The sequence below is a fragment of the Pelobates fuscus genome, chromosome 1, assembly GCF_036172605.1.
Source record: "Pelobates fuscus isolate aPelFus1 chromosome 1, aPelFus1.pri, whole genome shotgun sequence".
NCBI classification, from domain to species: Eukaryota; Metazoa; Chordata; class Amphibia; order Anura; family Pelobatidae; genus Pelobates; species Pelobates fuscus.
This window is the reverse complement of record NC_086317.1, coordinates 78,746,948-78,819,036: the sequence shown is the minus strand read 5'-3', so window position 1 is coordinate 78,819,036 and position 72,089 is coordinate 78,746,948. Positions and strand designations below refer to the sequence as shown.

The window sequence follows — 72,089 nt, the reverse complement described above, 5'->3', positions numbered from 1 at the left end:
ATACAGAATTATCCTGCGCTCAAATTCCCACTACTCCTGGGCAGCAGCAAAGACCATAGCTGTCCACCCCATGTTTTCCCTACTAAAGGTTAATAAGTATGTAGGGGTTTAGATAAATCTCATTAGATTTTTTTTTTTACCTGAAGCTGAGAGAAACAATATGAATTGTTAGTGTAGGACCCACCTAAGAGGTTTGCCTTGACGTGGCAGGTGAGCTAACACTTAAGTGGCCATTGAAGTCATACTAAAACCTCAAGTTATTTAAATGTACATTGGGATTTGGGATAGTGTGCATGTAACTAAATATACTGGCTTATTTCTGTATATTTGTAGTGTGAGGGGTCATCTTTTCTTCCACTGCACGTGTTACCAAACAAGCATACCCTTCAAAACATGGAGAAGATCTGATAACATAGCTATAAAATAAATGCAAAAATGTTAGTGATTAAAATATGAAACAACTATATACAACTATTTGTTTTAGCCCCTGTGACAGTGGCAAGTTTAGTCTCGAGGTGCATGTAGTACTCTCTTTCTGCTCTATACCATATATTAAATCAATCGGAGACATGTTGTCAGTATAAAAATTAAACAGAAAGCATAAGGATTCAGAACCCAAAAAACTAAAATAACTATATACACCAAACTTTTGGTGCGTCTAGCTATGCCAACTTATTCCTAGGGTAGTGGGAAGAAATTATGATATGGACATCTATCAATGCCAGATTAACATTCCAGATTTTAAGTTGGCATAGGTATATAGATGATACTCTCATCTTTTGGACCAGCCCCTTGGCACAATTTGAAGAGTTTGTCTCAGTACTGAATGACATCTCAATAGCGCTGAAATTGACTCATGACATAGATGAACATGAACTGGTCTTTCTTAATCTTAAAATTTAAATTCTTGAAAATGGTGAAGTGATCACATTCCTATTTAAAAAGCCTAGCGCTACCAATAGTTTGCTACACTGGCAAAGTCATCATTCCTGAAACTTAAAAAACAACATGCCGTATGGCCAATATTTACGGACGAAAAGGAATTGTTCTAAGGAGATAACTTTGAGAGAGAGGCTAAAGATCTAAGAACAAGATTTAGGGAGTTGGGTTATCCCAACAGAGTCTTAAAAAAAAAAAAAAAGGCTTACCAACTAATTAAATCTGTTGACAGACAGGAAAACCTTCACAAACCCTTAAGGAAAACAAAAACTAATACTACATAAAATAACATTAGATTTATTGGCACATTCGATCGACACTAGGAGCCAGCCAGGGCCGTCTTTAAGGAGGGGCAAACGGGGCAGCTGCCCTGGGCCCAGTTACTCATGGGGGGCCCAAAGCAGCTGCCCGTGGGCCCCGCTGCCTGCAATAAAATTATTATTTTAAAAAATATTTCCCTACCTAATGGGCCCGCGGTGCTAGTATTGCGGCTGCACCGGGGCCCGCACACTAAGGAGGCCTACCGGGTGGCCCATACTCTTAGGGCCACCCATTGAGCATGTTCCAGCAGGGGTCCGTTCGGCGCTATGGCCCTTTAACAGTGCGACCGGGCCCTTGCTTAACAGCTGCATGGGAGGAAGTGACGTCCGCAAATCACTTCCTCCCACCTCACAGACATCGGGCCGCGCGGGAGGCTGCTGAGCCAGGATCCAGTGAGGAGGGGGAGCAAGCAGAGCCAGACTCCCAACTACCCCAGCCAGCACACTGGACCCCAGGGAAGGAAGCCTCTTTCAAAGGTAGGAAACTGAAGAGTGTCTGTGTGTGTGTGTGTCAGTATGTTTGTCTGTGTGTCAGTATGTCTGTGTGTGTGTGTCAGTATGTCTGTCTGTGTGTGTCAGTATGTCTGTGTGTGTGTGTGTTTGTGTGTGTGTCAGTATGTATGTCTGTGTGTGTCAGTATGTCTGTGTGTGTGTGTGTCAGTATGTCTGTGTGTGTGTGTGTGTGTCTCAGTATGTCTGTGTGTGTGTCAGTATGTATGTCTGTGTGTGTGTGTCAGTATGTCTGTGTGTGTGTGTCAGTATGTCTGTGTGTGTGTAAGTATGTATGTGTGTGTGTAAGTATGTCTGTCTGTGTGTCAGTATATCTGTCTGTGTGTCAGTATGTCTGTCTGTATGTCAGTATGTATGTCTGTGTGTCAGTATGTATGTCTGTGTGTCAGTATGTATGTCTGTGTGTCAGTATGTCTGTGTGTGTGTCAGTTTGTATGTCTGTGTGTGTGTCAGTATGTCTGTGTGTGTCCGTATGTATGTATGTCTGTGTGTGTGTCAGTATGTATGTCTTTATGTGTGTCAGTATGTATGTCTTTGTGTGTGTCAGTATGTATGTCTTTGTGTGTGTCAGTATGTCGGTCTGTGTGTGTGTCTGTGTGTGTGTCCGTATGCATGTGTCAGTCAGTATATCTCTGTGTGTCAGTTTGTATGTCTTTGTGTGTGTCAGTATGTATGTATGTCTGTGTGTGTCAGTATGTATGTGTCAGTCAGTATATGTCTGTGTGTCAGTTTGTATGTATGTGTGTGTGTGTGTGTGTCAGTATGTATGTCTGTGTGTCAGTTTGTGTGTCTGTATGTATGTCGATGTGGCAGTCAGTATGTCTGTGTATATGTCAGTATGTATGTCTGTCACAGTGTCAGTATGTCTGTCACAGTGTGTGTGTGTGTGTGTGTGTGTCAGTGTGTATCTGTATGTATTCAGTATGTATCTGTGTGTGTGCCAGTGTGTATACCTGTGCATGTATCTGTATGTAGACAGTGTGTGTATCTGCATGTGTGTCAGTGTTTGTATCTGCATTTGTCAGGTTATGTATCTATGTGTCTGTATGTTGTCATTGTGTGTGTCTGTGTATCTGTATGTTGTCAGTGTATCTGCGTGTGTGTCAGTGTGTGCATTTGTGTGTCTGCATGTGTGCCAGGTTGTGTGTCTGTATGTGTGTGTGTCAGTGTGTGTAAATGTGTCTGTATAGCTGCATCTGCATGATTGTGTATATCTGTGTATCTGCAAGTGTTTCTGTGTGTGTATGTGTATCACAGTATGTGTGTTTGTGACGGTGCATGGGTATTTGTGCATACATCTCAGCATTCAACACTACACGCAAATACACACCTGCATTCAAACTTCAACACTACATATAAACACACCTCTTTTTTTAAACAACAAAATTATATATAAACACACCCGTGTATTCATAAACCAACACTACACATAAATGCATACTTGCATTTGAATGCCATCTCCACATACAAACACACCCCTACATTCACACAAACATACTCCATACAAAAACATGCTTACACTCAAACACACAAATACTGCTCAGTGCTAAATACAACCCTGCATGCATGGGAAAATGGTAGCGCCCCAGCTGTCAAAGCATTGTTGGAGTTGCATGACAGATGGCGATCTACCTTTTGCCCCCTCTTGCCCAAAATAATTCATGCACCAGAGCCCTCTCTACTTTACGTCCGCCTCTGCGTTGGGGTGGGGGGCATGATTGCATGCCAGGGAGGGGATGACAGGGTTCAGGGGGCCCAAGCAAATGTTTGCCCAGGGTCTAATCCATATTAAAGACGGCCCTGGAGCCAGCAAAACACATTTTCAAAAGGAACTGGCCAATCCTCCAACATAACAATATCCTCAACAAAGCTATCTTGTATTTTCCCTCTATGACATTTTGAAGATATAAAAATCTAAAAGATCTTCTGGTGCATAGCCATCTTGAACCTCAACATCCACCTGGTTGCTACAAACAAAGGGAACCTGTAGATGTGGGAATTGTAAAGCCTGTGACTACATCTCCCCATCAAAAACGACAATAAGCAATCAGACACTATACTACCGATAGTTTTGTCAATTGCATTTCAACCAATATAATTTATTTAATTTCACGCAGTTGTGGATTACAATATATAGGGAAGACTTTCCAACAATTGAGACAGAGAGTTCTACAACATAAAAACTCTATTACCAATCACAACACATCCACACCGGTATCTAGATATGCAAGACTTTACCACAATGCCGATCCCAAAGTACTGAAGTTTCAGGCGATACAAAAAAATAAATACAATTACAAAAATTAATTTCTCTTAAAGGCAATATCAATCAACTTTTACTAAAAGCAGAGTCACGCTGGATTTACTAATTTAAAACCATGACTCCAAAATGGTTAAACGAAGAATTTGACTTTACCCCATATATACATTAAAGGGACACTATAGTCACCACAACAACTACAGCTAAATGTACTTAATGTAGTTGTTCTGGTGAGTATAATCATTGTCTTCAGGCATTTTCATGCACACACTGCCTTTTAAGAGAAAAAGGTGCTTCCTGGGGCAGTGCTGCATAGTAGGGAGCACTGCTGTTGAGCGTCTCCACGCTCTGCATGGAGACGCTGAATTTTCATCAGAGATGCATTGATTCAATGCATCTCTATGAAGAAGAGCTGATTGGCCAAAACAGAGTTTTGCCCCGCCCCCATCCTGCTTCCTTGCCGATTTTAGCATATCCAGATTTATGGCTAAAAATCTGCAATTCTGATGTTGTCATCAAGGAGGCAGATTGGGGGCGGGGCCAGCACGGCACTGGAAATAAGGTGAGTTTTAATTGCTTTTAAGGGGGGGGAGGGGCAAGCCACCTGCTGGGTTTAACACTATAGGGTCAGGGATACATGTTTGTGTTCCTGAACCTATAGTGTTCCTTTAAGTTAAGCAGTATATTCAGTCTCTTCAGGTTACCACTTATAATGTATGCCTAGTCTATGGCACTGTTTAAAAATGAACCATCTATTTTGATTAAGTTTGACAATTGATATGGTGAAATTGGGTACATCTTGTAGCTGAGTATCAGTCTCAGGTTACTAAATGGTTACTTGAATTGTAGGAAAGCACTTATATTTTGTTATTTAGAAAGTTTATAAATCCTGGGGGCGGAGCCTGGCAAGCAAGCGAGCAAGACGTGCTCTGCTCGAGCTCCAGCCGATCGGGAGGTTTACTGCCTAATATCTGGGGGTGAACCGCAGAAAGAACCACGTACAGTGTCTAGAAAGCTTGGGGAAACCAGCACTCACATGCGGATACCCGACTTGCCACACAGCATGCCTGGGAACCGAAACGGCGGAGTGAGGCCTACAAGGTCGGACGGGCTGGGAAGGCGGCCGCTTCCCGCTCACCATACCGGGCCACAAGCAAGCACCAGGCATCCCCCCCCCCCCTACGGACCGGGGGGGATATCCCGGTCCCCGCCACGTGGAGCTGGCTCGGCTGCACACCTGCACTCGGGACCGACAGCCGAAACAAGCAGACCGGAGGTGAAGGCCTCCAAAATGGCGGACGCAAGCGACGGCAAAACTCATGGTACGCAGCAGCAGCCTACTACACCCACATGCATCTCTAAAGCAGGCAAGAGGGAGGTGAAGCAAAGTGGGGCAACAAATCCACACAGCCTGTCCACAAGGGCCACCCAGCCAGTGCCCGAAATGCAGAGCATCAGCCTCAGGACACACAAGTCCTCACTAGAAACCTTTGATTGGCTCTGCGCAGGCCTCAGGGAGGCTTTATACAGCCGGGGAGTAACTCACCGCCAAGCTGAATTAAAGGTGGCATCATGGATACGTCCTGCAGCGAGACGCAGTTACTTTATACAGATGCCCCGAGCCTCCAAGATGGCCGTCCGCCACAACAGATATCGCCGGGCTCTGAGGCGAGATGGGGTACCAAACCCCCAGCACACACGAACCCAACAGCACAGTCGGCACAGCGGAGGGGCACCCAGAGATGTAGGGCTGAAATCTTCACCATGGACGAAAAGCCGAACCTCTGCAGCAGCTCAGGGATCAGATCCGAACCATCCGCACCGATATACCGGGACCCAGCGGTGGCACATACGGCCAGACTGCGCAAGGAACACCCAGCGCGTTAAACGACTGACATCACCTGCCAACTGCCGTGCGAGCGGAGATGGCCACACATGCCCAAGGGAGCGAGGTATGCCAGCGCTTGTCCCGCCCCTGAAATGCCCCAGCCAGCCCCACTGGCCCCAGTTCGGACCACGACACCCGAGAACTCTGCACTCCTGGGTTACTGACCCCCCACTCATGGGCATTGGCTAAAAGGACCGATGGCAGAACCCCACAGTTGCCGCCTGCCTCTACCTAACTAAATCTAGCCAGAAAAGCTCCTAACCCTTTGTTTATAATTTTCCGACGAGAACAGGCGTGAGCTGATCGGGACTCTAAACACAGGCCAGCACTCCTAATTCAAAGTATTCGCTGACACCCAGCCTCATATGCCTCAAATGGACTCACAAGATCATCTATTACAGCGTTTGGTTCATCTTTTATGTTTATTTTTTCTGTTTGTAATATTGCCAGAGGCCTGACTATCACTATAGCGCAGCCATGTGTCACCCTGTCGACATATCCCCTAGCACTCACCCAGCTACTGCTGTTTTGTACTAAGCTATGGCTTAACCACAATTCCTTTACCTACTGTATAGCACCACGGCTACATAGTTAACCTACCTTGTTTATGTTACAAGCTCAGTACTAATGCTATTAGTTTTAACGCAACAGCGCATTCTTAACCTTCAAGACGTATACTAAGCATAGAACAACATTGTATGTTCCTATATAAATAACATTTAGCAGAGTCTTAGCCATGAAGAATGATTCGCAGTTAGATATATATACCTAGCTTGTTTACCATTGTATGAATATAAAAACGCAATGCTCCTTAAGTGAATTAACCTATAATATAAAAATTGTGCAAGAACTAACCTAAACCCTAATGTTATATCTGTTGAACAGCATGAGGACTGCCGTTGGGGTACCGCATGCCAGCTTGTTATATCTCAATGCACTGAAAAAAAAAAGAATTAAAAAAAAAAAGAAAGTTTATAAATCCTTACTTGTTTTGACATTGTGGGTATATTTATTATATTATTTTTCTATTTATTTATTTCTTTATAAGATTAAAGTGCATACAATATTTTCAGCTATTCAACAAGTTAAACCTAAATAGATATCTTAGTCACAACAAACACAATGTTGCTAAAGTATGATATTGCAACATTGTATATAACAACTACAGTCTATTAGGCATATCTTGGGCGGCAATTTCCAGGGGGCGGCAAAAAACACCGCCCACAAATGCCCAGGCAAGAAATGCTTTCCTATGGACTGAATGAATGCGCGCGTGGCTCTTGCTGCGCATGCGCATTTCGGCGCTAATGTCGGAAGAGGGAGGAGAGATCTCCAGTGCCGGGCTCATTTGGAAAGGTAAGAGTTTAACCCCTTCAGCCCGGCGGGAGGGGGGCCATGATGGTGGGGAGGACCTAAAGACCATATAGTGCTAGGAAAACAAGTTTGTTTTCCTGGCATTATAGTGGTCCTTTAAGCTCCAAACCACCCTCCCCAATCTCTCTTTTTCTAACTGCTAAAACATACCTGGTACTATGCCCTATAAAAATCTAAATGCTATACTCAATTGTCAATTATTCTAGAGCAAGTTATTAGTATTTGATCATAATTGCCAGACATTAGATGTGTACAACAATAATTGATAACTTGGGCTTTGAAGAAATGAACCAGTACTATCCTTTTAATCCTTTAACTACCTTTGAATCTAATTAGAATATAAATTAGTCTAATTTGTTGTACAGTGTTTGTTAGAATACATACATATTATCATTACAGGTCATTAGAGTTTTCCAGTTTTCTCTCAGATTATCTATGATTTGAGTCTGCTCCTGTTGTTGTTATGTGTATCAGATCTAATGTGCATGTTTAATGTAAAGTTCAATGTGTTGTATTCATTTGAATCCTGCTAAAGTTCTTCTAGAATGAAAATCTAACACTTAGTGTAGTCCCTCTCCCCTCATCCCTTCCTCTACTCAGCCTTTAATGGCCTTATACATGACACCAAGCAGTATTTATCCCACGTGCTGCGTGTCAGAGGAATATGTGGTTTTATTTGGATATTTTTATGTAACCAGTATTATGATTTTCATGAAACAGCGCAATACGGTATATAGTATATGAAATCTTTGAAATTTAATTTACAAACCCTGCATTTGACTTTTATTAAAACATTACTAAAACATGATTATACCAAATAAGAAAAAAAAATACAATACATGGACAGACAAGACAAGCCTAATAGGTGTGGGAAACAAAAACACAATGAGGGGGGCAGAGCTTAGCATGATCAAATGAACAGCAAACAATATAAATTCACCTGTGTGCAGACAGCAAACACACTTAGTGGGTATTAGGTGAAACAAACACACAAATTACCCTTAATTAGCTGTATTGTAGATAAAGGATTCCTCTTATATCCTCAAGGAAATAACAACAAAACACCAAAAATTGGCAATCTACAATACAGAAATAATAGAGACGGACATAGCGCAATACTGTTGAAAAAAAAATGAAAGTAATAGATATAGATAATTGCACTCACAAAACCAATTTGATTGAAGGCATATCAAATATAATGATGTGGAAACTTCAGGACTTGTGGAACATCAGTATCATGCATAGGAGGAAAAATTAAAATAATAGTGCAGAGTATCCAAGTAAAAAAGTTACATGCTTTATTCACAAATACACTTACAAAATGTCAGGGTACCTGAGGCCTCTACCTCTAAGGGAGGTAGAGACTTGGTGGTGTATCCGTCCAGGCGAGCTGTTTCCTCCGTTCCTCGCGGTTCATCCAGTCACTTAAACACCGGCCGCGAGGAATCCACGTCCTTTTCTAGCAGGACGCTCAATACGTGACGTCATGACGCTAGCACGAGCAATCTGTCACTCAAGTGTCCGATATCCAATCGGTACTTGTCAGAGGCGTGATTTCCATCCAGAGCCAGGGTATTTAAGCTTACTCCTTACTTCAGCTCATTGCCCTGTCGTGGTTCTAGCTTGTCTAGTCACTCAGTGCTCTGGTATTCTAGTTTGCTCCATTGGTTTTGACTCGGCTCGTTGTACTACCCTGTTTCTCTGTTATCCCTTGATCCGGCTTGTCTCTCGCTTATCTGTCTTCTCGTTCCCTCGACCTCGGCTTGCCTCTGACTATTCTTTACTCTCGGTACGTTAGTCCGGCCATTCTAAGGCCCGGTATACGTACCTTTCCACTCTTTGTACTCTGCGTGTTGGATCCCTGTCCCGATCCTGACATTACGACAGGGCCAATGGATCCTGCAGGTACAAACAGTCAGCTTGGTTCTTCGGATCCCAGGTTTGACGCCATGGAACATAGGATGGATCAGATGGCTTTGGCACTACAGGCACTTTTGTCTCGTGCTAGTAATCCACCTGAGGAGACACGTACTCCTTCTATCTCTCCTGCAGTCTCAGGTCTAGAGGTAGCCACTGTAGGTGCTTCTTCCCGTATTACCCCACCAGTACGTTATGGCGGGTCACCGGAGAAGTGTCGTGGCTTTCTAAACCAGATTAGCATCCATTTCGAACTACAACCCCGCTCTTATCCTACAGATAGAGCAAAGGTTGGATTTATTATTACTCTGCTCATTGAAAAAGCTTTGAGATGGGCAAATCCTTTATGGGAGAATGATAATCCACTCGTCTATAATTATAATGCCTTTGTAGCTGCGTTTAGAAGAACTTTTGACCCTCCTGGCAGAAAGGTCAATGCAGCTAGATTAATGTTGCGCCTTAAACAGGACAATCGAACACTTGTGGATTATGCACTAGAGTTCAGATCCTTGGCGGCAGAAGTTAAGTGGAACGAACAGGCTTATATAGATGTGTTTCTGAATGGGTTATCAGATGTAATTCTTGACGAGGTCGCTACTAGAGAACTCCCTGAAAATTTGGAGGATTTAATTTCTTTTATATCTCGTATTGATGAACGCTTAAGAGAGAGGCAGAACACTCGAGATAGGACCCGTAGACCCTCCTTTAAACTAGCGCCTACCTTTCAAATCTCTGAGTTCGAAGACTTACGTATTCCTGAACCTATGCAGATAGGCAGTACTCATCTCACTGAAAGGGAGAGACAGTACAGGAGAAGGGAGGGTTTATGTATGTATTGTGGAGTCAGGGGTCATTTACGCCTAAATTGTCCCAATCGTTCGGGAAACGCTCGCACCTAAGTTCCTCTAGAGGACAGGCCTTGGGTGTTTCTACTTTGTCCTCTATTCACAACTACAAGGAGCTCAGGCTTGTGTTACCCGTTTCTTTAAAGTGGGAGAAGGGAGTAGTTAAGACTATGGCACTAATCGATTCTGGAGCTGCTGAGAGCTTTATAGATCAGGGTTTTGCTGCCAAGCATGCTATTCCATCCCAGTTAAAAGAGACACCTCTGGCTGTTGAGGCCATCGATGGTAGACCGTTACTTGAGCCTGTTATTTTTCATGAAACCATACCGATTAACTTGACTGTAGGCATCCTGCATAAAGAGGATATATCCTTGATGCTCATTTCTTCTCCGTCTATTCCCATAGTTCTGGGGTACTCCTGGCTGAGGAGACACAACCCTATTATTAATTGGGAATCAGGGGAGATAGTTTCGTGGGGAGAGAATTGTCAAGAAAAATGCTTGCGGAAGGTTTTACCTCTTGGATTAACTAATACATCGAATACCTCTGACAATCCTACAGAGACACAAATTCCGTCTCAGTATCTAGATTTAAAGGCAGTATTTGACAAAAAGAAAGCCGATACCTTACCCCCACACAGGTCCTTTGATTGCAAAATTAACCTACTCCCTGGTACCATGCCTCCCAGAGGTCATGTATACCCATTATCTATAAAGGAGAACTCAGTCCTAGAGGAATATATTCACGAAAATTTAGACAAGGGATTCATCAGGAGGTCCTCCTCTCCTGCCGGGGCTGGATTTTTTTTTGTTAAAAAGAAAGATGGTTCTTTGAGACCTTGTATTGATTATCGAGGCTTGAATAAGATAACCATTAAAAATGCCTACCCGATTCCCTTGATCACCGAACTCTTCGATCGTTTGAAGGGCTCTACAATTTTCACCAAGTTAGACCTCAGAGGGGCATATAACTTGGTGAGAATCCAGCAGGGACATGAGTGGATGACGGCATTCAATACTCGATATGGCCACTATGAATATACTGTCATGCCTTTTGGGTTATGCAATGCGCCAGCAGTATTCCAAGATCTGATTAATGAGGTTCTTAGGGAATTTCAGCAAGAGTGCGTCATTGTATACCTAGATGATATACTCATTCATTCTAGTGACATTGAGATTCATCACAAACAAGTCAGGAGGGTTTTGCACAAGCTTCTCCAGCATGGCTTGTACTGCAAGTTGGAGAAATGTAGCTTTGATCAAACCCAGGTAACCTTTCTCGGCTATGTGATCTCTGGGGAGGGATTTAAGATGGATCCGGATAAGCTCCAATCCATTCTAGAGTGGCCTTTACCCACAGGTCTTAAAGCCATACAGAGATTTATTGGTTTTTCCAATTATTATAGGCGCTTTATTAAGGGCTATTCTTCCATTATTGCACCCATCACTAACATGACCAAACAGGGGGCTGACACTAAGAATTGGACTACTGAAGCTCTCCTTGCGTTCAAGACTCTCAAGGAGCTTTTCGCTTCCGCTCCAATTTTAGTTCACCCTGACACCTCTCTGCCATTTTTGCTCGAGGTAGACGCATCAGAGACTGGTTTAGGTGCTGTTCTATCTCAAAGGTTGGGTGTTGATAAACCATTACATCCATGTGGATTTTTCTCTAAAAAATTGACCGGTACTGAAAGCAGGTATGACATTGGTGACAGAGAATTACTAGCGGTTATCAAGGCTTTGAAAGAATGGAGACATTTATTGGAAGGTACATTACATCCTGTTACCATCCTGACAGACCACAAAAACTTGTCCTATATCGGAGAGGCCAAGCGTCTGTCCTCCAGGCAGGCTCGTTGGTCGTTGTTTCTTACCCATTTCAATTACGTTCTGACTTACAGACCTGGGTCAAAGAATTCTAAAGCCGATGCGCTATCTCGCCAATATGAACCCTCTGCTTCAGTTGAACCACTTTTGTCTTCCATTGTACCCAAATGCAATATTATTGCTAATACCAGTCTCAAAATTCATTCCCCGCTACTTGACCAGATCTTGAAATCACAACATCTAGCTCCCGGAAACACTCCTGAGGGAAGAAACTTTGTTCCCCCTGAACTTCAACTGGAGCTCTTACAATGTTTTCATGAAAGTAAAATAGCTGGTCATCCTGGTATTCGCAAGACGTACTCTCTGATATCCAAGGATTTCTGGTGGCCTTCACTTCGTAAGGATATTGAGGAGTTCGTTGCAGCTTGTGAGACTTGTGCCAAGACTAAACTATCTCATGCATCCCCATGTGGCCTGTTACACCCCTTGGACATTCCTGAGAAACCTTGGTCCTGTTTGTCCATTGACTTTATCGTTGATTTGCCTGCTTCCAAAAGACAGACTGTTATCCTCACGGTGGTGGATAGATTTACCAAGATGGCCCATTTCGTGCCACTACCTAAACTTCCGACTTCTCCTGAATTGGCGGAGATTTTTGCGAGAGAAGTTTTTCGTCTACATGGGATCCCTTCAGAGATTGTTTCTGATAGAGGTTCTCAATTTGTCTCACGTTTCTGGAGATCCTTTTGTTCTCAAATGGGCATCAAATTGAACTTTTCCTCTGCCTATCACCCTCAGTCTAACGGAGCTGCTGAACGTACTAATCAAAAGATCGAACAGTATCTGCGTTGCTTTGTTTCCGAACACCAGGACGATTGGGTCGGTCTGATTCCTTGGGCGGAGTTCGCACACAATAACCTTGTTTGCGATTCAACTCGCTCTAGCCCTTTCTTCATGAACTATGGCTTTCATCCTTCGATTTTTCCTTCGGTTTCATCTTCTCAGGGGATACCGTCGGTTGATGATCATGTCGCCAACCTGAAGAAATTATGGGACCAGACTCGACAAATTCTATTACATAGTTCCTCGCTGTTCAAGAAACACGCTGACAAACATAGAAGAGCGGCTCCTGTTTTTGTTCCTGGGGATAGGGTATGGTTGAGTACTAAGAATATTCGCCTAAAAGTTCCGTCCATGAAATTTGCTCCTCGTTACATAGGCCCTTACAGGGTTCTCACTCGTATCAATCCGGTTGCGTATCGCCTTGCTCTGCCACCTGCCTTACGCATTCCTAACTCTTTTCATGTCTCCTTGTTGAAACCCCTCATTTGCAACAAATTCTCCTCTAAGGTCTCCTCGCCTCGTCCTGTTCAGGTGGAGGGTCGGGAGGAGTACGAGGTCAACTCCATCATTGACTCCAGAATTTCAAGGGGAAAATTGCAATATCTGGTCAACTGGAAGGGATATGGTCCTGAGGAGAGGAGTTGGGTACCTCAGGAGGACGTCCATGCTTCTCGCCTTCGCAGAGCATTTCACCTTCGCTTCCCATCTCGCCCCGGTTCATTCCGCCCGGTGGGCGTATCTGAGAGGGGGGGTACTGTCAGGGTACCTGAGGCCTCTACCTCTAAGGGAGGTAGAGACTTGGTGGTGTATCCGTCCAGGCGAGCTGTTTCCTCCGTTCCTCGCGGTTCATCCAGTCACTTAAACACCGGCCGCGAGGAATCCACGTCCTTTTCTAGCAGGACGCTCAATACGTGACGTCATGACGCTAGCACGAGCAATCTGTCACTCAAGTGTCCGATATCCAATCGGTACTTGTCAGAGGCGTGATTTCCATCCAGAGCCAGGGTATTTAAGCTTACTCCTTACTTCAGCTCATTGCCCTGTCGTGGTTCTAGCTTGTCTAGTCACTCAGTGCTCTGGTATTCTAGTTTGCTCCATTGGTTTTGACTCGGCTCGTTGTACTACCCTGTTTCTCTGTTATCCCTTGATCCGGCTTGTCTCTCGCTTATCTGTCTTCTCGTTCCCTCGACCTCGGCTTGCCTCTGACTATTCTTTACTCTCGGTACGTTAGTCCGGCCATTCTAAGGCCCGGTATACGTACCTTTCCACTCTTTGTACTCTGCGTGTTGGATCCCTGTCCCGATCCTGACACAAAATAGAAGTGTCAAACAGGCACATCAAGCTCAGATGGAATAACGAATCCCAATGGAAGGATCCAGTGGAGCAGGAAAAACAGATGTACAAATAAAATAAAATAAAATAAAATCAACAATAAAATACTCTAAACACTGTAATGAACAAGCCCTACGCGTTTCGTTCAAAATTGAACTTCCTCAGGGGCATCAAGCATAATACCGTCCATATGCAGGCATAAAATTCTAATCCAAAATCTCCCTTTTTAAATCCGTCCGGTTTGGCGCGAAAACGCCAACTCAATTGCTCACTTCCGGGTTCGGACTCCAGACCACTTCCGGTTGCGTCATGCGTTCCGGAGTTGCTGGCCAAGCCTCACTTTGGTTTCGTTCACAGATACGGAAGTAACAGGGAGAGAAAGTTCCACTTCATTCATATGTTTGCACACACAAGTCCATAATGTGGAAAACGAATATAATACATAGGTTAACAACATATCACATATACATTAGAGAGTAATAGAAACAGCACCAAAAAACCTCTAACCAGTAAGAGAAAAACATAAGATAAATAGAACAAGATAAAATAAGAAAAGAAACTAAGTAAATAATATTACTCAAAAAAAGGTATATATATAAATAAAATTAATGGAAATCAAAATAAAGTAAAAAAAAAAAATAGAAATAAATAAAGATATAAATATAAATATAAATGTAAATATAAATAAATACAAAAAAATAAAAAATAAATTAAAATTAAATATGTAAAATAAAATAAAATAAAATAAATATAAAAATAATAATAGAAATAAAATAGTGAAAAAAATTATAATAATAATAATAATAAAAATAAAAAATATAAATATAAATAAAAATAAAAATAAGGCAAACATAAAATAAAAATAATAATAATAACAAACATAAAAATAATAATAAATATGAAAAAATACCTTCAGTATACAATAATAACAAGGAAAAAGAAGATAAAAATATTAATCAAAATACTATAAATAATTACAAAAAACAAATCAAATCAAAATCCACATTCAAACCCCTTGGTTTCATGGTTTTTAATTTATGGATCCAATAACCCCCTCGTTGCCTTAAGGCCATCATTAAATCTCCACCTCTTTCATTCAGGCTGACTTGTTCTATACCTATGCATTTTAATGTGTTAAAACTAAAAACGGAACAGCTATTACAATGTACTGGCACTGAGTGAGTTAATAAACCCTTCTTAATGTTGTTTCTATGCTCTTGAAATCTAATTTTTAGTTTTCTCCCAGTTCTCCCCACGTACTGTATCCCACACCCACAGGTGAGGAGATACACTACATGGGTAGAGGAGCAGGATACGGTATTTTTAATTTTAAACTTCATTTGTGTTTGTGTACTGACAAAATCAAAAACCGTACTGTGTTGGTGGCCACAGCTTACACTATTCCCACATGTATAAAAAACCTCCCTTGTGTTTAATTTGAGCCTTCTCAGATCGAAAGGTACTAGGTGCAAGTCCTTCATGTTTTAGATTAGTACCCTTTCTAAAAATGACTTTTTAGGGCAGAGCTTAGCGCCTGAGCCGAACGGACACATCTCATCAGAGCTCCGGGCACTGACCACAAACTTCAACAAATTCCGGGAGTACCCTGCAGCCATCTGACCCCCTACAGGCCTTTTTTGTACCCGAAATCAGGCAAGATGGCTCGCCGCCTCCACAGCGCACAGACATCCTGGGACACAGATTCCAGAAACATCTGCCTGGCTCCAGCAAAGACTCCCAAGACATAGGGGAGATGCTGCAGCGCCCAGCGGCCCCCAAGATGGCGGCCCAGTCAGACAATGGAATGCACATGACAAAATGCCAAGCTGACCCATCTGCACCTGGAGATGCCATCGCCCCCACAACACTACTGGGGAAATGGCAGACCAAGACCCACTAGCCCCTGCTGCCAAACAGGACATTGCCAACCTCCTAAGGGAGCTACGATAGATGTCAGCAGCAGATCTAGACATGGTCCACACTGAAGTGCAGGCGGTGAAAATGCGCACGCAGACTACAGAGGACGAAGTCCTGGAACTCAAGCGAGGGGTACAAGGGTTAAAAGACCAAATGCAAAGCCTACAACAGGGATAAGCAACCTTCTGCACTCCAGATGTTTTAGGACTACATCCCCCATAATGCTTTTACACCGTAATGCTGGCAAAGCATCATGGGGGGTGTAGTCCAAAACATCTGGAGGGCCAATGGTTGCCTATGCCTGGCCTACAACACTAACTTACTTCCTTGACACAGAGGGTAGATATCACTGAAGACCGCAATAGACGTGACAATATCAAAATCCGAAGTGTCCCGGATTCAATAAGCCAGGCTGAACTTCCACACTACTTAAGGCGACTGATAGAATCACTCATGCCTCACTCGCAGGCTAAAAAACTACAGAATCAATAAATCCAGACAGGCCCCATCCGATGCCACCCACGACATAATTGTGCGCTGCCGTTCCATGTCGGACAGGAACCGCTTCCTGGCAGCAGTGAAGGGCAAAACTGGATTTTGAAGCTTCCAAAGTGAAATATTTTCAGGATCTTACCAGAAATACCCTACAATGGTGGAAGTCCCTAGGCGCAGTCACAAGTCAACTAAGAGAAGCCGGAGTGGAATATCAATGGATTCTACCGAGAGCCCTTACGGCTACAACAGCGGATGGCAGAATTATAAGACTCACCTCCATACCTGATGCCCCAGCGTTTCTTCAAACACTGGTACTAAGCCAACATCCGTATGAGCCCAATACCTCCTCCACCACCCAGTCCTGAGATACAGCCTGAACAAAGTCCTTCATGCCTGGAGGAGGAGAGAAGCCGGGCGCAGCGACTTGACCAGCCACTAACGCTGTTTTGTTTACTTTATTTCTGTTCAGCATTCCTACCGTTGATTTACTTTCACCTTTTTTCTTATGCCTCAAACTCAGTAGAGTACTATTAGCCTTACATAAGCCTAATCTACTTCCAAAGTCAATGCCCCCAGATGGCTCATAACAGCCACAATAGTTCCCCCCTCAATCCTCCCGTGGTCATTGATCCACCAGTTAAATTGATTGGTACCAACATCACCAACGATGGTGTCACTTATAATCACGCCCCACACACCAATCCGAGAATAAGACACGCTATACGCACAGGTTGGTCTGGTGTTACACTAGTCCGTTATAGCAGATGACACAGCCCACCACCCACATATGAGGTACCTACACCTTACTAGAACAACAATCACCAATCATACTGCACAACCACAACAGACACACACAGTGGAAAACAAGTAAAAGAGACATGCTAAAGTTGAATGCTTACAATTGTTAAGGTTATACTTCTGTGTTCCATCTCAACTTACAATGTGACTCCTATATGTTTTTAAACTTGCCTCAATAAAACAAAGATTGATAAAGAAAAAAAAAACTCACAATGAGAAGGTTAAAGAGTTAAACAGTAGCTAAAGTGCGGAGTCCAGATAGGCTCAGACCATATAAATAATACTTGTGAACCGCTGGTCTCCTATTGAATAAAGGAGCCACCTGGAGCCAAAATGCATAGGAAAATGCAAATATAAAGAGACAGATTATTAGCTGAACAGAAGTATAGATCTGTAGCTGGAGAAGGCTTATAACCTTACTTCCCAGCAGTCCTGCCTCTGGGGACACCAGCGAAAAATGCAATGCGAGTGAATGCTTTAATTCTCTCATCCTGCACTTGGAAAGAGTTCTAGGGTAACTTAACCCATTCTGAAGTGAAAGTAGAAAAGCCACAGGTTCAACAGGGTAAGTACCGTATATACTCGAGGATAAGTCGACCCGAATATAAGTCGAGGCCCCTAATTTTACCCCCAAAAAATGGGAAAACGTATTGACTCGAGTATAAGACTAGGGTGGGAAATGCAGCAGCTACTGGTGAATTTCTAAATATAATTAGATCCCAATAAAATTATATTATTTGAATATTTATTCACAGTGTGTGTATATAATGAATGCAGAGTGTATATAATGAATGCAGTGTGTGTATATGAGTGCAGTGTGTGTATATAATGCAGTTTGTGGGTATATAATGCAGTGTGTGTGTATATGAATGCAGTGTGTGTATGTAATGCAGTGAGTGTGTGTATGAATGCAGTGTGTGTGTGTATAATGCAGTGTGTGTGTGTATAATGCAGTGTGTGTGTATAATGCAGTGTGTGTATATAATGCAGTGTGTGTGTGTGTGTATGAATGCAGTGTGTGTATGAAGGCAGTGTGTGTGTGTGTGTGTGTGTATGAACGCAGTGTGTGTATGAATGCAGTGTGTGTGTGTATATAATGCAGTGTGTGTGTGTGCGTGTATGTGATGCAGAGTGTGTAACCTTGGTGGGGGTGGGCATTTTTTTTTTATTATTTTTTTAATATTAACATTTTTATTTTATTATAATATTATTTTTTTTTATATTATTAATATTTTTTATTTTAATATTATTAAATTCATTATATTATTATTTACATTTTGATTTATATTTTTTCGTCCCCCCTCCCTGCTTGTTAGCTGGCCAGGGAGGGGGGCTCTCACTTCCTGGTGGTCCAGTGGTGTGCACTGTGTAGGAGGGGGGATGGCAGAGAGCTGATACTTACCTTTCCTGCAGCTCCTGTCAGCTCCCTTCTCTCTCCTCCGGTCCGTGCAGCTCCCCTGTCAGCTCCACTGCAAGTCTCGCGGTGTGAGTGCCACGCGGAGCTCTGACCCTGCGGCTCTCGCGAGACTTGCAGTGGAGGAGAAGGGAGCTGACCGTACCGGAGGAGAGAGAAGGGAGCTGACAGGAGCTGCAGGAAAGGTAAGTAACAGCTCTCTGCCAGCCCCCAACAGGACTGCCGGGCTTGTAATGAGCCTGGCAGTCCTGGTCTGTATTATGGCAATGTAAGTTGCCATAATACAGACATTGACGCGAGTATGAGTCGAGTTGGGGTTTTTCAGCACAAAAAATGTGCTGCAAAAACTCGACTTATACTCGAGTATATACAGTACTTCAAAGAAGATTTATTTCAAACAGGAACACTTTTTACTATTGACCATTTTGAATTGCTTCAATAGTGCTTTGTGTCTGTCTAGTTCTGTCTGTCCCAGTTGCCAATACCTTTATATTTCACATAGGTATGTTGCATGGGGCAAAACAAATTCGTGGTTCCTGTCTAAACCTGAGGGTCCTAGTAACCATCTAAGTTTGCCTTGTGGTTTACCCTCTCTCCCTGTCGTCTCTGCCTCCTCCTGTTTCCACTGAGCGGTACGGTTCGGGTCAGTACGGTTCGGGAGGGTTACAATGGTCCAGCCTATTCAGGTGAGCGTTTCCACTGCAAGTCGGACCGCCAGGGGGCTTTCAGGGTTTAGACCCTAACCGTACCATTTCCTATGGACCTACAACTGAAGGGGGCCCAGGAATGGTGCGGCTTGGTTCGGTTGTATGGGCCACTTTTATAATGGAAACACTCAAATTGCGTACCAAACCGTACTGACCCAAACCGTTCCGCTAAGTGGAAACAAGGCATTAGATGCCATGTCAGGGGAACTCTGACTTATGTTGAAAGATTTCTGTTGCATTGCAGTAGGTTCATGTTGGGACATAGTAAACGTAGGAAATGACACACTGATAGGTTTTTTTTTTTTTTTAACCCCTTAAGGGCCAAACTTCTGGAATAAAAGGGAATCATGACATGTCACACATGTCATGTGTCCTTAAGGGGTTAAACATCCACTTCTACCAGCTTTTTAGCCCTTGGATGTTTGTGGTCATTCATAGTTATTTACTAAAGTGAGAATTATCAGGAATTATCAGGCCAAAATATGCAAACTGGAATCATAGCTGACTTGGAGAATTTTTCAAAATTGGCTATTTTGGCCTCAAATGTGAAATCTACTTTGGAATTCTCACTAGTTAACAACCCTATTGGGTGTTGCTGCTCAAATATACACAAGCTGTTTAATATACACAGAAGGGTTTGATAACATAACTAGAGATTTGTTATATGTACCTAGGTTGGGCAAATTATTATCGATCAGGAATAAGAACACATACGCACATGAACTTGCTCTCGGTAAAGATGTGGTTTATTAAGTAGTAGGCTGATAAAGAGAAGATTCAGGTACGACACAGGAACATTGCAGTCAGTTTCCACACCACATAATATTTCTTCAGTCTGCATGCATAAGGTAAAACAGAATGGCAACAAGCAACGGCACGGTTCACTGCTTAATGATGTAAATACTCTCAAATTAAAGTTGACAGTCTGCATTTTATCCTATTAGTCACATTTATTTTATGTTTAGGATTACAGAGCCAAAGCAACAAAATGTGTGCAACATTCCAAATACTTGCAGGTATGTTTGCCACATTGTCATTTATTTGTGTGATGCTTATTCATTTTGCATTGCAGGGTTTGGACCTAAGTCCCAGAGTGAAATTAGTTAACTGGTCTTCGGGATCCCAAAGACATCGCTATTAGATCACAGATTTCACACAGAGAGTGGATAAATCTACAAAATAGCAACTCTACATAGTGGCTTTAAAGGGACACTATAGTCACCTGAACAACTTTAGCTTAATGAAGCAGTTTTGGTGTATAGAACATGCCCCTGAAGCCTCGCTGCTCAATCCTCTGCCATTTAGGAGTTAAATCCCTTTGTTTATGAACCCTAGTCACACCTCCCTGCATGTGACTTGCACAGCCTTCCATAAACACTTCCTGTAAAGAGAGCCCTATTTAGGCTTTCTTTATTGCAAGTTCTGTTTAATTAAGATTATCCCCTTCTAGGTTAATAGCTTGCTAGACCCTGCAAGAGCCTCCTGTATGTGATTAAAGTTCAATTTAGAGATTGAGATACACTTATTTAAGGTAAATTACATCTGTTTGAAAGTGAAACTAGTTTTTTTTCATGCAGGCTCTGTCAATCATAGCCAGGGGAGGTGTGGCTAGGGCTGCATAAACAGAAACAACGTGATTTAACTCCTAAATGACAGTGAATTGAGCAGTGAAATTGCAGGGGAATGATACACTATAACTGCTTTATTTAGCTAAAGTAATTTAGGTGACTATAGTTAATATAATAACATTTATGCCCCATGCCTTTTCAATTGATAGGTTGGACCCAGGATATACTTTAAAACGAGAGAAATCTCAATGTGTCCATTCTGGTGAAATATTTTATAAATAAATAAATAAAATAAATAAATGTCTCGTTTGTTGTTTTAAAACTACAGCTTCCATGGTGCTTTGCCATTCTAGAGGCATGCAACATGGGAGTTGTAGTTCTACAACATCGGGGGAAATCTAACTTTTCTACCTTGGTTTAGAAATTTGTATTATAATTTCAGCTCTGTACATCTCAGCAAATGTTTATACTGGTTAATGGGTTAGAAAGTAAAGTTAGGATAAGGTACCAAACGCACTGATACCCAGGACATACTTGAAAACGAGAGAAATCTCAAAGTATCTTTCCTGGTAAAATATTTTCTAAATAAATAATTAAAATACCACAGCATAAATAGTAATAAAATGGGTCTCATTGGTAGTAAACTGCCTCAGATTCACAATAAGAAATGTAATATCTTCAGAAGATGCACATACACTACAGGTTTCCATATTCTCATACTTACTCATCCACTTATCTTAAAGGGACACTATAGTCACCTGAACAACTTCAGCTTAATGAGGTTGTTTAGGTGAGTGCTACAGCTACCCGGAGCCTTTTTCTTGTAAGCACTGTATTTTCTGAGAAAATGCAGTGTTTACATTGGAAGCTTGGAACACCTCTTGTTGCAGTCAATCAGACGGCCACCAGAGGGACTTCCGAGTTCAGAGGCCCTAAAAAGGCCTCTCGTCCGATGCATTCTGGGTGAATGCATCAGACGGGCTATCAGCACACAAAGCACTGTGAACGCGCTTTGTGTGCTGACACCCAGTCAGCACTGCTGTGGGCGTGGCTTCAGCTGACAGCTGAAGCCCGAACCCACAGGGATGCTGTCCGGCCACAATAGTGGTTGAAGGGGGGGGGGGGGAACCTACTCTCCTCCCCCCCCCCGGCCCCCACCCCTGAGCGGTGGGTGGGGGCCCTAAAAATAAGGGGGGCACATACTGCCCCCCCGGCCCCCACCCCTGTGCGGCGGGTAGGGGCCCTAAAATTATCAATAAGGGGGGACCTATTGTCCCCCCCCCGGCCCCCACCCCTGTGCGGTGGGTGGGGGCCTTAAAATAAAAAATAAGGGGGGGACATACTGCCCCCCCCCCCGGCCCCCACCCCTGTGCGGCGGGTGGGGGCCCTAAAATTCACAATAGGGAGGGGACCTATTGTCCCCCCCCGGCCCCCACCCCTGTGCGGCGGGTGGGGGCCCTAAAATTCACAATAAGGGGGGGGGGGCTACTGTCCCCCCCCCGGCCCCCACCCCTGTGCGGCGGGTGGGGGCCCTAAAATTCACAATAGGGAGGGGACCTACTGTCCCCCCCCGGCCCCCACCCCTGTGCGGCGGGTGGGGGCCCTAAAATTCACAATAAGGGGGGGGCTACTGTCCCCCCCCCGGCCCCCACCCCTGTGCGGCGGGTGGGGGCCCTAAAATAAAAAATAAGGGGGGGACCTACTGTCCCCCCCCCCCGGCCCCCACCCCTGAGCGGTGGGTGGGGGCCCTAAAATTCACAATAGGGAGGGGACCTACTGTCCCCCCCCGGCCCCCACCCCTGTGCGGTGGGTTGGGGCCCTAAAATTCACAATAAGGGGGGGGGGACCTACTGCCCCCCCCCCGGCCCCCACCCCTGAGCGGTGGGTGGGGGCCCTAAAATTATCAATAGGCGGGTGGGTGGGGGCCCTAAATACAAAGGGGGTGGGGACCCTAGTTAACCCTCTCCCCCCCACCCCCCCTCCCCCCAAAAAAACTTATCTCCCTACCTACCCCCCTCACCCTAAAAATAATGAGGGGGGACCCTTTAACTAAAAACCTGTAAAGAAAAAAAAAATAAGATAAAAACAACTTACCATTCGATGTTTTCTTTCTTCTAAAATCTTCTTTCTTCAGCCTCAAAAAAGGCCAAATAAAAATCCATAATAACCGACGGAATAAAAAAAAAAAAAAAAAACCCGAGCGCAAAAAAAATAATCCATCTTCACCCATGGAGGGCTCCGCGCAGACTGAGCTCCGCAGGGCGGGGTAAGGCTTATAAAGCCTTGCCCCGCCCTGCAATTAGGCTAAGAACACTCTGATTGGTGGGTTTAAGCCAATCAGAGTGCTCTTTGTCATTTTACAAGCGTGGGAAAATTCCAAAGAACTTTCCCACGCTTGTAAAATGACAAAGAGCACTGTGATTGGATGGCTTGAAATCCATCCAATCACAGTGCTCTGTGTCATTTTACAAGCGTGGGAAAATTCCAAAGAACTTTCCCACGCTTGTAAAATGACAAAGAGCACTGTGATTGGATGGATTTCAAGCCATCCAATCACAGTGCTCTGTGTCATTTTACAAGCGTGGGAAAATTCCAAAGAACTTTCCCACGCTTGTAAAATGACAAAGAGCACTGTGATTGGATGGCTTGAAATCCATCCAATCACAGTGCTCTGTGTCATTTTACAAGCGTGGGAAAATTCCAAAGAACTTTCCCACGCTTGTAAAATGACACAGAGCACTGTGATTGGATGGCTTGAAATCCATCCAATCACAGTGCTCTGTGTCATTTTACAAGCGTGGGAAAATTCCAAAGAACTTTCCCACGCTTGTAAAATGACAAAGAGCACTCTGATTGGCTTAAACCCACCAATCAGAGTGTTCTTAGCATAATTGCAGGGCGGGGCAAGGCTTTATAAGCCTTCCCCCGCCCTGCGGAGCTCAGTCTGCGCGGAGCCCTCCATGGGTGAAGATGGATAATTTTTTTTTGCGCTCGTTTTTTTTTTTTTTTTATTGCGTCGGTTATTATGGATTTTTATTTGGCCTTTTTTGGGGCTGAAGAAAGAAGATTTTAGAAGAAAGAAAACATCGAATGGTAAGTTGATTTTATCTCATTTTTTCTTTTTTTACAGGTTTTTAGTTAATGGTCCCCCCTCATTATTTTTAGGGTGAGGGGGGTAGGTAGGGAGATAAGTTTTTTTGGGGGGAGGGGGGGTGGGGGGGAGAGGGTTAACTAGGGTCCCCACCCCCTTTGTATTTAGGGCTCCCACCCACCGCTCAGGGGTGGGGGCCGCTCAGGGGTGGGGGCCGGGGGGGGACAATAGGTCCCCCCCTATTGATAATTTTAGGGCCCCCACCCACCGCTCAGGGGTGGGGGCGGGGGGGGCAGTAGGTCCCCCCCCCTTATTGATAATTGTAGGGCCCCCACCCGCCGCTCAGGGGTGGGGGCCGGGGGGGGGACAGTAGGTCCCCCCTCATTGATCATTTTAGGGCCCCCACCCGCCGCTCAGGGGTGGGGGCCGGGGGGGGGGCAGTAAGTCCCCCCCCTCATTGATAATTTTAGGGCCCCCACCCGCCGCACAGGGGTGGGGGCCGGGGGGGACAGTAGGTCCCCCCCTTATTGATAATTGTAGGGCCCCCACCCGCCGCTCAGGGGTGGGGGCCGGGGGGGGGACAGTAGGTCCCCCCCTCATTGATAATTTTAGGGCCCCCATCCGCCGCACAGGGGTGGGGGCCGGGGGGGGACAGTAGGTCCCCCCCTCATTGATAATTTTAGGGCCCCCACCCGCCGCACAGGGGTGGGGGCCGGGGGGGGACAGTAGGTCCCCCCCCTTATTGATAATTTTAGAACGCGAGCTGAGCTGTCAGTCAGACAGCTCAGCTCGCGAACGCGCATTCCGCGCACATGCGCGGTAAAGCGCTCAGGTTCTTCATAGGGCGGCATTCAATGCCGCTCTATGAAGAACGCGATTGGTGCAGCGCGAAGCCGTCCCATTGGGCCCCGCGATTTCGTCATTTTGACGAATAAGGGGGCGCGGCCTAGCGGGGAGCTCGGCGCTGGAACGGAGGTAAGTTTTTAATATAAAAACACCTCGAAATTTATTTTTAATAAATGAAAGTACATATAAAAGCAAGAAGGAAGGCTGGGGGACCTGTCTTTCTTGCTTTTATATGGTGACTATAGAGTCCCTTTAAATTAAAAATAATAATAATCATATGTAATAAAGTGTATTTCTACTAATATATATACAAAGTCTATCTATAAAGTGCAATCTGTGCTGAAATAAAAAACCTTGCAGCATTTATTATGCTCTTTATTATATTCCCCATTGCTGCCTTCAGGTGTAACATGATATTGTTTACATTTATTGCAAGCACAACATAGAGGGAGGCAGCAGACAATGTGCCTAGCTCTGTGTTCCTCCTCACTAGCTCAGAGAGGACATGGACTGGGGAACCTATCTGACTAATCACAGCTCAGGACACAGCTATCACCGAGGAAGAGCTCTCACCAACCAATCAGCATCTGCTTTACATCTCCCCATCAGATGCTGGTTCCCACAGCTGGAGTAGAGCTATGTGTCTGCCTGATGCCTTCCTGCCTGCACACATCAGCTGACCTGCAGCATCTGCCTCTGACATGGCTGGCATAAAGTGATGCTGCTGGCACCCTGCTTCAGTAACAGATCTCCCACCCGAGGACGTGGACCAAATATCCGCCTGGAAGATCGCAGCCAAGTGCCAGTAAGGGAGTGCCTGGTAAGCCCTAGACAGCCTCAGTCATTGTGGTGGCATTGCTTATTCCTCTGATGGGGGTGATGGCTGCAAAGCTGGACTGCCACCACTACCAAAGCTATTGCAGACAGAAGACTACAACTCCCAAGATTCTTTGCTAACTCTTAGGCTGGTAAAGAATTGTGGGAGTTGGAGTTCTAAAACAGCTGAGGGAGTCTGCCTTTTAAACATTCCTTGCAGGCCAGGCATTGCTTAGGGCTTGGTAGGGGTTGCAGGTTATGCTGCAGATGTTTATTTGCTAATAGACTATAACCCCTATCATCCTTTGTCTATGAGTTGTTGTTTCAGGAGAATGGGAGTTGCATTCTAAGAACAACAATTTGTCAATATGATTTTATACTTGCATGGCCATTTTACTGATTTGTTTAAAGGGACATGATAGTGTCATTTGTAGTGATCAGGGTGCAATGTCCCTGTCCCTTTAGCCCCGCAATGTAAAACATTGCAGGGTTAAGACTACCTCCAGTGGCTGTGTACCAGACAGCCACTAGAGGCGGCGCTGCCTGATATTTCACAAAGTATAAGCTGTTTCACAGAATTTAACTCTGTGAAACAACACTTGACATCCTCACACTTTGCATGAGGACGTCCAGTGTCTTCACATCCTTCATAAGAAAGCATTGATTGAAAGGACCACTCTAGGCACCCAGACCACTTCAGCTTAATGAAGTGGTCTGGGTGCCAGGTCCCTCTAGGATTAACCCTTTTTTTTTATAAACATAGCAGTTTCAGAGAAACTGCTATGTTTATAATAGGGTTAATCCAGCCTCCAAATCCTCTAGTGGCTGTCTCACTGACAGCCGCTAGAGGCGCTTGCATGATTCTCACTGTGAAAATCACAGTGAGAGAACGCAAGCGTACATATGAGACCGGCTGAATGCGCGCGCAGCTCTTGCCGCGCATGCGCATTCAGCCGAAATGGAGGATCGGAGGTGGAGAGGAGGAGGAGAGTTCCCCGCCCGGCGCTGGAATAAAGGTACGTTTTAACCCTTTACTCTCCATCCAGCCCGGCGGGAGGGGGTCCCTGAGGGTGGGGGCACCCTCAGGGCACTATAGTGCCAGGAAAACGAGTATGTTTTCCTGGCACTATAGTGGTCCTTTAATGGTTTGGTTTCCTATAGGGAAGGCATAATGCACGCGTGGTGCTGGCCGTGCATTTACATTAGGTTCCCCCCATTGCCGATGTTGGAGGATAAAGCGACAGAGCCAGCGTCAGCACAAGGGCACTGAAAAGAGGTATGTTTTAAAAGGATTTTTTTTTATCCCTTTCAACATAGGTGGGGGGACAAAAGCCTTGCTCCCCAGAGAGGGACACTATAGCTTAAAAATAGTTTTGTATTCCTAACGCTATAGTGTTCCTTTAAATTCAATTATAGAAGTTGTTAACTAAAGGAATAGAATAAATCACAAAGGAATAGAATATGAATAAATACAAGCTGTGTATACATGGTAAGTTCCTATGTTGGCTGATTAGTTTTTTTGCTGTAAAATAATGTATTGTGTTTATATATAAAATTATTTTCATTTAATGGTTTATTTTTACTGGCACTGTTTGACAGAGGTGCAGATAATGACATGTACATACATGCAAGAGCACTCCAGGTTCCTACATGTATTAGGTGCAATGTGTAGGTTAGGTTACAGTAGGTAACCCCAGTCAAAATATGCATGCATTTAATTATGCATTTTTGTTCCCCATAGGGTTATATCTAAAAACAGCCCTTGTCCTCCCCTAACCCTGCCTAGACTTCTCGTGGCTGCCCAATCACAGACTCTCCAATACAGCTCAATGAGAAGTCTTTCCAAGGCAGGTGCTTTAAATTGCCTGCCTCTTCAGTTTAGCACTACTGAGCTAACCAAAGTAGGAACAGGATCGATGGTCTGATTGACAGCCAGGGAGTGTAACCAGGTTAATTTATAAAAGCGTCAATTTTAATTGAAATGTGCACTTTTTGTAAAATGGAAAAAGAGAACACACTCATCACACATAAAGCACTTAAGCAAGCTAATTGCTTTAGGGGTCTGGAATATCCTTTTAAATGCAGACATGCTGAAATATTTCCATCCATTTCCCAAGAGGTTGTTAAAGGAACCCTATAGTGTTAGCAATACAAACCTGTGTTCCTAATGTCACAGGTTTAGATTCAGACACCCTCTGTGCTTATGCTAGCTCTGCTTCCTGTGACGTAATTGTTAAGGCGCCGCTGCATTGGGGACGAGCTGTGCATGCACGGCGAGCACTGCACTGGCATCCAATCAAATGCTTCGTTTTTTGAGATGCATTTGGTTGCATGGTCAAGTTTCATTGTGCTGGAAGCACCTCTAGTGACTGTCCAGGTGTGTTTAACTTTGCAATCATAACATTGCATTCTACAAAACTGCAATGTTATACATTACAGAGTTAAAATTACAGGGCAACTGCACTCGGAACACTACATTGAGAAGAATCGGTCTGGGTGCATTTACTGGTTCTTAAAGCTAAGTCTACAAAAATCCCTGCCTGTCATGTTTCACAAAGAATTATGTGACTAGGTGTTCAACACCATCTGGAAGAGGTGTAGATTGGAACCCGTGCTTATAGTGCATACAAATACATGCAAAACAAACCACAGATAAACACAAATTTGTCTCTGTGATCCCTTAATACGCTTTCCTTTTCCCACGTCTTCTCATGGGTTGCCTTTTGAAAATAAAATCTAAACTGAAGCTCTAATATCTAGTACATAACTTTTAGACAGAATGCAAATTGTCCAAAACATTTGCATGAACAGGACAGCATTGTGCCCCTCTCCGAAAAGCAGACCAAAATAACAGAATACCATCTAGTTTGATATGTGATAGGACAGATGTATATTTCCCCTGAGCTGAGGCATCTTTGCAACCATCTTGCTGTCAAGCCGTGATCCTTGCTTTCATATCTATATTCAAAACCCACATCTCTTTATTTCTAATACTGCCTGTGTATCCAAAACACTAAACTCTCTAGACTCTAGACTTATGATCGAACAGTTCCAGAGACCTTCACATTCACTCCTGTAGTCTCACACTTGGAATAAGTAACATAGTGGAGTAAACCCTTTAGACAAAAGGTAGGCTTGATGCAGTGACATAACAAGCACAGTTGCAGGGGGGCGCAGCTGCGACCGGGCCCGTCACTCCAGGATACCGGCCGGGGCCTGAGGTTGCCGGGTTCACGGCAGGATGTGAACGCTGTGCTGCTCCCCTCCTGCCGCTGTGTGTTCCGTGCGGACGGTGTCTGACAGGAAGGGCTCACTGAGAGAGCACTTCCTGTCAGTCCTGGTACCACGTTCCTTGTGAAAGGTACAGAAGTGGAGAGGAAATGCAGACATATGTTGGGGCTGGGAGAGAGGGGGTGGAGAATGCAGACACATGTTGTGGCTGGGGAAAGAAAATGGAATGGAGTCACATTGTGGGGCTGGGGGAAGAGAGGCAATGGACAGGTGTGGCGGCTGGGGGAGGAAAAGGAATGGAAACACATGTTGTGGCTGGGAAAGGAGGGGGTATGGAGACACATGCTGGGGCTGGGAGGGAGTGGAACACATGGAAGGATTGGGGGGGAGGGAATGAATCACATGCAGTTTTTTTGGGGGAGGGAATAAGATGCATGGAGAATTGGGAGGGAGGGCAGTAATAAGACACATGGAGGGGCTGGGGGATTAGATGAATGGGGGGCCCCAGGGGATTTTTTACACCAGGGCCCTGTGATTTCTAGTTACACCTCTGGCTTGATGCACAATTTTTAAATGCATCTCATGAAAAGTGATTGTAGGCAACAGCTTGGGTATTGGGTATTGACCTCTGTTATGTATGTGAACTCATCATCTGGCATTACAAGTGTCTGTCCTATGCTCTAATCTTGTACTGCTAACCAAAGTTGATAAGGATGAGATGTGCCCAGGACTAAACTGTTGAGAGATTTGTCCCAATCTGTATCTGAGGAAGGTATTACTATAGCTGTATAATTGTAGGTATGAAAAGACAAATGTGGAGAGAAGAATTTGAAGGTAATGGTATGTGAGAAGATCCAAAGAAATATACCTTATACAATTGCACTTATATATATGGATACTTATCAATAGTTGGTGAATACAGGGGATGTTAGGCTGCTTTTTTGACTGCACTGTATTGTTTGATTGTTTTTAACATTGTGGTCCCTGAGGAAGTCCCATATTCTGTAGAAGGGAGGAAACGCCATAGGACCATTGTTTATATTTATTTTATATATTATTAAAGCCGCAGTTTTTTTCAACCTTCAGTCCTGTACTTGAGTGGAAGTATCCAGGGGAATCTCCCAGGCCCCCCATATCATCAGGGGAGGCACCATAAATGCTTGAATCATACAAGATCCTGTGAGTGCATTTCAAATTGCGCAGTGTGAAAATTATATAACAGTATTACACTATATTTCTTTTGTATATTTTTATTTAGATAATCAGCCTCTTCCCTCGTTGTGTGTGTGTGTGTATATATTCTATGTGAGAAGTTGCCTATTAAGTTGGTGCAGTCTCCTAAGCGGTGAATGTGGCTTGTGACTGACCCTTCTGGAATAAGGGATTACGAAGATATGGTGCATCTGAGACTTCACTGGCAATATTCCCTATCCACACCAATTTCTTGGCAAGAACCATGCAAGGAATACGGGGTTAATTCTAACAAAATGGGACATGAATGTGGGTTGTTGAGAAGGTGGGTCAAACCTACGTAGGGGAGAAACTTTACTTTAAGGTGGAATGTCCTACACAACTAGGATTATACCTGCACACTAATACCAATAATACTACTATAATCTTACATGTTAACAATGTTTAGTCCCACATTAAATCTACGTTTGTGTATTTTTACAAAAGACATGCAAGCACTTTTTCCCACACGAGAGAAAAAGGGTGGAAAGCATTGTCAGTTTGCTAATGTGCCGTGGGACAGGAGGAGGGGGGCATTTGTGACAAGTATAGTATATTTGGAATTTCCTTTACGAAATATAAGTCAATAACCTTCTATGCAAATAAATACTTGCCAGCTGCCCTCAGTGTCATATTGATAGCAAAGGGTTGATCTCTGTCTTTGCCTATGACCTTAGTATGGTGCTTTTAAAATACAGTATATGCGTTTAAGCAAAAATGCTGCCTTTAATTCTGCAAATTACTCCAAACTTTACTAATGCGTAGGAGTGTTTTTAAAGGGACACGCTAGGCCCATATCTCCAGTGGGAATCAGAGTGTGGGAACTCCAGTATCCTCATTTAGTGTCGACAAGTGAAAATAATTTAATACTGAACAGTGAGATGATGCCAGGGGACTCTAGGCACCATAACCACTCCAAAAGAGCTGAAGTGGTTATGATGCCTAGTTGTTTGACACATTCTTATCTCGAATGACATAGCAGGCAAACTCTTATGCCTGAATGTACCGGTCATCTGTATGACAGAAGAGTCATTGTGACATCACATAATGTAACAGATATGATGATTTTTTTTCTATATTGATTTCTACATGGATATGCAGGTAGTGTCTCATAGCAATTTCATTATGACTTCACATAATATGACTCTGGGAGACCTATATAAGAAAATCCCCACAGATCAGAATGAGACGTTCTTCATGGCCTCTACTTGGCCTGGAAGGGTCATAATTTCTCCTTAGCATGGAAGGGCCAAATTGACTTCTGACATTTCTCTGTTTTGCTGCATAGGTTTTGGGGTTTGGAGTTTGGAGTGTTTTGTTTTTTTGTTGTTTTTTTTAAATATGTGAAATAAAATCTTGATAATTAGTGCATGTACATTACTTTATTTAAGTTCCACTTTTAGATTGACAGTATATGATATTTTATGACAAAATGTTTTTTGAGCTGGAAGAATGGTGCTTTGATAAACTGAAGGTGAGAATAATGTAAGGTATTTCCTTAATTTTGTATCTTACTAAAATGTAAATATGGTGCCAGGACAGCAGTGGTGTCTACTATTGTAAGGGCTAATACCATTTTAGAACCGTTTTTTACTTGGGTTCTTCTAGGTGCCATTCCCTCCTCCACTCCGGGTTAGTGAGAGCCTGAATGTCATTACCTTTCCTGATCTAAGACCTGCAGTGTAGATCTAATGCATTGGATGATGGCGTTAGCTAATTGTACTCGGCCAATGAGCTAAGCCTTGAACAACCAGGCTTAGGTCAGTGAATACAGCCTCTGACTCTCACTAAGTGTAGTGGAGGCGGGCCCCAGGTAAGAAAGCAAACTGTCCTTTAAACAGATACTCATTTAATTGCATGGTTACTAATTGAGCTGCTCCCTGCAATATATACAACTCTATAATGCTGGAACGAAACAGACACTATATGACTCTCCAAATGAAAAGGCTTTAAACTGTAAGTATGCTAATTATTAACACAATACACCTCATTGACATATATTTGATAAACCTTATGACTATTGTTTCTAACTACTAAGAACATTTTCAAACACACGTTATTATGTCCATTTACATAAGAATTTATAGTGTTGAAATAAGATCTGTTTGTGCAGCTGTAAAAAGCATTATGGCTCAGAGATAGCATTTTGTCATACTATACATGGTTACTCAGTAAACTGACAATTGTAGTTTTAGACCAAAATAGTCAATTGGAAGAAAATTCCCAAGTTGGATAATTTTTTTTTCTGCTTTAGCCGTTTTCACCTATAATGTGGAGTCCCTTTGTTTGTCTGTGCTCTTCCATGTTAATTAATTTGCATGCATTTTTTATATTTGTGTTTACAGGTACAGTGCTTCACATTTAGATTTATCTACAGTATTACACAATACAATGATTTACATGGTAAAATGTGTACATAGTGTTTCAGACTATAGAAATGGAGAACAGCACACCAAATCTGAGAGTTCAGGAATACGGAATGTGATGTTGTGTACCGTTGTGTACCGCTGTGTTTTAAAGGAATTATAGACTAAAAAACATGTTTTTTAAATCAAGAAGCAGATTGTCAAGATTAGACTTGTGTTTCGTGATATACAAAATATATTGGTTAATTAATAACTCGGCAAATCCTAATGTAAATCAATAGGCCTGAGGATTGATTTGTAAATTGGTTTGGTTTGGACATAAGTGTTTTAGACAGACCTACAAACAGTAAGTTTATAGAGATAAAGGGGTGGGGGTTTGGAATATCGATATGAAAGCAAGGATAATAGCTTGTCTGTTGGTTGTTAAGATGCTAAAACAAAGGGAATTCAAGTTCTGTACATTTAGTTTTTCTTTCTTTTATATTTTATAAATAATTAATTGTGTTGTAAATGGCCATGACATGCATTATTGGGTCATTACTTAGATGCAGTATAAATGCTGGCATTCTTCAAAGCCTCAATTAAAAAGCTTAATAAAAATAAGCAATGTAATACATTCTCAGTTTGTACTAAGCAATTGTAATCTCTTAATCCTACACAGTGCTTTCAATGTAAAAAACATACCAAAAAAAAAAACACGCTAAAAGAGAAAAGCAAAAAAAAAGTTAAAGGGACACTCCAGGCACCCAGACCACTTCTGCTCATTGGAGTGGTCTGGGTGCCAACTCCCACTACCCTTAACCCTGCAAGTGTAATTATTGCAGTTTTTCATAAACTGCAATAATTACATTGCAGGGTTAACTCCACCTCTAGTGGCTGTCTACTAGACAGCCACTAGAGGTCACTTCCTGGTCCTGTGTGAAGACCTCCAGCGTCGCTCAAAACCCCATAGGAAAGCATTGAAATGATTTTTCAATGCTTTCCTATGGGGAGATGTAATGCGCATGCACGGCATTTCCGTGCATGCTCATGAGGTCTCCTCGGCCGGTGGGCGAGATCAGTCTCGCCCACCGGCCGACGCAATGGACAGGAGGAGCGTCGCGGAGGAGGAGACAGCGGCGAGGGACATCGCCGCTGCCTCAGGTAAGTGACTGAAGGGGTTTTCACCCCTTCAGTACCTGGGGATTGGTGGGTGGGAGGGAGAGGGACCCTCCAGTGCCAGGAAAACGGATCGTTTTCCTGGCACTGGAGTTTCCCTTTAACTGGAGTATCTGGCCTTATAGTCTCTCTGCTGCATCAGCCTGACTTTTCAGTTCCAGAAGAATGTTAAGTAGATACATCTTTGTATTCCTAACACTAAAGGGTCCCTCTGCCTCCACTGGTGACAAGTAAAGGATACGAAACCTTTATTCACGTACCCAATTCCAGGCTCTGGGCCAGGCTCTTCCTCCGCCGCCGACAGCTGATGTCGGAGACCTAATGCGCATGTACAGCGAGTGTCGTATTCACATTAGGTCTTCCCTACACGAAAGCATTGACTCAGTGCTTTCCTAAGCTGACTTTGAAGACGCTGGGCATTCTCATGCAAAGCGTGAGGACGTTCTGCGTCGTTTCACGGTGTCAAAATCTGTGAAAGGCCATTAAGCACCTCTACTGGAGGCTTTCTTAACCTGCAAAGTAAACATTGCACTTTCTTTGAACATCAATGTTTGCAGCTGCAGGATTAAGGGGACAGTTCACAGAGACCACTTCAATGACATGAAGTGGTCTGGGTGCCTACAGTGTCCCTTTAAGAAGTCATTTTACGTGCAATTCGTACCTTCTTCTGGATTTTTCTGTAGCTGAACTGATTTATATTACTTGCCTGCCCTCTAACATGGGAAAGGTAGATTTATTTTTTTTTCTCTTAAAAACTCTGCATCCGAAAAAAAATAACATGTAGCAAATAAATAGAAAAACATAATTAATTGAAATTGTATATTTAAATACATTAACTATGGGCGTTAAAAGTTTGTCTAAACTCTATCTATCTATCTATCTATCTATCATGTCAAACAATTTTGGCTGAGTGCTAAATCTTTTAAATCAAGCAAGTAACTGACCTAAAGGTGTCAGACCCATTTTGATTCATCCTTCCTCCATCTCAGCTTTCCCTGTTTATTACCGCATTCCCCACTAAGTTGAGTATTATTGCTGTGGACAGGGCCTCCATCAGGCCCTTAAAAGGCTTAATAAAATATACATTATAAAGTGTTATTATTGTATGTTTGTAGTATTGTGTGTTTAGTAGGTGTGTATATAAATGTATAGTTATCTTTTTGGCATTGTATATGTGTAGCAATAATGTATGTGTATGTACCTGGGTGTGTGTTCAGCAATGTATATATGTTCAGTTGGGTGTGTGTAGCAGTGTGTTTATATTTATAAGTGGGAAATCGTGTGTATGTTTAACAAAGTGTATGTTTAGTCGTGTGTGTCTGGCATAATGTATTGGAGTGTGTATGTGTCTAACAGTGTGCATCTACAACTGTATGTGCCTGTGATTGTATATGTGTGTGTACATGTGTTTGTGAATGTATATCTGTGTGTGTATCCTGTGTCTGGAATGTATATCTGTATATGTGTGTTTTTATCTATGAATGTGCATGTCTCTCTGGAAGTGTGTTGTTGAAATGTCTCTGTCTGGTAGCTTCTACGTCGTGGGACCCTGACTGCGAAGCTCTGTTATACACACACACACACACACACACACACACAATATGGAGCTCCTAGAAAATAGGGACATTAGGATAAGGAAGAGTTATCTGGACCCAAATTTGGAATAGTCCCTTCTAAATAGTCACTTGGGAGGTATGCTTTTTGTCTTCCACTTCTGTTTCAAATCCCACTTTAATGATCCACTTTACTCTCTGCCCTAGTTCTATTACCATTTAATCATTCCATAACTTGGGAAGTGTGATGGTATTGTGATGGCACAATGCTATTAGCTTCGTACCAGTATCCTTAAAGGAACACTATAGGGTCAGGAACATAAACATGTATCCCTGACCCTATAGTGTTTAACCCACCATCTAGGTGGTTTGCCTCCTTATAAAAGTTTAAAACTCACCTTTTTTCCAGCGCCGCCCGGGTCTGCCGGCACTGATCCCGCCCCCTTTGTGACATCATCAAAATGGCCGTGTTTTAGTCAATCCAATGATTTCCCATTGAATCAATGCATCTCTATAAGGAAAATTCAGCGTCTCCATGCAGAGCGTGGGGACGCTGAACGTCAGGGCTGCTTTTTCGGCAGCACTGACCCAGGAAGCACCTCCAGTGGCCATCTAAGGAGTGGCCACTTGGAGGTGTTCCTAGACGCAATGTAAACACTGCCTTTTCTCTGAAAAGGCAGTGTTTGTATGAAAAAAGCCTGAAGGGATCTATTATACTCACCAGAACAACTACATTAAGCTGTAGTTCTTCTGGTGACTAAAGTATCCCTTTAAGTTCTACAGGTAAAGGCTGAAAAAGAGAATAGGAATATAGCAAAACATTAAAACTATGCATTTTCAAAAGTCAGAAATTTGGCAAGTATTGATTTTTTAGATATTGTTCCAAGTGGCACCATCTCATATTTTTTTTATAACAGGTTAATTTTTACATAATTTTGTTCTTTTTTTAAGTTACATTTCTAAAATCCCCAGATAAGGTATTACTGCTGTGCCAACTGAAATTATTTGTTAGCTTGAAGTTGATTCCCCAACATATAGGGATGCACCCAAAGGAAAATTCTGGTCCGAAACCAAAAATTCAGGATGCCCTTGGCCGAAAATGACTTATTTCCTCAAATGAGTTTTAAAACGTTTTTTTTCCTATAATTTTATTTATTGAAGTGGTCTTGGTGCAGTGTCCCTGCCCCTTTAGCCCTGCAATGTAAAACATTGCTGTTTCATAGAAACTGCAATGTTTACATTGCTGGATTAAGACTGCCTCTAGTGGCTGTCTATCACTCCTGCAGTTTAACTCCATGAGGTGACGCTGGACATCTTTACGCTTTGCATGAGAACGTCCAGCATCTTCAGATCCCCCGTAGGAAAGATTCTATGCTTTCCTATGGTGAAGGCCTAATACGCGCGGCACTAGCCGCGCATTAGATTTCTTACCATTGCCGACGTCGGAGAAGGCTGAGATGAAGCCAGCGCCGAGGGACCTTGGTGCTGGAAAGAGTAAGTATTAAAATGGATTTTTAACCCTTTAACTTGTGCGGGCAATACACTTAGGGCAGAGGGGCACTATAGAGTTAAGAATACAGTTTGGTATTCCTAACGCTATAGTGTTCCTTTAAACCTTGCTATGCAGTCATTGCTATTCCTGCAGAACACCAATGTATTCACTTGCAGGTTAAGACGACAGGGATATGGCACCCAGGCCACTTTAATGAGATAACGTGGTCTGGGTGCCTATAGTGTCCCTTTACAATTTTTTTTAAAATCTTTTCTTTACTTGTTTATGTTTCCACTGCACTGGCCACACGGAGAGTTTATATTTTCACTGCATTTCTTTCTTTCATTTGTTTACTAAGTCTGTAAGCCAAGGATATCAAACTATAAAGATAGTTCAAATATTGGTTCCAAATATCTGTTTTGCAGACTGTAGCTTGATGACGTTCATTCTAAACATGTGTTTTTAAGTAAATGGAGAAGAAGGTCAGCTCTTACTAATATAATAATATGGAGCTGTAATTAGCACCAGCCAAAGCAATATTGGTTCCATTTTCAGACATTGCAGTTGCTGGCACTGTGCAGCACGGAGAGAGGGGACGATAAAGTTCTGTAATAAGCTAAGTTTAAACCGTCAGTCAGCCTGTAGTCAGGAGATGTGTCTGGAAACCTTCTGAGCCCAGACCTTATCATCCAGCATTGATACGGGTATGTCTCCATGTTTCTGAATGCCTTCTGACGTCAGCTGTGAATTGCTAACACAGCATATTATTACCCTTATAGTACGTTGTAGTCTTTCATTATAAGCAGGTTCAGGCAATGCCATCGATTCTTGTTTCTGTATGGCAATTTAGTTTATCATAGTCACATCTACGTTTGGATTATTCATTTTACAGAGCTGCAGAAGATGCTGACACGTTATCCTTTTTAATAATATACTTAAAGGGACATTGTGTGGCAGTGGGATTTTAATCATTTTTTTTTTTTTTAGACATGTACATGCATTTATATAAAAAAAAAGTTGAGATGTAAATAGTGTGTTCCATTCCATGTTTGCATTTACTGATAAATCGAACTGTATATTAGCTGACTACATTAATGTATAGATTGAGAATATATTCACTCAACGATGAACTGTAGTAAATTGAAAACTGAATTGCAAAATTATCGGAACTGTATATATATATATATATATATATGGCCCTACTTATACGCCATCTAATACAGTCCCACTCCTTGTTCTATGTCCTGCCCCACCTCTTCTTTATCCCTTCCAACACGTGTCCCTGTTCGTCTCGTATGCCTCATTTCCCTTCCATGTAATATGTCCCCACTCATGTACAGGGAGTGCAGAATTATTATGCAAATGAGTATTTTGACCACATCATCCTCTTTATGCATGTTGTCTTACTCCAAGCTGTATAGGCTCGAAAGCCTACTACCAATTAAGCATATTAGGTGATGTGCATCTCTGTAATGAGAAGGGGTGTGGTCTAATGACATCAACACCCTATATCAGGCGTGCATAATTTTAGGCAACTTCCTTTCCTTTGACAAAATGGGTCAAAAGAAGGACTTGACAGGCTCAGAAAAGTCAAAAATAGTGAGATATCTTGCAGAGGGATGCAGCACTCTTAAAATTGCAAAGCTTCTGAAGCTTGATCATCGAACAATCAAGCGTTTCATTCAAAATAGTCAACAGGGTCGCAAGAAGCGTGTGGAAAAACCAAGGCGCAAAATAACTGCCCATGAACTGAGAAAAGTCAAGCGTGCAGCTGCCAAGATGCCACTTGCCACCAGTTTGGCCATATTTCAGAGCTGCAACATCACTGGAGTGCCCAAAAGCACAAGGTGTGCAATACTCAGAGACATGGCCAAGGTAAGAAAGGCTGAAAGACGACCACCACTGAACAAGACACACAAGCTGAAACGTCAAGACTGGGCCAAGAAATATCTCAAGACTGATTTTTCTAAGGTTTTATGGACTGATGAAATGAGAGTGAGTCTTGATGGGCCAGATGGATGGATTGGTAAAGGGCAGAGAGCTCCAGTCCGACTCAGACGCCAGCAAGGTGGAGGTGGAGTACTGGTTTGGGCTGGTATCATCAAAGATGAGCTTGTGGGGCCTTTTCGGGTTGAGGATGGAGTCAAGCTCAACTCCCAGTCCTACTGCCAGTTTCTGGAAGACACCTTCTTCAAGCAGTGGTACAGGAAGAAGTCTGCATCCTTCAAGAAAAACATGATTTTCATGCAGGACAATGCTCCATCACACGCGTCCAAGTACTCCACAGCGTGGCTGGCAAGAAAGGGTATAAAAGAGGAAAATCTAATGACTTGTTCACCTGATCTGAACCCCATTGAGAACCTGTTGTCCATCATCAAATGTGAGATTTACAAGGAGGGAAAACAGTACACCTCTCTGAACAGTGTCTGGGAGGCTGTGGTTGCTTCTGCACGCAATGTTGATGGAGAACAGACCAAAACACTGACAGAATCCATGGATGGCAGGCTTTTGAGTGTCCTTGCAAAGAAAGGTGGCTATATTGGTCACTGATTTGTTTTTGAATGTCAGAAATGTATATTTGTGAATGTTGAGATGTTATATTGGTTTCACTGGTAAAAATAAATAATTGAAATGGGTATATATTTGTTTTTTGTTAAGTTGCCTAATAATTATGCACAGTAATAGTCACCTGCACACACAGATATCCCCCTAAAATAGCTAAAACTAAAAACAAACTAAAAACTACTTCCAAAAATATTCAGCTTTGATATTAATGAGTTTTTTGGGTTCATTGAGAACATGGTTGTTATTCAATAATAAAATTAATCCTCAAAAATACAACTTGCCTAATAATTCTGCACTCCCTGTATTTATTTTATTGTAAAGACCTCCTCGTTGACACTTACCTTTCTCAATGGTAAAGGTGGATGCTTCATCTTTTCAAACTTTTGTGAGGGCAGCCACCCAGAGTGCTGTGCATCTTCCATTACTGATTACAGCTCACTTTAGTAATAATTGGTGTCAGATCCGTGTCCTGCTTAACTGCAGTGTGAACTACTCGTCTCGTCTGTATGTTAAAAGAATGTCCCAGACAGCTTTCCATTCCCTCTTACATGGTGACACCATGCTGCTTACATCTTTGGAGATGACCTAGACCAGTGTTTCCCAAACCAGTCCTTAAGACCCACAAACAGTCCAGGTTCTGTCGGTATCTTCATTGGAATAAAATGAAGGTATATGGCTTCTTAAATTGAGATTTAGGAAGTGTGGATTGCAGCCAAGCAAGGGTGAAACTCATTGGTTCGAGCAGCCAGCTTAAGCTCCAAAGCAATTAGTAGCTCCCCATTCATAAAAAAGGTTTGTACCCCATTCAAAAGACACGGCTTCTATTGAAATGTGTACTTTTTGTAAAATGAAATAAGAGGACACACTCCTTTACACTTCAGGGGTCTGGAGTGTACCTTTAAAGTTAGCTAATAATCAATGCACATGTACATTTGAAAACTGAGGGTACAACTTTTCCTAAACGGTTGTGCAAAGGCCTGTAGTTCTCAAGAACGAAGAGCGCATTTTCTTCTTTTCTGGTATAGAACACTGCATGCAATGTTTATTTTGCTAATCCAGGTGTTTCGTGTCTGATGAGTTTGTAAGGATGCCTGGTTAAGCCAGTTCTCATATTGCAGCTGCCTTTTCTGGCTGAGCAGTTTCCTGTTTGTCTTATTCCTGATAAGAATTATTCATATGTGTCATACAGGTTCTTCCCAATTGAGAACTATAAATTTTTTTTTATTTTTTTTTTACTTAAAGGGAAAGCAAGTAAAAAAAAAAAAAACAATTTGAATGCACTTGAACATAGCAGTTAAAACAAAATTTGCGTTTATTAGTTTTTCTAATTATTTTCTTAAATCTCTAAAATCTGACCTCTTCTGCAGCCCATCTGATCCACTCCCTTTTTGTCTATCAATAACTTCTTTGTTCACACTAGGCAATGTCCAACCAAATGCTCTCACAAGGAAGCATTGTGGACACTGCAAGCACTTTTAGAAACCATTTTTTAAAAATAGTGTAGTTATTATATTACTTGTAGTATTCTTTAAATATTAAATTACTAGATATTCTTCAAATTAGTAGATATTTTACAAATTATATGAATGTTAATAACATTCTCACTTTGTGCTGAAATAGTTTCCAAATGTGTTTATCTGATAAATATATAAATAAATCTGTCGACTTGGAAGAATTCTTGTTACATCCTGTGAGGTTTTGACGACTTCTCTCTGTATCTAACTTTATCTAATCAGCACACGGGAGACTGGCTTGCAGTAGCAGCATATTAACATGGCAGGAGATACCAACTTCTAAACTAAATATGCTCTGCTAAGATTTCACAAATGGTTTAAAAATGAACACTAGTTTTTATGAAGTGTGTGGGGAGGCTGTGTTAATCCAAGTCTGGGGAGGTGTGTCTAGGGCTGCAGAAATAAAGTGGGATCACTTCTAGGCAGAGAATTGGGTAGTGAGAATGCATCCAAACACCAAAACCACTTCATTAAGCGAATGTGTTTTAGTGCTTAGACTGACCTTTTAGTACAGTGATTTCAATCAACACTTCAGACTGAAGTTATATAAAAATGGAGAACAATATTATAAATTAAATTAATGAAAGCAACTTTAAAGGGACACTATAGTCACCTGAACAACTTTAGCTTAATGAAGCAGTTTTGGTGTATAGAACATGCCCCTGCAGCCTTACTGCTCAATCCTCTGCCATTTAAATCCCTTTTTTATGAACCCTAGTCACACCTCCCTGCATGTGACTTGCACAGCCCTATTTAGGCTTTCTTTATTGCAAGTTCTGTTTAATTAAGATTTTCTTATCCCCTGTTATGTCAATAGCTTGCTAGACCCTGCAAGAGCCTCCTGTATGTGATTAAAGTTCAATTTAGAGATTGAGATACAATTATTTAAGGTAAATTACATCTGTTTGAAAGTGAAACCAATTTTTTTTTTCATGCAGGCTCTGTCAATCATAGCCAGGGGAGGTGTGGCTAGGGCTGCATAAACAGAAACAAAGTGATTTAACTCCTAAATGACAGTGAATTGAGCAGTGAAATTGCAGGGGAATGATCTATACACTGAAACTGCTTTATTTAGCTAAAGTAATTTAGGTGACTATAGTGTTCCTTTAAGCCCTTAAGGACCAATATCGTTTTATGCCGTCACAACCTCTTCTATAAGGATAGCGGTTTAAAATGGAATAACCTAACCAGTTACAAAATGGAGGTCTGCATGGAGCTGTAAGGTAACATTGGGCCCTTAAATGGTTGCAAAATGATGGCATCTTTAAGTGCCTGTTATTTGAAGCAAATGCCCAGAATTTGCTACTTGTGCAGTGACTGTAGACTGTCTAGAAGTTCTGGTCTTCCCATTGTCTTTATAATGTACAATAGGATGGCATTTTTTCCCAGACACTTTCCTTTAAGTTTGCCAACAGCAAACTTTCATACTATGAAAGAAAGAACAGAGCAAGCATTAAAATGTCTCAGGGCTGTTCTTGGCACAGTAGTACTGTTCTTTTTCTTTCTTTCCCCCCCCCCTTTTTGACACAGATATCCTGTGTGCCTGTATGGAAAGAGGTGCTGACGGTGCATGCTGCAGGGCTGACAACGAGAATAAAAATGATTATGAGGCTTTTTTTGAGTTTGTATTCACAGAAGGAGTCACATTTTAGGAAGAATGATACATTACACTCTGAAATGATGTCCTTAAAGGGTTATTCCAAGCACCATGAGCACCTTATTGAGTTGAAGTGGTCATGTTGCTTACAGTCTGTATGTTCAATGTTTCACTATGATACACTGCACATATAGAAAATACAAAGAAATGGGGTTAGGCTGCACCACTATCAAATTATAAATAAATAAAATGCCGTAAAATAGTCCAAAAGAGTCTCAGTAGAGCGACAGTGCTTGATGGGATATAGATGAGTAGACTTTTCAGTAGAAGTGAGTGTGTCCTAGTGTCTCAGGGTATTCGCATATATGAAAAACAAGGAGACAGGGGGAAGCCAGTAGTGCAATACGTATAAAATCCAGAGGGTAAAATAATAGTAGAAGGTAAAGAACTCACATTTAAAAGAGCTATGGCCAGCTCTGGTGTGAAGGGCGTACAGCGATACAATCCTCGCTTATGGGATATGTGAAGGGCGTGCTTCTGTCAACACTGTCTGGTCATCCAAGGCTCCAAATAGGGATAAAAAGAGGCGACAATAGTGCTCAATTGGATAAGAGTAACTAAAATAATACTTACAAGTGTAAAGCAGAAACACTGCTCTATTAATAAAGCGTTGGTGGTATGATCCCCACCTAGGATTTCTTTAAGTGCAGGAACAACAGTAAAAAGCCAGGAAAGTAAAAATAGTAAAAGTGCATAAAAATACAATAAAAAGAGAATTGGCACAGTAAGTAACCAAAAACGTTTAATTGATCTTAAAATACACAAAATAACATATAGAGTTTAACCCTTTGCTGCAGAAGTGCACGTCCACCTCTAGTAGCATCATTGTTTTATCAGCCAGGTGATCGAGCAGGTTTAACCACGAGACCACCGATTTCTTGGTAGGAGTGTGCATACTGGATATTTTTAACAATGCTGCTATAAGGGGTTATTTTAGCAGGTAGAAAAATCAGACATCCAAGGGCATCAGTAAAAGAACTTGCCAAATCTTTAAAAGGTGCTTAGTACAAAGAAAAAATGCTATTATTAAGAAGTTAGTAGGACATTGTAAATTTTACACCAAAACAGTTGACCTACAAAACTAGCTATTTAGTTATAGAATTGCTGGAGTGCTTTGCCGGTGGACCTTTAACCCCTTAAGGACACATGACATGTGTGACATGTCATGATTCCCTTTTATTCCAGAAGTTTGGTCTTTAAGGGGTTAAAGGGACACTCTAAACACCAAATCAACATTAGCTTAAAGGGACACTATAGTCACCAGAACAACTGCAGCTTATTGAATTTGTTCTGGTGAGTAGAATCATTCCCTTCAGGCCTTTTGCAGTAAACACTGTCTTTTCAGAGAAAATGCAGTGTTTACATTACAGCCTAGTGATAACTCCACCGGCCACTCCTCAGATGGCTACTGGAATTGTGTCAAGGGACAGTGGTGCACACTATGCAGTACTGCCATTCAGTGTCTTCGCCCTCTGCATGCAGACATTGAACTTTCCTAGAGATGCATTGATTCAATTAATCTCTATGAGGAGATGCTGATTGACCAGGGCTGTCTGGCTTGTGTTGGCTCTGCCCCTGATGCCCCTTGACAATCTCAGCAAATCCTAGAGGAAAGCATTGTGATTGGCTCACAAAATCACTTCTGAAGATGTCAGCTGTAAACAAGCAGATCAGGGGCAGAGGCAGCAGCTGTAGACCTTAATACAATTAAGATTTTACTATATTTAGGGGGGCTAGATTGTGATGTAACACTACAGGGTCAGGAATATATCTTTGTGTTCCTGACCCTATAGTGTTCCTTTAATGGTGTGGTTTTGATGTACAGATCATACCCCTGTGACAATTTTGCTGTGTGAATGTTCCAGGATAAGGCAGGATTACTTTTGCTCTTCCAGAGGCATTTGGCCATTAGCAAATTATATTGTTATTGCTGTAGTAGATCAAAAACGGTGGAAAAGTGCACATTGTTTGATTTATTGTAACATTAAGTAGTTTAAACAAATATTTATTAAAGGACCACTCTAGTGCCAGGAAAGCATACTCGTTTTCCTGGCACTAGAGTGCCCTGAGGGTGCCCCCACCCTCAGGGACCCCCTCCCGCCCGGCTCTGGAAAGGGGAAAGGGGTAAAAACTTACCTTTTTCCAGCGCTGGGCGGAGAGCTCTCCTCCTGCTCTCCTCCTCCGATCCGCCTCTTCTCCTCCCCGTCGGCTGAATGCGCACGCGCGGCAAGAGCTGCGCGCGCATTCAGTCAGTCACATAGGAAAGCATTCATAATGCTTTCCTATGGACGCTTGCGTGCTCTCACTGTGATTTTCACAGTGAGAATCACGCAAGCGCCTCTAGCGGCTGTCAGTGAGACAGCCACTAGAGGAAATAGGGGAAGGCTTAACTAATTGATAAACATAGCAGTTTCTCTGAAACTGCTATGTTTATAAAACAATTAGTTAACCCTAGCAGGACCTGGCACCCAGACCACTTCATTAAGCTGAAGTGGTCTTGGTGCCTAGAGTGGTCCTTTAAAGAGAGCTGTTTTTTTTTAATACCATATGTGTCAAGAAAACTGTTTATAAAACCTGAAAATCATCTTTCCTGTTAAGATATTTTGTTTCCTGAGGAGAAGGAAAAAAACTTCTTAGCTTTGTTGTGTCAAATGTTTGGTATTTGACATTTTGAGAAAGACGAAAAAAAAAGCACTCATGGGTATTTCCCTGGAGACAGAAATATTTCTGAGCACTGATATATATACTTTTTTTTGAACTGTGCTTGTTTTCAGAGTCCTGAACAATCATGAGTAGTGAACTAAATATCCCAGTGGATCCTTCCACTCCTGCAGTCTCGGAGCGTGGGAACAAAGGCATGGATTACAGAGACTGGGTCAGACGCAGCTATCTGGAACTGGTAACATCCAATCATCATTCTGTACAAGCCCTTTCATGGAGAAAACTGTACCTCAGTAGAGCCAAACTGAAAGCTTCCAGCCGTACCTCTGCCTTGCTTTCAGGATTTGCAATGGTAAGTCTGTTTGTTTTTTGTGGTCATATCCATGACCTGTGGGGAACTGGTACTTGAGATAAATGTAAAGGGCGGAGGAAGCAGCGCCCCTAACAGTCCCACTTTCGGCAAACAGTCCTGATTTCTGTGTCCTGTCCCACAGTCCCAATATAGGTCAGTTCCCTTATTATTAAGGATGAAAAACAAGCAAATTAATCATGACAAAAAAAATTGTATATCCAATGCATTTCTTTTCTTCAGTCTTTCACTTTCTAAATGAGTTTGTCTTGCTCATATTACTGAATATTAGCGTACTTTAGTGTGTTAAAATAGGACACTCTGTTTATGCATTTTATAAATCCATAAATATGATATGGAATTTTATAAATCCATAGATATGATAAATATATATTTTTTCATATTGCCACCCTATGTTTACCTCAGTACTTTAATAATATCTGTATTTTAACATTAATACTCTACAGCAGTGGTTCCCAAACTTTTTAGGTTCAAGGCGCTCTTAATATTTCAATATTTTTCAAAGGCAGCCCAAGTCAAAACAATTTTCTAGGTTGTATATATGTACAGCGCTGCGGCATGTACTGGGCCCCTATTCTTGGGAGTGGCACTGGTAGATTATTTAAAGAAACAGTCCAGGCACAATAACCACTACATTACGTTGTAGTGGTTATGGTGCCAGTAGTGCTGTAGTGCCATCCCCGGATAACTGTTTAAGAACAGTTTGACAACTCGCCTGGGGTCTGCCGGGATAGGGGCTGTAGAGTGTGTGTGTGTACACAGGGGTGCAGTGTGCGTTTGTGTTTACAGTGGTGTATTATGTTTGTGAAGGATGTAGTTTGTGTGTGTGTGTTTGTGGGTCAGTTTGTGCATGAGGGGTACAGTGTGTGTGTGTGAAGGGTACAGTGTGTGGGGGGGGCAGGTTGTGTTAGGGGTACAGTGGTGGGGGTGCAGTGTGTGTGTGGGGTTCAGTGTGTGTGTATGGGGGGTAGTGTGTGTGTATTGGGCAGCAGTGTGTGTGTGTATGGGGGGCAGTGTTTGTGTGTGTTTATGGGGGGGCAGTGTGTGTGTATTTCAGAGCTATTGTGTGGTGTGGGGTCACCGGGTGCATTCTTGAAGTCATTGCCAAGAAATATAATATAGATAGTAAGAGGCTTGCACTCATGTTTTTTTGAAGTAGAAAAAAGCTCCTTTATTGTATATTCATTAAAAACTTATGTCCCCTCTCTCTGCTTACCTTCGCCTGGGAGGGGGGACATTTCCTGCAATCCCTGATGGTCCTGGTGGTGACCGTGAACTCTAGCAGCCTCAGGAGCTGCTATAGTTCACTCTTGCAAGATTCGAAGCATTGCTATGGTCCTCTCTCCCTGGGAGATAGTCAGGTTGCTAAAAAGAAAAAAAAAATGTTTTGGGAGTTATTCATTGCTGTATTTTTTAAGAATGAATATTCTGGCACGTTTTCCTGATTGTGTTCGTGTGTTACAAAGATTTTTTTGCTTGCTAAATGTAACTTGTAGGGTATAGTTTGGCCAAGATATAATTTCATGCTTTAGTGGTTATGGATGCCATGAATGCCCTGGTGCCCTTCTGATTGTAAGTATTCGAACCATTTTGGAAAGGTTCCACTCCCCACCTGCTCATCCTCTAGTCTAGAAGAACAAGAAGCTCCTGCTTAGGAACTTAATTAGTTTTACTGAGGTAAGCCCTGCAATGCATAATCAGCTTACTCTTAGCCAATGAACAAGGCCCTGCTCGCTGTAGTGGTTATGGTGCTTTGAGTGTTAATTTAAACTTCCTGGCAATGCGTGTTACAATATAGGCCAGTTGAGCGGGGGGCGGAGCTAGCTGCCGACAAGCACGGACGCACAGTGAAAAGCTCCGTGCCACACTAAGCAAAATACCTGATTTTTCGGCGGAAATTGGGCACCTACCTCTCCCAAACCTCACCCAACGGTCGAAGAGAAGATAATGGTCAAGAAAAAAAAAAAAAACGAGGCCGGACAAAACCCCTCTTAGCCACGATATCGGCGAACTCTTGCGAAACTCACAGAAGGCCGCATGGGAGAAAATGGCGCTGGGGGAAGACGGGTACTCCGACTCCTCAGGAGACTTCTACCCAGATTTGGAAGAAGGCACATCCGTAAACCAGCCCACAGGGCACAAGATCAAAGCCCCTCCAACAGGAGAACCGGTTACAGCAGCCTTGCTGACAAAAATGTTTACGGAACTCAGCAGGACTTAACTGCCGACCGAGCAAACTTTAAAGAGGCCATTGAGGGGGCCACCACGAGGCTCACCCATTTGGAGACTAAAGCTAAGTCCCAAGACACACGCCTGAATACCCTGGAACAAAAAATATCAGATCTCCACAAACAACACCTTGGCACAGCAGAGAAGGTGGAGGCCATGGAGGACCACAGAAGGAGGAACAATTTAAAGGTTAGAGGAGTACCAGATGACATAGGCCTAGCTGACCTCCCACACTATGTGAGGCGCCTAATAGCAACACTACTGCACAGGAACTAGACACTCATCTGGGCCAGCTGGGCCTGACGGCTCCGCAAACAGAGCCCAGGACCATCTCGGCCAGGCTAGATTCCGCCTCAGCAAAGGAATTCATACCCAGGTCGTCTCAACGTGCTACAACAGCAGGCAACACAACCTGAACTCACCGCACCAAGCTGACTACTTGTCACCCTCAAGGATGCCACGGATTCCGCCACTAAAATCAGTGACTATATTTACCAAGTTACAAATGTGTTTTATTATTCCCTTTTTGCTAATGGTTTACATTCTGACATGCCGCACTTGAGATTACAACACCTAGCATCTTAAGAACCCAGACATGCTAGAGTAGGCCGCTGTTTCATCTTGTTCACAGTTTTCTCTTTTTTTTAATAATCAAGCAGTCTTAGGCAACGCGCAAGCTTATAACGCGGATACAGTTCAGGGAGGTTCACCTCTAACTCTGGCTCCGATTTCCCCCCCCCCCCCCCTCCTCCTTATATTCTTTATGCTAGACAATATGTTAACTCAAGGCTGCAAATCCCCGGAGGGGGCTTTTCTCCCCCCCTGGCGTACTCAAGTCTATGAGAGACATTATGTTATTGTCATTTTTATGGCTATATATTACTCATGTACCCAGAGGGACTTATTAATATGTTGACTAACATGCTTTAAATAATCCAATACCCACTCAGCATGGGACTGAGTCCCAGCCATTACCTACATACCTCTTAATGCATGTGAACTTTAAGGGCAACGGCCCATACACCGTTTTGTATTGCAATATGAACATGCTGAGTGACCAAAATAAGCTTGTTTTACTACTAAACTCCACATGATTCACAAGTGTCTAGGACACTATTACATACCTACTCAGCGGATAGGCTTATACAGACACGCACACTATGGCTTACACTAAACTACTGTTCACTCTTCTTAAATTTTAAAAAAAATGCACTATTTCTCCATGCCATACAACTGTTTTTCTATGACTATGTAAAATCTGGCATTAGCTGTTGTGGCATTGCTGGCGTAAATGTAATTTGTCTTATCTGTGCATGACAAAAATAAAGAATTTAAAAACAAAACAAAAAAAACAATATAGGCCAGTTGAGAACTTTACTAGAAAAATCCATGTCTGGGGAGGATCTGTACTTTCATTCCCCCTATAGAATTAATTGGGAGGGGGCGTTTCCTCTCTTCCAGCTTGATTCCCACGCCAATGTGGTTAACCAAGTGAAAGGCTCCACAAAGATCTTAACAAATCCGTAGGGAAAATTACCTTTTGTTCATTTATTTTCCAAGTACCATGGCCATTTCATATCACTAAAGTGGTGTTGGTGCTTGTATAAAACTTTTAATGGAAGCTCCTTACAGGAAGTTGTCATACCGTTCTTAAGTAGTTAGTGGGCTGTAATGATAACGGTGCTTGGCGTGTTCCTTTAAATTAGAGAAAGTGGTTGTACTCTAGTTTTTAGAATACTTTGTAAGCACACCTATAGGGTTGTAGTTGAGTACAGCGGAAGGATCAATTAAAAATATTCCTTATAATAGATGTGATAAGTGTATGTTTGTAGGAACCAGACTCCGTTATGGCAAAAGAATCACTACGTACTTATTCCCTGACCAAAAAGTAAAAATAATAAATCACAAAAAAGAGCATGTGCCAAGAGCAATGCACCTCCTACATAAATGGGTACCTACCTAGCTTTTAATATATAATAACATAAGTGCTGAAACCCAGATATATAAAATGTATATATTCCTATTTATTAACCCCTTAATGACACAACTTCTGGATTAAAAGGGAATCATGACGGAATATATCCGTCGTCTGTCCTTAAGGGGTTAAAGGTGCTTTCTATGTACCAAAACAACTTTAGCTTAAATAGGCAGTTTTAGTGTATAGATCATACCCACAGTCTTGTCTGCCTAGATTTAAATTATTCTGTTTATATAGTCATAACCTCCCCTGGCTGTAACTCATACATACTCCTTGCACACTTGCTGCAAGAGAGATGTAAATATTAAGCTTTATTGCACAGCCTGTTTCATTTGAAACTGTTATCTCCTGGTTTATTAATTGCCTTCTAGATCATGCAGCAGTCTTCTGATTAACGTTCAATTAGTAGAACAGGAGATAAAAAACATTTAAAGTAAACACACTGTGCTATAAGATCTGATTCGAAAATGAAACCATTTTTTTTTTATTTCATGCATGTTGTGTCCGTCACAGCCAGGGGAGGTGTGGTTGGTGCCGCATAAACAGAAACAAAAGTGACTCCTAAGAGGGAATATTCTATAAACCTAAACTGTTTCATTAAGCTTAAGTTGTTTTGGTGCTTTGGGTATCCCTTCAAAAAAAGCAAACATTAGGGTTTATAAATTTGAAATATAATTTGCCAAAATTAAGGTATGAAGCTCCTATATAGTAGCGAGACACGCCTCCTGTAATGAAGTTCAAAAACCAAGATAAAGGAAAAAGGGGAAAAAAAGGTTATATGACAAAATAAGATATATTCTAATTATTTTGTTTGTTTGTATCTATTCAGGTCGCTATGGTGGAGGTCCAGTTGGAAATGAAATATGAGTACCCACAACTGTTACTTATTGCTTTCAGTGCTTGTACAACAGTGCTTGTTGCAGTTCACCTCTTTGCACTACTGATCAGCACGTGCATATTGCCGAATGTAGAGGCCGTGAGCAACATCCACAACCTAAATTCTGTCAATGAATCACCACATGACCGAATGCACCCTTACATCGAGCTGGCGTGGGGTTTCTCAACTGCCCTTGGAATACTTCTATTCCTTGCAGAGGTCGTTTTACTGTGCTGGATAAAATTTCTGCCAATAGACTCTCCATCTGTGCGTAATGAAACAGGCGCATCACAGAAAACACACGGAAATGCAGGGTGGCATTCGGCAATGGTTTCTACAATCATTATGGTACCAGTGGGCATCATCTTTGTCATATTCACAATTCACTTTTATCGTACTCTTGTGAGACATAAAACTGAGCGCCACCATCGGGAAATTGAAGAACTCCACAAATTAAAAGTGGAGCTTGATGGACATGATCGAGGTATAAATGTAGTGTGAATGGATCTTAAAATAAGGAAGTTAACGGCAGCTTATAATCTGCAGTAAGAATGTGTAACGGATTTATTTTCTCCTGTCTCAAGAATTGAGGTTACGAGGCAGACATGTCCTATACTGCTCATTATTCTTAAAATCTAAAAAAAAAAGTTGTATTTACAAATAGTTAATACATTTTCTACAGACCAATACATTTTTCATTTAATATATTTCATTGTAACTTTTAAAAAAAATATAATAATATATTTATTTAAATGTTATGCACCTTAAAGCATCATTGTGAAATGTTACGGTGTAGGAAAACAACTTTAGCATTCTCCTTAACATAAACATTGTGCCTTTTTATCCTACTATTGAAAAGTTTCTTGTTATATGCCCAACCAAGTATAGGCAACATTTGGTGCTTTTTGGAAGCAGATCATACCTTGCCATACCCTGTACGTCACTGTCACTTATGCAATATTCCACCAAATTGTGGGTCTGGAGGTCAGATCATGGTAAGACCTGGCTATTGCTGGACTCTTCCTATTATAGTGTCTGGCAGTATACCGTAGCACTATACCACAGGGATCAGGTGCTCTTTACTATGGGATATTGTTGTTGTAAAGGAATAATGTCCATGCAACCAGAATTCAGCAATAGGTTTCCAGAGTCTACCCTGGCTTTTGGATCACTGTGTAGGCTGTCAGTCACAGCATTCCAATACTTGTCTGCCAATGTTGAGGAGCGCTATGCAGTTATTGTACTGGTACCCAATGTCGTCAGCAGCGTGTACCAGGGTTTAGTGAAGCAGTCCACCAATAGTGATTAGTTAGCTTTTGTGTTGCTTAATCGTCCTGGAAACTAATCACAGTGATTACTGTCAGCTAAAGAAATGTGATCACTTTGAATGAGTCTTACAGCATGTTAGGGTTAGCTAGTTAGTGTTAGGTAGGGTTAAAATTAATTAACTGTGGGGTTAGCAAAGGCTAAGTTTAGTTCGGTTTAGCGAGGGCTAGCATGGACTAGGGCTACCTTGGCTTACACATAACATCAACGTTTAACTCTGGACAGTACGGTGACTCAGATATTGTCACTTCATCAAAGTGTCTCTGGGAAGCAAGCAAAAAAGCATGTATTTAAGTTTCACCAAAACTAGCAAATATATACGTGTTGAGTATTGCTGTACTCGAGAGATGCTGGGGAATCCAAATCTGGAGTGTTTTTAGTAGTAGAACACACAAACCTGTGGCTTTCACCCTTAAATTTCAATATTTTTGTGAATGCAGCAGAAAATGATAAAAAATGAATAGACTAAGAATGCAACATATTAAATATGTCCTATAATCTTTTGCCAATTCTAGGATATGATGGGGGGAAAAGTGCAGTTGAGGTCTGCTCTTTTTTTTTTTTTTTTTTTATATAACCTATAGTGACATGGGCCCACGAATTCAGTCTGAACACTGAAAATGTCTGACATTTGACCTTATAACTTCTCAAAAATCGGGCAGAGGTCTACATGAGGTTATTGCTATACACAGGGGAAGTAGACTCTTTAAACTAGTGGGCCATACACAGTCTGTAAAATTACCCACAAAAATAAAAGGTGTGATAAACATAAAGAACTAAATGTACTGTAGTTGTTAATTTTACTGGTCGTTGATAAAATGGTTACATGAAATATGTCGAAATATTCTTTATTAAATAACCTGGGAAGGCCTTCTTTCTATAAATGTATACTTTTGTACACCTGTTATGCATTCTGTGACTACATTTGTTAGTGTAAACGTAGCAGCAGATCACATTTTTCAAAGGTTTGTAAAAATAAATTCACTGCTTGCAATATATATATCTGACAATGTCCAAAAATGATTTCATTATTAGACCTATAAGGCATTTTAACAATCAGGACTAATAAGTGAATGCATTCTGAATTTTTTTTTTCTTTAGTAGCACTGCTTCTGTAGAAATTACTATAAGTAAAACTGTGAAAAAAAAAAATATTTAAAAATGTTGTTCCCATATTATTTTATTTATATTTAATTTTGTGTTATGTATCCATGCAGGTTATCAGATGGGTATCTCTAAAAACAAAAACAAAAAAAAACTGAGAGAGTGCGCTTTAAATTATAGTGCCATGTACACAAAAAAGTGCCAGAAACATTTTGGTCTTGGTCTTGGGATTAATGACGACTGTTTGTGGTTTTTCAGTTACTGTTCATGATGATTTTTATATTTATGTTTAAGGACATGGTAGATATGTCGCTTCCTATGGTTGCACTCAAAATCTAAACCTGTCATTAATGTTTTCCAAAACGTTTAATAATAAAGGTTACAGTTTTTTTTTTTTTATCAGATCCTGTTAACCTTTGCATCCTGTTTGTGAACTACACTCAATCACAGTTAAATTAAAACACGTTGTAGAGAAAAAAGAGAATTTGAATACGTAAGAATTTGAATACGACCGGTCCACTTTAAACTGCAATTTTATATATTTATGAAGACAATCCTTTGTTTGTCAGTAGATTATGTGTCTACACCAAAATGCAATGCTTAAAGGGACAATGGGAAGGGGCAATGTCAGGAGCCTATAGTGCCAGGATTTGTTTTCCTGGCACTATAGGATCCCTTTAACACTGTAACCGATGGTTTCTCCATCAGTTGTAATGAGTTGACAACCAGGTTGCAAAATTTATACCAAAGCAGCCAAGTTAGAGAAATTCTAAAGATCAAATGGTTTAGAGTTAAATTTTCATTGCTACTTTGGCTGCATGATAATTTAATGATGGTTGAGCATCTTGGCCATTGTAGTTCACAAACCTTTTTGGATGCCGAGAGGATCCATCACTGCTCTTTTAACTTGCGCAATCCCCTGTTAAATTTTTAAAAAATTATGCTCTTATGCATTTGCAATCATGCGTGTCCTGGCCATAGTTTTGTTTTGCTTTCCCTTGATATGAACATTAGGATCTTTTTAAAGTTAATTTACCAACTTTACTGCATTCAGAGTGGGTGAAACGGGCTTTAAAACCACCATACTAGCCCACACACAACAGAAAAACTCAAACGTGCAAACTACACTGAACAAAATTATAAACACAACACTTGTTTTTGCCCCCATTTTTCATGAGCTGAACTCAAAGATCTAAGACTTTTTTTCTATGTACACAAAAGGCCTATTTCTCTTGAATATTGTTCACAAATCTCATCTGTCTAAATCTGTGTTAGCACTTCTCCTTTCCCAAGATAATCCATCCACCTCACAGGTGTGGCATATCAAGATGCTGATTAGACAGCATGATTATTGCACAGGTGTGCCTTAGGCTGGCCACAATAAAATGTGCAGTTTTATCACACAGCACAATGCCACAGATGTCACAAGTTTTGAGGGAGCGTGCAATTGGCATGATGATTGCAGGAAAGTTAAATTGACACTATAACTTTTCAAAAATTTGAAAACTAAAATTGGCATTTTTATAAATTGACCCTATAAACTTCTCAAAAATCAGGTCTGTGTGTGGGTTGTTGCTGCACTATGGGAATATAAGGCATTTTAAAAACCAGGACTAATTACTTATTATATATTTTGACTTTTATTTTTTTGGTTGCACTAGTTAAATATAAATTATTGTGAGCAAAACTATGGAAAAAAAATCAATTTCCTTTTTTTCTAATTTTAAATATTTTATTCATACGTAATCTTGCAATACGCATACATTTACAGTATCAGAAGAATATGATGTATAATATGCATGGGTGTGCGTATTAACAAAATCAGAAACTTACAGTGTAACAAACACGGTGCAAAAAAGGCCTCAGTCACAAACACACAGTTTTTGGATAAGCGAGGTTAAAGTGTAAGCATGAAAAAACATTTTTCTTTAATCTTTTTATTTCTTGCTATATTTGTCTATTTGCCTTTGTAGATATTCATCCTAAAAATAACACAGACATGGGTGTTTTCTTTATATTTATATCTTGTTTTTACTCTTTGTGGGGCTTCTTTTAGATTTGTGAATACAAACAATACCATGAGAGAGAAAATGACTGTTCACAGTCCAAGTTCTAAATTGTGGAGGCACAGACAATAATTCAGCCATACATAGCAACACAATTGCCTACACTCTATTAAACATATAAAAAAAAAAAAATGTAAGGTTTTATTTTAGCTAAAGCACACAAACTAGTCTGTTACAGTCAACATGACCATGAATGGGGAACTTTAGATACAGAGATACAATGTTGAATGCAAAGTAAGACATACTATACAAATGTCTTAAAATGTAAACACGAGACTAGCTTTTTAGTGACTGAACACAACTTTTTATTTATATTGTCTTAACATATATTACCTGAAATTCTGTCATATGCAGTCTTTTTTCTTTTCTTTTTTTGTTAATATTATTTATTTACCAGTTGTCAAAATGTTTCTGGTAAAGATAATAGTGGAATTGGTAGATATTTCACCTACTCCAGTCAGTTGCTGATGCACAGATTTGTGGTTTACAAAGTATTGAAAGTGATACATTATGTGTTTTAAATGGTTACTTTAAGCATCATAACTACTTTAGCCTGCCGCAGCCCGATTGCCTGGTAAATGGTTTAATAATAGTTTGCCTCTCTTTCCTGTTTCCCCACAAGGATCTAATGCTCCCTGGTAGTCCAATGACATGATGGTTGGTTGCAAAGTGTCTGCTGACTGCTCTCAGCCAATGACTGTCATTCTGTGCAACTAAAGTTGCACAGAATTGACATTAGCCAGCGTGGTATTCTAGTTCTGGGTTGGATGATGATACCTCTATGACGTTACTAGAGGTGGAGTTACACCTCCAGCAGCAGAGGAGTTAATCTCTATATGTGCAGGGTTTCATATTGAAAAGCTGTATGTACAGAATCCAGGCACCATGACCACTTCAGATCAATGGAGTGGTCATGGTGCTTGGAGTAACCCTGTTGCTATACATTATGGGGTCTAAAAATAACAAACGCTTGAAGGAGATTCAGAGACCTTGCAAGGATTTTCAGGTGGAAAGTTCTTTTGGAATGTTTCATCTGTAGACAATGTTAGGTGTCTGTTCATATGTGAATCTCCTTCCTCACTGTTTGTAGTTCAATGTTTGCCTTTTATTATAATGAAATAGATTTCTCGCTAACAATCACATTAATTTTGAATAAACCCATTTGCCTTGCCCTCTTTGAACAGATGATACCGTTTGCCACCCATTCTGGTATCTGCTTTTACCTTACTCACCGAACCAAACTGCTTAATTGCGCATTTCAGATGTTATGTAAGTGGGAGCTAATGCATTCATACCTTCAAACTGTTTTATTTCAACTTATTGTTCCAAACCTTGTTCTGCAGAAAAGTCTCCAAAAAACAAAACACACAAGTGCATCGCCTATATATGTGCGCCTGCTTTTGATGTCCTTATTAACAGTGAAGCTCTGAACTTTTCTGGTACGTTATTTTAGTACATATTAAAGTTGATTGACCTGCAATAGTCTGGCTTGACAAAAATTTCCAAAATTTGCTAAAATGTCAGAAACCACAATTTATTTTTAAAGATGTCAGTTTCTGGAATTTTGAAACTACCTTTTGAAATATTCTTGGACAAGGTCTACCTTTAATATTATTGTGCATTTAAAAAAATAATATATAAATAGAGTTTTGCTATTACCAAATATGCACATTCCTGATGGATATAAAGTCATACTTGCAATCTATATATGCTGTGTATTTCTCTCTCGATGTATCTATCAATATAATGTCTCATTTTTATTATTGGAATTTTGCACAGATTGTATTTTTAAGTGTTCCAGTGGTTGTATAATGGGTATTACTGTTTTTACATGTTCGATGTTATATTATGCTTATTTAAAGAAGAAATTATTGTACTCTTTTTGCTTCCTGTGTTTTTTTTTAATGTTGGAAGTTAGAGCCTATGCATATATAGCACTTACACGTTTATTAATTTCTGCATTAAACCCTGAAAAATTGTATTCACATCTGTTGATGACTCAGTGCTGTTTTTAGTACATTTGAAAGCCACTTTGTGTCTTTCTCCCCATCCCTTCTATTTGTCTCTTTCTCCATCCAATCACATTAATACGTCTCTTTCCCCAGCCCTTCCATGTATATCTTTTTTTCTCCAGCCCCTCTGTGTTTCTTTATCCCCTCAGCCTCTTTTGTGTTTCTCCTTTTCGACTTTCTCAGCTCCTATTGTGGGTCTTTTTCTCCTCCTTCAGCCCTTCTGTATGTCTCTTTCTCCCTCCCAGACCCTCTGTGTGTCTTTTTCTCCCCTTTACCAGCCCCTCTGTGGTTTTCTTCCCCACCAGTCCCTTTTGTGAGTCTCTTCCGCTTACCCCCTCCCTTTGTTGTCTCTTCCTCCTCTCCCCTCCTGGTGTGCCTCCTTACCTTTCCTTTGTAGTGTGGACCACAATAGAGGATCTTCTATATGGTCTGACATGAAACTGCACACTGCTCCCAGCGAGCATTTCCTGTCCGACGGCCATACTACATTAAATGACTGGCAGCAACGGGAGCGCCTTCCTGCTGGTCACCCAGGCATTGTGCACTAAGGCAGCCACCTGTGCCGCCTTATGGTTGCGCCAGCCCTGTCTTTTTTTTTTTTTTTTTTAATTCTTTATATTTGAAGCGCTTGAAAGTTACAGGTATTTTCACTTTGCCACAGCAGCTAAAGCGAGACAGGTTTTGACAATAGACAGAACATTAGTGGCATATAGTTGAAACTGCGCACATTTTGAAACTGCGCACATTTTTGTTTCATTAGGTATCAAGAAAGGTACACATATAAGACTTAGATGCATTGTAACATAGGAAAACAATAAATCAATTAAGGGAACATCAAGCTCTGACATTTGTTGATTAGCTTGGCAGGATTAAGCTGTGTATTTTCGCTGGTACACAGGATGATGTTGTTATTTACGCTTAACCTAAAGACATTAACATTAACTTTGCCCTTATGAGTGCTTAGTGATAAAGAGTAGAGTAACACATATAGCATCATGCTGGGCGCTGTTAGATACGGTTGTGGAATATCAATGGCTAAGTACAGGTGTTCCACATTGAGTACTTTGCTTGTGGGCTTTTAGTATGCCTCCCTTGTATTGTGTGCATATAAAACATCATAATGGCAGTATATGTGAGTAATTTAGCCATGTGAGGGGAGTACGCTGTTGTTACCCAAGATTATGACCAACTGTCGTCAATTAACTTAAGGAGTAACGCGTGATGGCTGGTTAGCATATGAGGGGTTACTTGAGCTGTAGCTACGTGTATGAGTAGGCAAACTGAAAAAAAAAAATTACACAGCACCCCAAGCCTGCAGGTCTCCAGTGCCTGATTAGCAAAAGGTCAATCAATAGTTACTTGGCATAATCACCCCTGCCGAGGTATTAATAATAATGTAAGTCACAAAACAAGTACTCAGCATGTGTTGGAGTCAGATGTGATCGTCAGGTACCATGCCAGCGACAGAGTCCCGCTCCTCCTTCATCCAACACCATGCATGTGTAGAGCAAGATTGCCAGGTTGTGCTTTTCGTTAGGCTGGCAGTATATCTGGGATCTCTGGGTGTTGCGGCTGATGCCCTTCTGAATGTGCCCGGACCAGCCTTTTGCACTTGCTGTAAGCCTGAGCTGCGATATAGCAGCGAGGGGACCGCATGTGGTGTTTGCTGGCTGTATCCGGCTTGTCTCGTCTGGCTTGCTTTGAATGAGCGTCCACGTGGGTGGTGCTTCATGTCGGGTTGCCTGCGCCATTCGCCCGGTATGCTCCCAGGTTTGGGAACCGCTGCCTGGCATGTGTGGTCTTCTAGTGTCAGTTGCTTTATATGCCGAGGCAGTTGTGGCCCCTAGCCTGCTTAGTACTCTGCAGTTCGGTTCCAACGTCCCTGGTCTCCGCCATCTTAGGTCTGGGCCTTGGGCCTGTGTAGTGGTGCCTCAAAGCCTCCAAGTATGGCTATGATGCCAGAACCGGGATCACCCCCCCGGTCCAGGGGGGGAGGTTCAGGACCGGAACCGTAGATGGTCTGTGTTGGTATCGGGCTCCGTCGGGCAGGATAGTGGTGTGGCGGCCGTCCACCCCACTCACCGCCAGGCGAGTCCCCGCCTGGTACAGCAGGGGCCTCACCTCCGAGGGACTAAAACTTCAGGAGCAAGCCTCTCCTCAGCTCCGGCAGCCCGTGTACATCAAGGTCGACATGGGTCGTTTTTTGCAGGAGCTGCATTCTCCTTCGACAGCTCGGCTCGGCGGTCCGGCCCGCCCCCCCAGCCCTGTCTTTAAACCTATAGTACTATACCCTTCTGGTATCTTACCTTATGTGTCTAGTAGGGTGGATTGGAGTCCTGCTGGCTGGTGTGAGTAAGGGGTCATGAGCAACTCCTACAGTGCTCCCCTCCCCTCATGCTGTGGCTGCTCCCTCTCCCTCCTGCGCTGTCTCCCTGCATGATGCTGGGAGGATGTGACAGGCTGACATTAAAGGACCGCGGCACTCGACCGGGCCTCTGTTCAGCAGTAATGTTTCCCCAGTGCTATAATCATAGCACAGGGGAAATATTCCGCGGCACCCCTGTGGCACACAGTTTGGGTTCCGCTGATGTATGGCATTGCAAAAGGAACTATAAACTAAATACTTACCTTTTCTTCAGATCTGTAGCAGCTGCCATGATGTCATAAGCTTGGGACACCTACTTCCCATTTGTTCCTACTTTCCATCTACCATTGTCCCTGGAAGCACATTAAGTGTTTTTTTTTCAAAGCACGGTGCATTTGCACATGCTGGTTTCATTAATAGTGTATCAGCAGATAATCAGATTGAGTGCATTAGCAGGTCATCGGATTGCTGTTTGGTACTTTTGTTAAACTTGTAATCTCCCTTCTCAAAAGATTATAACAGCAACTACAGTGCTCACACATGCATTTAACTCCAGGAGTTTCGCCCTAGCATAGCTGAATGATATTCTGTCTAGTTGGATGCCCTATGTAATTAAAGAAAGTACACAAGTGTCCATAGGATAAAAATCCAATGGGCACAAAAAATTCATTGAAAAAAATATAAAGCTAATATAATGTTAAACAATGAATTTTATTAATTGTAAGGAGAAAAGACATACAGCATAAACCTGTTAAAAAGAGCCACAATCGAATAAATGCTCTATATAAAGATAAATTGGGGGAGACTCTATATTGAACTGGATGGGATGTTGGCTGAGAATGATAGGGTTGGGAGTTGCCTATGTATGCTATTATAGGTTAAAATTGAAAAATACTGACGTCTTAAGAAAATTCTACCTATGGGGTTATTCCCTAAACACTAGATTTTATCTGAATGGACAAAATCAAGTTTAATAAAATGACTTTCTCTCTGCATTGGTAATTCACAGACTTACTAAAGAAAAATGCGCTCAAGATATGGTCAGTCTGACTGATTCTGTCAAATTTGTGTTGAAAATTGCAAATATCTGAACCAATTTACACCGTTAAATCGGAGATTTAACGATGACCACATTGTCATTCTCTGAAGTTCTGCCTGTGCATAACACTCAGAATGACAGGCGGATGCGTATTAGGGACTTTAACTTGTGGCTTGGTGAATGGTGTCGGGAGCAAGGATTTTGCTTTATTGCTCATGGTAGCTCTGTTTGGAATGGAAATAAACTGTACAAAAAAGATGGTTTGCATCTTTCTCAAAAGGGAACAAATGTTCTCAGTGAGCAGTTCAGAGGTTTTGCTAGGATGTATTTAAACTAGGAGGGGGGGGGGGCAAAAGGGTGATAAAACATCAATCCAATTGTCCCCCAAAACAAGGACAGAAGGTGCCTGTAGCAAGTGTGTTAAAAAATGATAAGCTTAGAGTCATGTCTACAAATGCTCGCAGTTTAGGGAATAAGATCCATGAACTTGTGGCAATAATGGCAACTGATAGTGTAGATTTAGTCGCTGTTACTGAGACATGGTATAATGAGAAAAATGACTGGGACATAGCAATACCAGGGTACTCTTTATATAGAAAAGACAGGGAAGGCAAGAAAGGGGGAGGGGTGGCCCTGTATGTAAAGAATAGCATAAAATCTAGCCTAATAAAGGTTAGTGAGGCGAACATAGAGTCAGTTTGGGTTACGTTAGAATTTGGTAATTACACAGTAACTCGTGTAGGTGTGATTTATAGGCCCCCAGGACAAATTGAAGAGTTAGATAATCTACTAGTTGAAGAAATAGCTAAAATGACAATGAAGGGGGAAGTTATCATCATGGGTGACTTTAATCTTCCTGATGTAAATTGGAAAACAAAAATAGCTACTTGTGCCAGGAGCACACATATTCTAAACTCCCTACTGGGATTGTCTCTAAAACAAGTCGTTGAGGAGCCAACTCGTAAAGAGGCCATACTAGATTTAGTGTTAACAAATGGAGATTTGGTATCAGATATTACTGTAGGTGAAAGTTTAGGATCCAGTGATCATCAGTCAGTGTGGTTTAATATAAGAACAGTGACTGAGTCACACCACACAAAAACAAAAGTTTTAGACTTTAGAAAAACAGACTTTTCCAAAATTAGAATATGTGTAAAGGAGTCATTATCAGACTGGAGCAATTTAAATGGAGTCCAAAAGAAATGGGATTATTTAAAAGTTGCACTACTGAAGGCAACAGAAAATTGCATTAGGCTTGTCAGTAAAAGCAAAAAAATCAAGAAACCACTGTGGTACTCCACAGATGTAGCCAAAATAGTAAAAAACAAAAAGTTAGCATTTAGTAATTATAAAAAAAACCCAGAGTGAGGAAGACAGAATGACCTATAAGATTAGGCAGAAAGAGGCTAAGCAAGTTATAAGAGCTTCCAAATCACACACAGAAGAGAAAATAGCACAGTCAGTAAAAAAGGGGGACAAAACCTTTTTTAGATACATAAATGAGAAAAGAAAAGTAAAACAAGGATTAGTTAGATTAAAAACAAAAGAAGGAAGGTATGTAGATGAGGATAAAGGTCTAGCTGACTGCCTCAATTAATATTTTTGTTCGGTATTTACAGATGAAAATGAAGGAAAGGGACCTCAGTTAAGAAAAAGGATAAATGAGTCATTTATTACACGTGACTTTACAGAGGAAGAGGTTCTATTTCAACTGTCAAAAGTAAAGACAAAAAAGTCAATGGGACCTGATGGAATACACCCAAAGCTATTAAAAGAGCTTAGTGGTTTACTAGCAAAACCATTAACAGATTTATTTAACCAATCATTGATAACAGGAGTAGTCCCAGAAGATTGGAAGTTAGCAAATGTTGTACCCATTCACAAGAAAGGTAATAGGGAGGAGTCAGGCAACTATAGGCCAGTAAGCCTTACTTCAGTAGTGGGGAAAGTGATGGAAACCATGTTAAAGGATAGGATTGTTGAACATCTAAAAACACATGGATTTCAAGATCAGAGACAACATGGGTTTACTTCAGGGAGATCATGCCAAACTAATCTTATTGATTTTTTTGATTGGGTAACTAAAATTATAGATCAGGGTGGTGCAGTAGACATTGCTTACCTCGATTTCAGTAAGGCTTTTGACACTGTTGCACATAGAAGGCTTATCAACAAACTACAATCTTTGAGTTTGGATTCCAATATTGTTGAATGGGTAAGGCAGTGGCTGAGTGACAGGCAACAGAGGGTTGTAGTCAATGGAGTATATTCGAAGCTTGGGCTTGTCACCAGTGGGGTACCTCAGGGATCTGTACTTGGACCCATTCTCTTTAATATTTTTATTAGTGATATTGCAGAAGGTCTTGATGGTAAGGTGTGTCTTTTTGCGGATGATACTAAGATATGTAACAGGGTTGATGTTCCAGGAGGGATAAGCCAAATGGCGTTTGATTTAGGTAAACTAGAAAAATGGTCAGAGTTGTGGCAACTGACATTTAATGTGGATAAGTGCAAGATAATGCATCTTGGACGTAAAAACCCAAGGGCAGAGTACAGAATATTTGATAGAGTCCTAACCTCAACATCTGAGGAAAGGGATTTAGGGGTGATTATTTCTGATGACTTAAAGGTAGGCAGACAATGTAATAGAGCAGCAGGAAATGCTAGCAGAATGCTTGGTTGTATAGGGAGAGGTATTAGCAGTAGAAAGAGGGAAGTGCTCATGCCATTATACAGAACACTGGTGAGACCTCACTTGGAGTACTGTACACAGTACTGGAGACCCTATCTTCAGAAGGATATTGATACCTTAGAGAGAGTTCAAAGAAGGGCTACTAAACTGGTTCATGGATTGCAGGATAAAACTTACCAGGAAAGGTTAAAGGATCTTAACATGTATAGCATGGAGGAAAGACGAGACAGGGGGGATATGATAGAAACTTTTAAATACATAAAGGGAATCAATACAGTAAAGGAGGAGACTATATTTAAAAGAAGAAAAACTACCACAACAAGAGGACATAGTCTTAAATTAGAGGGACAAAGGTTTAAAAATAATATCAGGAAGTATTACTTTACTGAGAGGGTAGTGGATGCATGGAATAGCCTTCCAGCTGAAGTGGTAGAGGTTAACACAGTAAAGGAGTTTAAGCATGCGTGGGATAGGCATAAGGCTATCCTAACTATAAGATAAGGCCAGGGACTAATGAAAGTATTTAGAAAACTGGGCAGACTAGATGGGCTGAATGGTTCTTATCTGCTGTCACATTCTATGTTTCTATGTTTCTATGTACTGCAATCGAAGAGAAATCGACTGCAATTTGCAAATTATTAATCACTTGCTTTTTGCAAGTGAATTGGTACACTGATCAGCCACAACAATAAAACCACCAACAGGTGAAATGTATAACATCGATTATATCGTTACAATGGCATCTGTCAGGGGTGGGACATATTGGGAAGCAAGTGAACAGTCAGTTCTTGGATTTCATGTGTTGGAAGCAGGAAAAATGGGCAAGCAAAAAGATCTGAATAACTTTGACGAGGGACAAATAGTGATGGCTATAGGGCTGGGTCAGAGCATTTCCAAAATGGACCATAAGTGGTGCAGGGAAGGTAACTGGTGTACCAGCAGCAGGGTCATGGGTGTCCAAACCTCATTGATGCACATGGAGAGTGAATGCTAGCCCATGTGGTCCGATCACCAAAAAGTGCTACTGTAGCTCAAATTGCTGAAAAACTTGCTGGCTGTGATAAAAAGGTGTCAGAATACACAGTGTATCTGTGTGTGGGGCTGTGTAGCCACAGACTGGCCAGACAGAACTGGACCGTGGAGCAATAGAAGAAGGTTGCCTGGTCTAATGAATCATGTTTTCTTTTACCTTTTATCACTGGAGTGATACTGAAAAACCTCAATTTATTTAAATGTGCATAGAGATTTGGGATAGTGTGCAAGTAACTTTTTTCTTTGGTTTTTATTAGATGCATAATACATCAGTCAAATGGCAAAATTAAGAATATTTTTTAGTGACAGGGAAATAATTGTTCAAAAAAAATGTCTTACTTTCCTGAAATAAATTATTGTTGTGGAAATTAGATTATATCAAATGTCAGTCTTCACCACTAGGTGGCACTCCTTCCCTCATGAAAGGTAGCTCATTGAAAGGATAAGCATGTGTTAATAACTTTTGCTGTTACAGTATATATGTGACATTCCAAGGTGGATTTAGTATCAGTTTTATCTACATTTGAAATTAGCAGATCTTTGAGCCCCTAAAAAAAAGGGAAAGAAGGACAAACTAAAATAACTAGAAGTATCACATTGGAATGGAAAATATTTATTAGAATGGTTAAAAATAAAATATAGCTTTAAAAGCTAAATAATTTTTTTTTAAAAATGACATTACACACATTTAACAAACAAAATGCACACACCAAAAAAAACAGGAAATTATTGTAAATTGATTGTAGACTAAAACTAAAAATGTATAGGTCATTTATTGAATTTTATTTATTTATGTACAATGAAATGTTCCAGTCACGTTATTAATGGCAGAGATCTTATTGAAAAAAAAAAAAAGTCCCAGAACCCCACAAGTGCATACGTTTATGTTTGTATTATCTTGTCACGTAACCTTCCAAAACAAGTTCCTGGTTGCCTGATTAACAACTCTGAGAGTCTTTCATAGACCTGCAGTATTTTTACGAGGTATTGTAATTCTCAGCCATTATCAGCATTTTGTCACTGAATGTGTGTTTAAGCCTGAAAGGTGAGCATTGCTGTTGCTAAAAAAAACATTGCAGGGTTAAACCTACAGGGCCATAACGCCCAGGCCACTTCATTGTGATTAAATGACCTGGGTGACCTTAGTGGTCCTTTAAGGTTAAAGTGAAACCAAATGGTATTTTGTTTAATGCATTATATAGATAGTGAATGAAAATAAACAAAATCGACAAATTATTAAAACGAGTGAGTCCTCACCAAACCCAGAAATGGCTGATTATCTCTATATCACTAGCAACTACTGGAAAAGCTGAATTACATTCACGGAAAGTAGTCATAAAAATATGAGAAAAAAAAAAGAAAGAAAATTAGAGACCGTGGGAACATCCTGCATGTGTTAAAAGTAAAAAAAAAAAAAAAGTAAAGAAGAGGCAGTGGTGGAACTAAACCCCAGTGCAACTGGCGACAGCTGCACTGGGCACACAAGCTTAAGGAGCCCGTCAGGTGGCCCATGCACTTATGGACCCCCGATGACCATCTTTAATCAGGGGATCCCTGTTCATTATGAAGCCGTGGTCATGGTGCTGGGAGGAAGTGAGTACAAGTCACTTCCTCACAGCTTTCCAACGAGCCATGTGGGAGAGAGGGGAGAACCAGAAAGGAGGTAGAGCCTGGACCAGATTCACATCAGACTCAGCCAGCTGCCACTGGATCCCAGGGAAGTTACCCTCCTGCACCAAAAAGGTATCAAAGCAGGGGGTGGCTAAAACAAGAGTGTGTGTGTCAGTGTGTGTTGCAGTGTATGTGCATAATCAAAACAACTGTGCATAAAAACACAAACACTAAACACAAGTACATCACTGTTTTCAAATAGCAACAGTACAATCAAGCATACAGCTACATTCAAATGCCAACATTACACACAAATACATGCATACATACATTCAAACACACAAAACATGCTTACATTCAAACACAAACACTGTTCACAATTACAGCTTTGCAAGGATGGGCACATGGTAGATCCCCATGTCCTAAAGCATTGTGGGAGCTGTCCGACAGAGGCGGACCCCAAAAATATTATTGCACCAAGAACCTCTCTACATTAGCTCCACCACTGGAAAGAGCCACATAAAATAGGAATGTATTTCCAAATTGTTATAGATGTTTTGTTTTGTATTGTTCCTTTGTAGTGTACCTATCCAATGCATTTTAAACAGATGGTAGAGTTTGTAATTTTTTGGTACGCTGGGTGTTCCGTGGACATTGGGTGCTGAGTAAGGTGAGTTTTACTTACCTGAATCTGACTCTTGCTGCCACCGCCATGGTCATCCTTCCAGTCCTCTTCCGTTCCTGGTGCTTCATCTGCCAGGAGCCCACATCAGTGTTATACTGTTACACTCTCCAGCATGTGCAAGAACACCTCTAAAAAGTGTGGCACAAATACTGTGTAGCTAGGTAAGTAACAAGTCCAGTGCGGGGATTGTCTGTGGGGGATCTGATCTGCTCTGGTTCAGCTAAATCCTCTGAGGCTAGCATGTGCCCTTGGAGGCAAGTGTCTTACTCTGTAGCTGCAGGCAGATCCATTAACAGTAATACTGCAGAGGAATGTAAAGCTGTAAATACATTTTTATTTTGCACATTTTAAAGCATTACCTATACAATGCATCGCCTACTATAGCATATCTCCAAACATTTCAAAGAAGGACACTTCCATTTTAGGGGTCATTGGTGTGTGGCAATCGCCGGGGCTGTTCTGAGAAGACTTGGGTGACTTATTAATCATTTTTGAAACTAAAATGTAATTTATTACCAGAACAAGAAGCCATGTTTACACAGACTGCTTCCTAAACATATTTATTAAAATTTAAAGATACATTAGTGGAAATTTTAATGGAGCTCCTAGAAAAGAGGGACATTCAGATAGACAAGAGAGACAGAGAGATTTTGGCCCGAAATAGATACTATCCCTCTTAAATACACTCTGGAGTTGTGCTATACTTTCCCTATAACTTTCTGATACTCACAACAACCTCAATCACTACATTCTCACCATATATTGTATCCCCAGCTGGTTAACCTACCCACCAAAACACCCACCTTATTGGTAATTCGTACCATTCATGTTCCCCTACAGTTTTTGATCAACCCTTTCCTTATCCTCATTTTTGCTCACCTAACTATGTATGATGTTTTACCAACAGCTTTTCCTTCTCCAGCACTCAATTCACATTACTCACTTCTATTTCCAAAAATATACCACAAAACCCAGCATACGCTAGATGTATTTCTCTCACTTCGCGTTCTCCATTTCCAAATTTTTATGTTCCCTTTCTTTCCACAGGCTTATTGCACATTGATTCTACTGTTTCCAGTTTCCTCTATTTCAGATTTCTTGCTGAGCTGTGTGGATTCATTTTTCTCATCTCTATCTCTTTGTCCCTCCTCCCTCCTATCTTAATTTTCTGCATCCCTGTTTTTTTTTTGTTTTTTTTTTTGCATTTTCCCTTCTTCCACTCTGTTTTAATCCTCTTCTTATTTATTCACCTACTTGTATTTATCTTACTATCTATATATTCTTGTACACCTCCCTCTCCCATTCACTTTCTAATTATCACTGTCTCATCAGCCGTAGTTTGTAGTGTTGCTGTTACCATAATGATTGAGATATTTTCTCTGTGATGGTTCTCTCCAAAGATAATGGCAAATGTTGCCGAATATACATGATAAATGTACAATGTACAATTTACCATACTAAGTATTGTGCATGGGGATGCTTGAACCAAACTTTAGCTAGGTTTTCAAATGTTCATAGTGACCGCTATTAAATATTTGGAGTAATAACAAAGTAACAGACTCTTCTTATATATTCCGAGAGATATAATCTTCTAATTGTGAAAAATGTAAGATATTACACATTAATCAGAAGATCTGGAATACAATTAAAAAAGAAAATTATATTACGTTGCTGATTAATACGATCGATACATAGATAGATAGATAGATAGATAGCTACCTAGATAGACATATTTTTTTTAATCATCAATATGGGTATAAGATGTTATGGGTTTCTTCACTTTGATTGTAGTGGTGTAGTATTTGGGTTATACTGTGTTGTCAGAATAGTGTTGTTTATATACAATAATATCTGGCATTTTTGAATCCATTCAGGAAGTACTTTGATTTTGGGTGGGATTCGAGTGCCTGTTGAGTGAGATGTATGTGCACATATAACGCATGTGTGGATATTACTCGAGGTCTGGTTGGACCCAAATGTGGGGTTAGTATTTTTAGCATATCTGCAAATCTATAGATGTACTAGTCATTCGGCATGCACAATTTATAGATATAATCTCTTATAGACAGATTTTGAATAGAAACCAGATTATAAATATTTTTTTAATTCCTTATTTGACCTAGGTCAGACCTGATATATTACCTCACTATTCTGAAAATTACACCGTGGAATAAAGCATTGATAATCACATATAACTTGTGTTAACCTACTAAAGGGTTAGGGAATTATATCACAATCCAGTCCAGTCTTGGCACAGCCAAGGCACGCATCACAATGGAGACAGATAAACAGAAACATTGTTTGCTTTCACATCCTTTCTTCAATGACAGAAAAGGGCAGATCTGATAACCGTGATTGACAGGGAGCACAGATGGAAGAGGTACTCTCTTTTAGGAGAGAGCTAAATACAGAAGTTTTTCTTTTGTTGATTTTTTTTTACTGAACAAACTAAATTTAATACTGTAGAAAACACCACAATTTAATATCATTAACAGGGCACCTTTAAGGACCTTGGCCTCAATTTAATCTTGTTGGATACGTTTTCCAAATGATTTAGTATATTAGGATATATTTTTAAAATAATTTCATATGAAAAATATTAAAATGTCGTCTTTTTTTAATATATATTTTTTGTTATATAATATATTTTTTTGATGTTTTAATATTTTGAAAAGAATATTGAGAAAATGTATCCTGAAATATTAAGTCGAGGCCCTAGTTTGGTTCTGTTATGTTAGTTTTTGTCCGGGTTGGAGGAGAAACCCTATATGACCTCTTTTAACCATTTGCAAGTTCTGATCTTTGCCTCCTCCCAGCTATATTTGGGCTGGTAGCCAAAGTGCCTAAAGGCCTTGTCGGTTTGATAAGAAAATGTAGTGACCATGTAATTCAAAATGCCTAAATTCATAAATGGTTTTAACGTCCAAAAGGGACTAACAAGGAATGCAATCAAATTAAACACAGATATAATTAACCACATCTTCCAATAAGGAATGTGTGAACCCAGTTGAATTCTTGGGTCAATATCGGTGTATAATTCGTAAAGGAGTTTGTATCTCTGCCTCACTGGAGTGTCGTCGTAGGGATAGTACACTTGACCTCCCAGGAGTTCCGGCTTCATCTGCAGTTGCCGAGCAGCAAGTACATGCATCCAGGCCACATTACCTGTAATCAACACGGACATACTGCAGTTAGATGGTTTACATATAAATATTTTTAAAAAAGAAAACTGAAAACATGTCTGCCTCACCGAAATAAAAAAAGAAAATCCTATTTATTTTAAGTAAGAAAAGAAATGCATAAGACCACAAATTGTTGAGAAAGTATTTGAAATACAAGCAAAGACCGAGCGCACTTTTCCTTTAAATGTTGAGACACACTCAAACCAAACAAAAAAAGTTACCATAAGCCTCAAAAGAACCTGAAAAATGTAAGCATCCCTATAGCCAAATGTCCCAAAGATTGACCTCTTTTACTCCGAATGCCTCTTCTCTTGATCCATTGGAAACTCCTATACTAAATGCTGCTGATATCCATAAAAAAAAAAAAAAAGTCACAGAAACATATGTAAAACTGGAAAAACAAACAAACATGACAGGGCTTCTTTAATGGCGTGGATTAGGTACAAAAACTTTGTCAGCAGTTAAACAATGCCAATTGTGAGAAACGGCAAGGTAGCATTGCCAGTCAGGATGCCTCTTGTGGCTGACAAGCAGAGAGTAAGTCAACCAGACAGCCAGCAGAGGCACTTCCTAGTAAAGTCTTTTTAATAATTGATGATCACACTTTAAACGCTTCTTCTAAGGGTTTATTCTGGTAACATGATTCTTCTACCAGTCAAAGGCAGAAGTGTCAGGATTACAATACCCTGCAACACATAACCTAAGCCAAATTTATAAAGGTAGGACACACTGTATAACCTGTCTTTAAAATTGGCCAGGCTAAAAGGCAAATAGAGAGATAAAGCATAATGAGAGAACAAGTCAGGATTATAGTAGCAATACTAGTAGATTAGCTGAGGTTAGGATTACAGAGGTACACAGAGCTAGAACAAACTGGTTTGTTTTCCTGGCACTCTAGAATCTCTTTAAATTATAATGTGCAATATCTCCAAAACCAAAGTGGCACAAACGTTTTTGTGTGCATCTCTAAAATGGAATGTTTTACACTGCATGACTTAAAGGGACAGGAACACTGCACCCAGACCACTTCAATGAGATGATGTACACTACTTACAATATGTTACAAGTACAATACTTTATTTTATTGACAAGTTTTAACTCTATGTAGAGAAGCTCAGAGGGTGGGTTCAAGTGTAAAGCAATGGTGTTTGATCGCTGTTGCAAAATCAGGAAAATTAGAGGCATTGCTATATGATACTTCCTCTTACCCACATATATGTAGCACTGATCCACATTTTCGGGTTCCAAATAATTTATCCGGCCATTTTTTGACTTTGCAGCGATGTAGCTCTCAAGCAAATTCTGCGTTTTTTCACCATAAATATTACTTGGTCGAATAACACAAGTGAATAATTTCTTTCCATGGCTTGTCTGAAAATTAAGATGGCAAGAGAGGGTAGTAAGAAGACTATGAAGAAATATGAAGGTTAATACCATTCACTGTCAGTTCACTAATGGCTCAATAGATCAGAAATACCCAATTCTCGGGAAGGACTTGAAAAAAAATTGTAGGAAGTGACGGGGGAGGGGGAGGGATGAGCACTCTATTAACTCCTAGAACTCTTCTGTGAGATGAAGTGCTCTAAGGGTTTTGATTGTTACTTTAAGCAGAGGGTTTGACACAAATCAAGGATGGAGACAGCATTTAAATGCTCTTTACACTAAAACCACAAAACCAAGCTGGTTATAATGCTTAGAGTGTCCTTCTAACAGATAATCTGCTGCATTTATTCACTACACATTTGAAACATGTATCAGTTTTACAGCATCACACTCTTACCGATCTGTCATTAGCCTGTCGAACTGATTTTTCAGCAGAGGCCTTGCTTTTTCCATATAACAGTCCTAGTTTACCACCGTACACTGTCTCTTCTGTGCCTCTGGAACAAAAGAAAAACACAGCTGGAGAAAGTGTCATGTGGATGCCCAAACTCATTCTTTAACAAGTCTGGAAGTCTGGTGTGATTTGGTTGTTTCTCTTTTTATAAGGTTTTTGTGTTTTCTCCTTAAATGATGTCATACATATACAGCTCAGCCACAACATTAAAACCACTGCCTTATATTGTTGAACGTTTGCATGTGTGGACCCCCCTCATACTGCCAAACCAGCTCTGGTGCATTCCACAAGATCTCTGAAGTTATCCTGTGGTAACTGGTACCAAGACATTAGCAGCAGGTCCTGCAAGTTGTAAGGTAGAGCCTCCATGTATCCTATTTGTTGTTCCAGCACTTCCCACAGATGCTCAATAGAATTGAGATCTGGGGAATTTGGAGGCCAATGCAACACCTTGAACTCTTTCATGTTCCTCAAACCAAGCCTGAATTATTTTTGCATTGTGGCAGGGTGCATTATTTTGCTGAAAGAGGCCACTGCCATCAGAGAAAATC

General features: G+C 41.2%; 2 protein-coding genes across 3 annotated transcripts in view; one reads left to right on the top strand and one right to left on the bottom strand.

Annotated features, from left to right (window-relative positions):
- Window positions 1–25,507: 25,507 nt before the first annotated feature.
- On the top strand, window positions 25,508–51,597 carry ORAI2 (ORAI calcium release-activated calcium modulator 2). The gene is made up of 3 exons (XM_063449904.1): window positions 25,508–25,710; window positions 45,247–45,485; window positions 50,540–51,597. Exons 2-3 carry the CDS (start codon window positions 45,261–45,263, stop codon window positions 51,086–51,088), a joined length of 774 nt encoding a protein of 257 aa, XP_063305974.1. The 5' UTR covers window positions 25,508–25,710; window positions 45,247–45,260; the 3' UTR covers window positions 51,089–51,597.
- A 16,668-nt stretch (window positions 51,598–68,265) lies between these two features.
- LOC134603714 (3 beta-hydroxysteroid dehydrogenase type 7-like) overlaps window positions 68,266–72,089 on the bottom strand; it is a 44,731-nt gene continuing 40,907 nt past the window's right edge. For both annotated transcript variants that reach the window (XM_063449903.1, XM_063449896.1), the window contains exons 5-7: window positions 71,482–71,581; window positions 70,910–71,072; window positions 68,266–69,684 (exon numbers count right to left, since the gene is read on the bottom strand). In XM_063449903.1, the coding sequence (XP_063305973.1) occupies window positions 69,284–69,684; window positions 70,910–71,072; window positions 71,482–71,581 (664 nt within the window). In that variant the 3' untranslated portion in view covers window positions 68,266–69,283. The remainder of the gene's footprint in view (window positions 69,685–70,909; window positions 71,073–71,481; window positions 71,582–72,089) is intronic.

Excerpts from the sequence above, each read along its gene's own strand:
- ORAI2 (XM_063449904.1), top strand. The coding sequence starts at position 45,261 with ATGAGTAGTGAACTAAATATCCCAGTGGATCCTTCCACTCCTGCAGTC. Across the intron at positions 45,486-50,539 it reads TGCTTTCAGGATTTGCAATG|GTCGCTATGGTGGAGGTCCA; the intron begins GTAAGTCTGTTT and ends GTATCTATTCAG.